Genomic DNA, 60948 nt, shown 5'->3' with positions numbered 1-60948 from the left:
AACAGTTGTCAACGAATTTATCTTTTGATGCACGAATGGTTTAGCTCGTGTAAAGCGTACGTGATCCAGAGGTGAACAAAAACACATGTTATTATTACATATTATGATTATTTAAACTTCAAAACTAAGCACTTATTATTCTGATTTTTTAAGGAAAAAAAGCAACATTAAAAAATGAGAATTTAAAATAAAAGAAAACTACTTCTAGAACAATTATTCTAAACTTACTTATTGTTTTATTCGATTCAACAGAAAATAAGAAAATAATACGCTAAGTGCTACGGAGAATCCAGCCCAAGCGGTCTTCGACAGACATGCTCACAAATACGTCTTTCATTTTCAACGTATGGATCCTGGTTACTGCATCATAGCGGACATGATCTTCCAAATCAGGGATCTCTTTGACAGCATCCCAAACATTATTCTTTTTTTTTTTCTGAGTTTCTCTAAGCTCAACTTCTCTTTGTTGTCTTTCTTCTCTTTGTTGAATCAGACTTATAATCTGAGTGCTAACTCCAACCATTTCAGTTAATACCTTCTCTGAAGACTCACCATGATTAGTTGAATCTGATGGATCTCCATTACGACTGGTTTTACTCTTTTCCTAGTAGGTAACTTTGGTTTAACAGACACTTCATCCACCTCGTCGTCATCCCCCAAATCATCTCTTGCTTGAAGATCATCATCTTCGTCTTCAAAAGTTTCAGCATTTGAATCACCACCAAGTCCAAACGTTTTGATTCCCTTTGCTATAACAGTTTCAAAAATCAATTGCAAATCCTCAAAATCTTCGAAAGTACTGGTCCTCAGGTTTTCATGCCTTGGATGCCCCTGAAAAAACATCATACATTAATTATTATTTATCAATCGTGATTAAAATATATTTAAATTTGGGAAAGTTAACTAAAGGAGAGTTACCAACAAGTAGGCTGCCCACACATCATCTGGAGCTGTAAATTGTTTTCTGATGGGATCCCATCTAAAACCAGAGCTAAAGCATAAGAGTTCAGAATACACATTATATTCCCTTCTTAAAGTCTTCATACGACTTAAATTGCTTAAGTCTTATTGCATTTAAGCTTTTTATTTAGCATTGGTAGTATCTTTGTCTCTACCGTAGCTTTACTTATCGAACCGTTTTTGTCACGCCACTCCCGTTTGATAACTTCAACTAATGTAGCCTGCAACTCTTGACACTCTTCATATGCCCAAGCATTATATGGATTTTTCTTGGTTTTTGTTTTTGTGTGCAACCCTTCTCCGGTATCCATTCCTAAGAGAAAAAAACATAAAGAAATGAATAAACATGGGAGTGTAAGTAACTATAAAATTAAAACAGAGAACTTACGAAGGATGACTGTGGTTTTCTTCAAATTATTTTCGTGAGATGATAGTTGTTTGTTTTGCTTTTGAGAAGTGAAAGGATCTCCAATGTTATATAGGAGAAGTAAGTGTAACAAATACTACTTTTTAGGGATTTTATGATATATGATTGATAAGAGTGTATGGTAATTTAAAATTTGAAAATGTAGAATATCCATAAAGAATATTTTGTCGATAACACTTTTACCAAATCACAATCTGAATTAAAACAAACACTAATAACGTCTCTCATTTAACAATAATAGTCTCATTTTCAATATCTCGATGTTTAAAATACGTATGTGTCAAAGGATGGAGGATGGAGGTAAAGTTGTAAGTTGGATGGTGGTTATCAAGTTTTCGGGACCATCCGAAGGATGGAGGTAAAGTGGTGAGAGAGATGCTTCTTCCGTCGTACGAGCACTTGGTGTTGTCGTCATCATCTCTCAATTGTCTTCGTCTTTCTTCTTCTTTTCCTTCTTCCTCTGTTTTTTTTTTTAATGTTCATGCTCTGATACCATGTCAAAGGTTCTGCAGAGAATTGTATATCTTCCTCATTCATCACCAAACAATATATATACATAGAGGGATATGTTGTCCTACGAGAATATTACATACGTGCTATACAATGGTAACTCTAAGCGATAAAGGAAAGGTCTTCTAACATGGTCCAATAGTATGCTCTGTACGCAATATCCAATTAGTTCCCAGGGCAAGGAGATCAAAGTAAAAGACGTTAAATTGAATCACATACCAATACATGATTCTATTTCTAATATTTTGTGAAGGGATCAAAATCACCGAAGTTTCTCCAATACATCGGCAGAGAGGAGACAACGACATCGACCAAAAGCAAAACAAAAAAACACATGGTTGGAATCGAGATGGTATAAACGAAGAGAATCAATCAAAATAACACAGCAGATTATTTGAGGAACACTACAAAAGATAGAAAGAAAGCCTTCAAACCAGAGCGTGCATGTGTTTTCTGGCCATTTTTTATTTTACGTGCAAAGTATTATCCAAATCCCATGTTAAAAGGTCAGATTTTTTTCTTCACAATTTACACTAACAATTCTTTAACATTCTAGTTAAATCAAGTTGCTATTATAAAATACATAAAATCTAATAACACCAGAATTTAATAGCAATGAAAAGTTAACGATTTGAATAACACTGGAATTCAAATGAATTTAAAGAGTACTTAAAAGTACTTAATCCAATAACAGATGGATTTAAAAGACTTGATAAAATGTTTAGTCCAATAACACTGGAATTTAAATGTCTAATAAATTCTTTCACTTTCTCCCGTCCAACACCCCCCCTTAGGCCACATCAGAGTACGGCATATACAAACATGAAAGACACAGCCATTCGAGAACGAAAAATAGACTTTAGATTGTAGCAAAGCATGATAAAATTTTGTTACGGGTTTAAAGGATGATTTTAAATTATATGAAGATTAAGGATGACTTTAAATTATTGAGAATTTAAGACGACTTATAGGCATTATTATACTTCTAGGTTTTTAAAATATTTTATTGTTCTTTACAATCAAACGGCTTTATACATTTGTGTTTGGATATCAGAATTTGAAACTTCTTTTAATTGAGATTATCTAGTAGTGTCTTACAAAACATACTAATGTTTTTTTTTGAATTGATACAAAACCTAATGTTTTCTTTAAAGAAAAATTAAAAAAAAATAACTAACTTTTTGTTTTTGTTTTTGTTTTTTTTTTGGCAAACAAGTCATCTTTTCATTCAATCACACAAAATAAGCAGGACTACAAAGTTGAGAGTTTTCAAAGAAAAGGCTTGATAATAAACATAAACAAACAAAATTAAAGATAAATAAGTCGACAGTCATGGCCAAGAGGTGTTGAAGATTTGAGCAGAGCATCAAATCGCAAGCTAACTCAAGGTGCAGCGACGCCATATTCTTTGACAAGGTGAAGATGTGGTAGATGGTCCATATCAAGATGACATTGGGACGTTGAGAGGGTTTCCATAGCCGAGAGACACAATGGCTTGATTGGTTCATTGGCAAGGAGGAGGATGTTTGGTGGATTAAGGGTGGGCATGGCTTTCTTGAGGAAGTTTCGGTAACCACACTTCTATGAGCTATGGTCATAATGCCAATATTCTTTAGACTTTGCCAAGGGAGAACGTCATTCCTAGCTTTTGTGATTTATACATGACAATATTCATGGCACAAGGAAGATATGTAGAGAATGGTATGAATGCTTCGGTAATCTCCTCTCCATGGAGAGAAGATCATAATGTCAACTTTCCTGTTACTTTCGGTTTCAGAACAGTTAATGCAAGGTAGTAATTGGGATATTTGATGGCGCAGCTGAAACAGATAATGCCAACTTTAGAGGAACCGGTAACCATCTCTCAACAGAGAAAAGGTCATTATGCCGGTCCTCATCAGTCTTTGGCGGTTAGAGGTAGGGACCCTAAACTAATGGCAGGGTTCTCAAATAATCTTTGCAACAGCAGAGCACCAATGATGTATTATGTTCCAATTGCAGTCTTTGGACAATTGAAATCATAAATCGATAACAAGGTATGTTACGGGAAAGCAATTGAAATTTTGAAACAGACCTGGATTTGTGAAGAGCATAGTTTGGGTCTTGGGGGATTGTCAAGGTTTTGCACAACTCAGGCGTCAACACAGAGCTCTTGTCTAACTGCAACCAAACAAGCTGCTTGGTGAAGGAATCTAGATCCAAGGAGCAGAGAGATGATGGGATTGTCTTCAAGGGAAGCATGTAGCAAAGACGAGACACAAGGTAAAGATGGTGTTTCAGAGTCTCAGATTTGACATTGAGAGGCTGATAACTCGTGAGAACCACCTCACTGGGAGGAACCACCGGGAGACACGGAGGGAGGGAGAGGGGATAAAGCTGGAGCATGGCCAGAGTCGATGGGCGTGTACTTGGTGAACCTCTGGTGCGTTCACCGTCGAAACAGAAAAAGACTAAGCTTGGGTAGAAAAAGAGAACACGGGAGCGACAGCACAGTTTCCCGGTGATGCTAATCTGAATTGACGCCGCCAGGGGGTGAGACATTGGGGATCGTGCCAGAGAGAGAGAGAGCGGCTAGGGTGAACTCACACACGATAACTACTTTTTTTTTTTTTTATGATGAGACTTCTCCTCTCAACTAATTTTTTGTTTATGAAGAAAAATACATATTTTTTTGTCGTTACTAAAATTGGACTTTGTTCTAAATATGTTGTACTATACAAAAAGACTTCGTTTTTAATGTACTTAGGTGACATCCCGTGCTATAGCATATTTGGTTTAATTACATGGTAAATGTTAAAAAATATTTAGATAAGTATATTTGGTTTACTTATATGGTAATTGTTGAGTAGTATATTTGGTTTACTTCTTTTATAATTTCGAAATTTTAAATAGTGTTGAGTAGTATATTTGGTTTACTTACATGGTAAATGTTAAAATATATTTAGATAAGTACGTTGATAAAACATCGTTAATCCTTTGCACGGTAACAAATATACAATGATCTTTTTGCAGTTTTTAAGCGATAGCGGTATGCTTAAAGGTGTTAAATCCAAATATCATATTTTAATTTGGTTTTAGTTTGGACTATTGCACGTATATAACCTACACATAACTATTTTAGAATAGCAAAAATATCTCGTCCCATCCCATCTTGTCTTGTCCTGTCTTGTTTCATCTCGTTCCTACCCGTAAATTGCTCCCATAAATGTTCTCTTTTAAATAATTAACTATTAGACAATTTTTATCGTCCAAAATTTTTGGGTAAGAACATAACTGAATTTTGTGCCTTTTCACATTTTTTGACATATAATTTATTTCCTTCTGCAATAAAAGATTTGTTTATAGTAAATAAATTAAAAAACTACTTATTAATATTCAATTTTGCATAAATATATAGTAATACAATATAGTCAACCAATTATAATTATTGAATTTTAGAGTTTTAAATACTTATTTTAGGGTTTCAAATACCCTAATTATATAATTATAATTATCCTAAAATAAGTATTTAAAACTCTAAAATTCAATAATTATAATTGGTTGACTATAATGTACAATTATATTGGATCTTTTTAAGTATTCATTATATTAGTTATAATATAAAGTATTCATTATATTCTTAATAACTAATATGATTACAAAATATATTAGTTACATAAGATCTTTTTAAAGATATTTCTTGCATATCTTGTGTGTTTAGAGATTATTTAAAATAAGTTGATTTTAGATATATTTTCTATTTCCATTAAAATAATTTGAATCGGTTTTTATTAATTTCACATATCTTATATATTAATTAACTTTATATTATTAAGAATATAATGAATACTTTACTATTTTAAAGTACCATTTAAAGTAATTTAAATTTTATTTTAAATTGTTTTCAAAATTAAACTGAATTTATTTATTTGTTCCTAAAACTGTGAAAAAAAAATATGCACAAATATTAACTGTAATTTCCTTTTCTTATTTTCCGTTTTTTCCTAAAATATTTATAAAGAATCAGAAATTTAGATTTGATTTCTTATGTATTTAAAACGTTTCCTTTATTTAATCCTGATGTATATGTTTTCTTTAATTAAATATTCTAACCGATTAAGATTTAAGCAAAATGATGGTTAATTTAATACATAATAAATATATTTGAAGAGAAAATCGGGTCAACTTGTCGGGTATTAAATGATCCGCGCGTCTCCGACTTAATTTGAAAGGTTAGAGAATTTTATTTCAATGATATACTAATGTATAAATAGTTATTGATTACTAACTTTTTTATTTAAAAACTATCAGAACAAAATCATGGTACAAAAGTTGGTCTATGAGTACTTTTGACTTTAATAGTATAGATTTTAAAAATATTATCGAATTCAAACATGCAACACTATAAAAAAAAAGTTTTGTTAAATACTCAGAAAGGCCTTTAATCTGTTTTAATTAAAAACACCTCTGTTTTAAAAATCTTCGTCTAGCACCAATTACACCCCGTAAAATCGCTAGACCCATCCTCTCTGCCTTGATTAATTATTAATCTCCGCCTAGTATCGATTATTCAATTATGTCTATCTAATTTGATTATAACCCGTCTAAACCGATTATTTTACGCTTACTTTTTTGTTAGCGGTTATTTTTTAAACCAATGAATTATTATTTTTGTTATTTAGACATTTAAATTAAGAGTTTATGATGTTTTACAATAACTAATGTATAAACTTATAAATGAAAACCATAAAATTTTCTTTTAAAATTATGTTTTTATGTATTTAGCGTAATTTTAAAGACAATACTATAGTTTTATATTTTATTCGATGTTTTCTTTTAACATAAAAATAATTATACATATATTTAGTACTATATATTTTTATTTTATTACTAGGTTTTGAACCCACGCTACGCGTGGGTTTATTATATATATTTTGATGAAAATTATATCTGATTGATTACGGTAATAAAATATTATTTTATAAAAAAAAAAAATTAGTATTATCATTTTTATTGTCAAAATTTGTGGTAATTTTCATTATTACTTTTACCGTCTAGTTATTCGTTATACTTTTTTTCATCTTTCTACTCGTCAACTTCTTCACATTTTTCCACTGAAAAACCTTTTTTAGACTACCACACAACTTGTTAACCCATCAAACTCCAAGAACAAAATTATTTATTTTCTCATAAAATTTATGAAATTCATGAAAAGCAGCATAGTTAACACATGCATCCAATTATTGATAATTTTATCTATATACTTATTTTGTTTTAGATCCACACGTTTATAATCTTCTCCAACCAAAATCCTTACTTAGTTTATAATATTTTAAAAACATAATAAAATATACTAATAATATTTTACTTAATATGAATCATATGATATATAGAAATATGAGTACACTATAATAACATATTAATTATAATAAATAATATCAATTATGTTATATCATCAAATAATATCAACTGTATCATATTTTCAAATAACCGTAACCGTATATAGTTAGGGCTTGACTGGTTCAAACGCTGCGGTTGCGGTTGCGAGAGATTGCGGAAGCGGGCGATTGCAGTTTCAAGCGTTACTAAGCATTTTGACCTACTGGTTTAGCGGTTTAAAATTGGTGCATTTGCGGGAGGGTTACGACTGGTTGACCAGCGGGTGCAATAGCGATTGGAATGTAACAAATGTGATATATAATATATAAATGTTTAAAAACACCAAAATTTTTATTAAACTTGATTTATAATTAAAATTTATTAAAAAAATACAAAAATAATTATTCAAAAAACAAATAAATTTCATATTGAAATACTTATTCCTTTACACATTTGGCTTTTCACCAAAAATTTAATCAAGTAATTTGATAAATGACAAAACATATGCTTTAGATCGTCGATCTTTTCTCTTTTCTTTTAGATCGTGGATCAGTAGTTGCATCGGTAGGAATGGTCAAGTGAGAGTTGAGAAGAGTCACTGGTGATTTGTTTTATTTTTTTTTTCACAAATAATCTTATTTTCTTAAATTTCTAATGAAATATTATATTTATTTAGATATTTTGAACTTATATGTGATGTGTCATTAAATTTACATCAAATTTTCCGGGTTATTGTTAATCCAATTATTTTCTTCTAATTGTTTATTTTATAATCTCTGCAATCGTATGCGTACTTCATTTTCTCTCATCCTTAATGAGTAAAATGGTTAGATATAAGATATAACCAAAAAAAAATTATTATCATTGATTTTTTTTAAAGTTTTTTTACAAAAAAAAATCCCAACCGCAATCGCCCGCAACCGCAAACGCTTACACGAAACATCTTTTGGAATTCAGTGGTTTGGAGCGGTTGGAAGCGATTAGGAGCGATTAGGAGCGTTTTGTGTGATTGGTTCCAATCGCTAGCAACCGCTACCACCCGCAAACGCAGTGTTTGCGGGAGGTAGCGAGAGAACCAATCAACACCTTAAACAATATTTCTAAAAAAGCAATATTTAAACAATATTTAAACGGTTATAGTTAAGATTAAACAATATTTCTAACCATAACCGATGGTTAATAAACCATAAACGTGACAACCGTAACTCTGGTCATGCCTATGTATAGCTAATAAAACATGTGTGTTTGTTGTCTATCTTTCTTCTTTAAACTCCAAAACTTGATTTAAACATCAAATCAAAGTCTTGCGATATCAATTCTTCTTCCTTAGACCCAAAAATAATAAAGTAATGAAAGAATATCAACTCATCTATAAAATCATACACAAAAATATGTTTTGTAGCTCATAAGAAAAAAAGCACAAACGTAGATAAATAAGATAATTTATGTTTTACATCAATATTTATAGTATTTTAAACTTTTAAAAGGTTTCGAAATATAAAATTTGAACCTTTTAAAAAGTTTCAATATTTATAATATTTTAAACTTTTAAAATTTAAAAATTATAATATTTAAAAACTTTTTAAAAGCTAAGAACTTTTAAAAGTTTCAATATTTATAATATTTAAACTTTTAAGAATTTTAAAAATTATAATATTTTTTGAAACCTTTTAAAGTTTTAATATAATCAAATAAAAAACGGATCAAACTAAATAATTTTTAAACTTGGACACTTGATAAATCAAGCTTTCCTGCTCATTCGTTGTTGGAAGCATATTAATCTTATTTATACTGGTTCTGAACCATTGTTTAAAACTTTTCTAGCCAATGTGGGATATTGTTCATAGTTCTTTTATTTCCATAAATTTAAAATTTTTCTTTTTCTAAAAAATTCTGGAAATTTAAAAAAATGTTAATGAAAACATGTCAAATCCTGATTGGTGGTTTTAAAATAATTCTTAATATAGAAAATTCTGGAAACTTTAAAAAATGTTAATGAGTGACATGTCTTATTACAATTGGAGGTTTTAAATCCTAGGTGGACAGCCTTAGAAGCTTGTAGCTTTTACTTTTTATTAGTATAAATTAGTTTAATAAAATCAATACAATAAAAACACAATGTGTTACTTTTCACTTATGACACATCAGCTTTTGTATTGAAGCAGGTGTTGACACTTCGGTAAAAATCAATAAACTATCAAATTATAACAATTAATACAGCTTAGGTTTTTTACTCCTAGGTGGACACATAATTGTCTTCTCTTCTTTGTTAAAATTGATCGTTCTCCTTCTTTCTATCGATCGATTTCACTCGATTTCTTCTTCTTTATGTCTACAGATTTTAGTTCTTAATTTATTCCTCTTATTTCTAACTCGCTTTTTCAACCTATGTTGCATATGAAAATCACAAAACATCTCGATTACAACTTTTTCTTTTTAACGCGATTTGGAATCATAATTGTTGCAACGGTGGCGGAGGAAGAAGCTGCGAAGGTTGTGAGTACATTGCAACAAGCTTCATAGCATCCATTGGACCAAGTTGTTTTGTCTGGTCGGAAACTGAAACTCAAGCATTTGAAAAGTTTCAAAGTGTCCTTGTCCTTAATCTCTATGAAAATCAGCTTGAGGTCTGTTCTAAATCCAGAAAATTGTAATATCCAAGCAAATTTGTTAGTGTTATGATATGTTATGTGTCAAAAATGTAAACTTTTGTTCTGAATTTGAATCTTTAGGATAAATTATTTGGTTTTTAGATATGCTCTTTGTCAAGCAAATCTGTTAGTGTGTGGTTTCTTTGTTCAAAGATTTAAACTTTACTTCATTTTGAGTCTTTAATAGGTAATGTATCTGCCTATCTGGATCGGTTATTGTGGTGATGTCTAGATTGAGATTGATTTTAAAGTGTGTGTTTCTTTGTCTTGATCAAAGGCTATGTTTGATTGCAGATACTGAACACGGTGTGGCTCTTGCAATATTTAAGAGAGATCATTGGTCACAGACAATAGAGAGCGCAAAGAGCCTTGTGAAGCAGATGTTGGAACCTGATCCCACTAAGTGTTTGACTCCTCAGGAAGTTCTTGGTAATGAAATGATTTTAACTCAGTTTTTCTTATTCAACTTGTTTTTTCTTCGGTTGGATTTGAAGTTGAGAAACCGCCGCTGAAGTGAAGTCGGTCTCTATTTCCTTCTTAAAGATCATTGTTGGATACAGAATGCTAAGCTCCAAATGTTCATTTAGGGGATATTGTTAGGTCAAGGTTGAAGCAATTCTCCATGGTGAATAGACTGAAAAGGTAAGTTCTTCATGTAAATGTTGCCTCTTAATATTTTCCAGATGCGTTTGTACTTTTGTTTGGAGCTTTGATTGGTTTCAGTTACTTGCTCTCTTTTGATGCTTCCAGTTAATCGTTGAGCACTTGTCTCTTTAAGAAGTTGAAGTGATCAGAAACATGTTTACACTGATGGATGCAGTTGTCTCTTTCCATTTGTTTTTTTCTATACTAAATCTTTGGTGATGCAGTTTTTGACCCTATAAGTTGTTAGAGAATATGTTGTCCCACTTAGTTTTGTTTAAGTATTGAGCTGTTCTCAATTGGTTTTGGTGATTTTTTCTTCTACCTTGTCCTTATTTAAGTTAGGCATTTAGTTAGGATATGTTTCACATATAATTGGTTCCTAGAATATCTCTTATATAGGATCTTCCTGAGATATGATTCCCTTGTATAAATGTAATCGACTAATCAATGGAATACTCATCAAGTATTATACACTTACATGGTATCAGAAGCCTCTTGATCTCGCGATCTCTTGCATTTTTTCTCTTTTCCTCTGTTTTTCAATTCCTTTGTTCCTTCTTTCGTTTACCTTTTCGCGATGGCTCCTACCACTCCCACATCTACTTCATCCGATAAGCCATTTGGCATCAGTCAGATCCGAGCATACATACCAATCATCTTGGATCTCGAAAAGATGAACTATGATGTGTGGAGAGAACTGTTCGAAACACACTGCCTTACCTTTGGCGTGCTCGAACACCTCGACGGCACAACCGCCGCTACACCAGACACAGAGAAGGTCTGGAAAGAACGTGATGGTCTTGTGAAGATGTGGATCTACGCCACCATCATCGATTCCCTCACCGAAACAATTCTTAAGTCAAAAAGCACTGCTCGTGATCTCTGGCTTGCATTGGAGAATCAGTTTCGTGACAACAAAGAAAGCCGTGCTCTCCAACTGGAGAATGAATTGCGGACTATCACCATTGGCGATCTAACAGTCCAGGAGTACTGCCGCAAATTGAAAACCTTATCTAATTTGTTGGCCAATGTTGACTCCCCTGTTTCTGACCGTGCTCTCGTTATGCATTGTCTGAATGGCTTAAACGAGAAGTTCGATGGCATTCACAACGTCATCCGTCATCGATCCCCATTTCCCAGCTTTACAACCACTCGCTCCATGCTGCAGTCGGAGGAAGACTGCCTTAAGAAGCAGGTTCGTCCCCCTGCTACACCAGCCGCCACGGCCTCCTCTCCGACCGTTCATAATGCTGATCAACCTCCCTCCACCAACTACACTAACAGAGGCAACCACAACAAACACAAGGGACGCGGTGGTGGTCGCGGAAATTGTGGTAGAGGACGTCACAACAACAACTCTGGTCACTTCTTGCCTGGATCCTATGGCTCTCAACCAGTCAGCTATCCTCCCTCTCAGTGGAACTACAATGCTCCTCCGTGGCCATACCCGTACTATCCGTCCCCATACCCGTACCAACAACAGTTCGCTCCACCGACTCGTCCACACACCGGTTTCCCATCCTATGCTCCACATCCACAGGCTCATCTCGTTCAGGACGGCACCGGGGACACGTCTTCCTCTGCATTAGTTCCCACGGCTCTTGCTCATGCGTTCAACACAATGACGCTTCAGGATCCTGTTGTCACTCTTTGGGTCATGGACACAGGCGCCACTGCTCACGTTACTTCCCAACCAGGTAATCTCACGACTGTTTTTAATAAGAGCATAACTCCCTCTGTCATTGTCGGTAATGGATCACTTGCTCCTGTCACAAACTCTGGTCACGGAACCTTACTTACCCCGTCCCGTGCTCTTCAACTTCAAAATGTGCTTGTTTGTCCATCCTTTGTTCAAAACCTGATTTCAGTTCGTCGCTTTGTTACTGACAACATTTGTACTATTGAATTTGATCCCTTTGGTTTCTCTATTAAGGATCTTCCGACCAAGCAGACTCTCCTCCGATGTGACAGTCCGGGACCACTGTATTCGAAGACACCCACCACACAACCATCTCCTCCTCTCGCTCTCACCTTGGGTAGTTCTCTTTGGCATCGTAGGTTGGGTCATCCGGGAAGTTCAGTTCAGCGCTCTCTACATTCTTTTGGCTTTAATAAAGCTGACATCACGTCTGTATGTCATGCTTGTCGTTTAGGGAAACACTCTCGTCTTCCGATTTATTCTTCGTCTACTGTTGTTACAGAACCATTTGATATTGTTCACTCAGATATTTGGACATCTCCAGTTTTAAGCAACAGTGGTTTCAAATATTATCTCTTATTTATGGATGACTTCTCTCACTTTATATGGGTCTGTCCTCTCAAAAAGAAAAGTGATTTTGGGCAGTTTTTGCAGTTTTCCGCCTATGTTCGAACGCAGTTCAACAAAAACATTCGAGCCCTCCAGTGTGACAACGGGGGAGAATACACAAGTCGATCCTTCCTTGAGTATTTAGCCTCCTCTGGCATTGAACTTCGGTTATCGTGTCCGCACACCTCCCAATAGAATGGTAGGGCTGAGAGTATGCTCCGTACTATCAACAACCTTTTGCGCACGTTTCTGATACAAGCTCATATGCCTTACACTTTCTGGGTCGAAGCTCTCCTGGCCTCTGCTCACACACTCAACCTTTTACCATCATCTTCCATCAACAACCTTACTCCGTTCTCTCGTTTGTTCAACAAACCTCAGACATATGATCATTTACGAGTGTTCAGATGCCTCTGTTACCCTAACGTGCTATCCACGGCTCCTCACAAACTGGCTCCCCGGTCTGTCGCATGCGTGTTTCTTGGCTATCCTGCTAACCATCGCGGTTATCGTTGTCTTGACATTGCATCTCGCAAAATCCTACTCTCACGTCATGTTGTCTTTGTCGAAAATGTCTTCCCATTCTCACAACTTCCACCGCCAAACACACCAAAACCAGTTCCTCTTCTTCCTCCGCCTATCCCACCATCAAGGCCTGTTCCTTCTCCTTCCGACGGTATTCCTTCACCGTCGGCTTTGCCGCCTTAAAATACACACCCGATGACAACCCGGAGCAAGAATGGCATCACAAAACCTCGTGCTCTGGTTTGTCTTCATACCGACAACATCTCTCCCCTCCCTCTTTCACATGTGCAGGCTGCAAATGATCCTTATTGGAATGGTGCCATGGGGGTGGAACACCATGCTCTTATTAAACGCAGGACGTGGGATTTGGTTGAACGCTCTAAGAACACTAACATTATTCGTTCTATGTGGCTTTTTCGTCATAAGTTTGATGCAGATGGGAAGCTCTCTCGCTACAAGGCGCGCTTGGTGGCCAATGGCAAATCACAACAACTTGGCATAGACTGTGACGAGACCTTCAGTCCTGTGGTGAAGCCTGCGACTATCCGTGCCGTTCTTCATGTTGCTCTTAACAGAAATTGGCCTCTACGACAGCTCGATGTCAAGAACGCCTTCCTCTACGACGATCTTAATGAGACCGTCTACATGCATCAACCGCCTGGATTCATCGACAAAACCAAACCTAACCACGTCTGCTTGCTTTGCCGGTCTCTCTATGGATTGAAGCAAGCTCCCCGGGCCTGGTACACTTGGTTTGCTTTGGTGGCTCGTCAGGTAGGCTTTTGTCAAAGCCTCTGTGATAACTCTCTGTTTTTGTATGGTTTTGGTTCAAACAGGGCGTATCTTCTCTTGTATGTTGACGACATAATCCTTACAGCGTCGTCACCAGCTCTGTTTGACAAGATTGTCTCTCATCTTGCGGATGCGTTTGATCTCACTGACCTCGGGAAACTTCATCACTTTCTCGGCATTGCAGTCAAATACAACAAAGCCGGCATTCTTCTCAGTCAACAGAATTATGCGGCTGACATCCTCAATCGTGCCTCCATGACAAATTGCAATCCTTGCAACACTCCGGTTGATACGGCAAGCAAGCTTGAAGCAACGTCTAGTCCTCCGATCGCTGATCCCACTCTTTATCGAAGTCTTGTCGGCGCCCTCCAGTATCTGACTTTTACACGCCCCGACATTGCGTTTGCAGTTCAGCAAGTATGCCTCTTTATGCACGACCCGCGAGAGAATCATCTCACAGCTCTCAAACGGATCTTGCGCTACATCAAAGGCACGATCACTCATGGTCTTCAAATCCACAAGACTCCACCACTGATCTCGTTGCCTATTCTGATGCTGACTGGGCTGGCTGCCCAAACTCAAGGTGCTCTACGTCTGGTTACGCGGTGTTCCTCGATGACAGCCTCATCTCCTGGTCCTCCAGTGCTGTTGCAGAGACCGTCTCTCGGTCCAGTGCGGAAGCAGAGTATCGGGGTGTCGCCAATGCTGTTGCAGAGACTTCTTGGCTACGTAATCTCTTGCTTGATCTTGGCTGTCCTCTCACCAAAGCAACACTGGTGTATTGTGACAATGTCTCTGTGGTGTACCTCTCCACCAATCCGGTGCAACATCAACATACAAAACATATGGAAATCGATATTCACTTCGTCCGTGAAAAGGTGGCTCTTGGACATGTTCGTGTTCTCCATGTACCGTCCTCATTACAGTATGCGGATTTCTTCACCAAGGGCCTCCCGTCTCCATTGTTCAATGATTTTCGAACCAGCCTGAACGTCCGCCCTCCTCCCGTTCTGACTGCGGGGGAGTGTTAGTTAGGATATGTTTCACATATATTTGGTTCCTAGAATATTACTTGTATAAGATCTTGCTCAGATATGATTCCCTTGTATAAATGTAATCGACTGATCAATGGAATACTCATCAAGTACTACACACTTACAAGGCACAATTTGTATTTGACGTTTGAGACTGTACTCTTTTGTTCTTTCCATTTTGGAGTAGAAAACATCCATTTGATTTTCAGATTGTTATGCTTTGGACAAAAAGAACGATTCATGAGGAAGCAAGAGAACTCATCAGTAAGCTGTGACAATGTCAAGAGATTCATACATTGAAGAGGTGAATCACAGAGGAGGAGGAGAAGCCTTGGGATCAAATCCCTAAATTGAATTTTGGGGAGTAAGAAAATGAATCAAGAGGGAGTGTTGGAAGTTTATTCATTACTTAATCCTGCAACAGAGAAGTTGGAGAAAGTGAAAGATGCATTGATGATGAAAAACACATAGGAAGCATGAGCAGAAGAACTGGTGGTGACATGGTGTGGTCGTACAGAAAGAAGAAGATGCAAAGGAGAAGAAACTAAAAGAAAAATAACATTGGACCATTATTTTAGTAAAGGCCCATATGTATAAATGGGTTTGTTTAGTTGTAAGTGTTTGGTTAATATAAAAACTAGAAATAGTAACTTTAAAATTAGTTGCTAATTAATTCTCGTTTAATTTCTGATTTTCTTGTTAGGTGTCTATCCCATCCTTCGATAAGCCTGATTTAAGAAAAATGGAAAAAAACTTAAGAAAAAAAAGAAAAAGAAAAAGTAAAGGGCAAATAAATATTTCTCCTCGATTAAGACAAAACCCCAAAAATCAGAAAACCAAAAATTAAAAAAAAAAAGTTGAAAGGATAACACAAAACCCCCCTTTCGTCTTCCCCAAATCCACTACCACACAGACAAAATCACACCGAAAATGGCGGTTTCTTCCGGAACATTCTCCACCTTCCTCTGCATCAAAACGCCATCGTTCCGCAACGCATCGACCCCTCTTTCGTCTCTCAGGCTCGCCTCTCACCCAGCGGCTAAGCTACGCTTGGTCCTAGCAGTAACATCTGCGACTGAGTCTTCGGAGCCAACCGCAACCAATAAGAGAGTTCCACGCGGTATCATGAAGCCTCGACCAGTGACCCCTGAGATGCAAGACATCGTCGGTCTTCCTGAAATCCCTCGCACACAAGCTCTCAAACGCATTTGGGCTTACATCAAAGAACACGACCTTCAAGTAAATCAATTCTAATTTCTCTCTTACAACATTCTGGTTTGGTCTTTCTTAGGGTTATGTCTTGATTTCTTCAATCTGGCTGTTTGGTGTTTTAAAAGGGTCAAATTTTAGGGTTTCTGGTAGGAAAATTGGATAAGGGTTGTCATCTTGTTACTTATGCTGTCTTGCTCTGTGTAACTTAAAGCTGAGAACTTTGTTTCTATGAATAGTTGCAATCTAGAGCTTGTCTATTATTAGCTAATAAAGGTAGTTTGAAGATTTTGTGGGCGTTTTAATGTCTTGTAAGATCTGTTTACTGGGAGTGAAGATGTTATGCAGTAGTTGATAGTAGTGACCAATTGCTTCATATGATTTTTGTGGTAGATGTGTATAAGCAGTTTTGATTCTTTGATTGAGTCTGACTTGAACATGTTTGGCAATGTGTGTCCTTTGAGGTGACAGATATGTTTCTCAGCCTCTCTGTTCCTGAGCCTTTTCCTATAGTTCTAGATAAATGTCTCAAGATGGAACTCTTTCAGCTCTTGAAATGCTTCTTCTATTGTATTTCAATTTTTTAAGATGCTGTTTCTCTGCAACTTTTGGTATTGTTGCTGTTTGGTTTAGGTTCTCTTTCAGCTCTTGAAATTCTTGTTCTATTTGTGTTACAAGTGCTGAAGATGTTGTTTCTCTGTAGCTTTTATATAGTCTATAGCAACCAAGTAGCCAAAACTTATTGTGTTACTCTCTTAGAAAGCTCTTGCTTATTTCCTCCTTTGCCATGTAGTACAATGTTTTACTGATTGACTAATTTTGTTCTTCAGGACCCACAAAACAAGAGAGAAATACTATGTGACGAGAAGCTGAAGAAGATATTCGAAGGCAAAGATCGTGTTGGCTTCCTCGAGATTGCAAAGCTCATCGGTCCTCACTTCCTCTGATGGAATGATAGCCAGAAGTTGGAGAAGACTTTAGATTAAGATTAGTAAGTTAGGGTTTTTGCAAACAGAGTACTTGAGAAGGTTTACTTGTCTTTTTTTTTGGTGTGGCTTCAATGGATGTTATGTACTTATGTAGACTTTGCTTCCTAATATTGTTTGCGTTCTCGTTTCCATTTCAGATTCTATGTCTTGGTTTCTTTTTTGGCTTCAGTGGGTGTTATGTAGACTATCTACTACGTGGGATACAAAACAAAATACCGGTAAAAAACCTGCAGAAATTAACAAGTCAAATATAATAACTTTCATCCATCTCAAATTTAATAAATTTCTGTATATATATCTTCTTTCTTCAGCTCATATTCTGCTTCTTCCACATCTACAACATGCTTGTCCTTTTTGCATCATGTTCTGAAAATGGTTTATATGGTTTAATATATGTGAAAATGGACCAGATTGACACAATTTTACAAAAATATTGCTGGATTGACACCCTCCTTTTGGGAAAAATTAGAATGACACAATTTACTGTTTAAATTACTAAAAGCCCAAATAAAACTGTATTAGGAAATAAAAATTAATAAAACCAAAAAAAAATCGAACCAAAAGCCCAAATAAAACTGTATTAGGAAATAAAAGTTAATAAAACCAAAAAAAAATCGACCAGAATCAAAACATCCCAAACCCGACATTATTTTTTTAAACAATAGAAAACTTTGTGTCGTCCGCCAGCGAAGAACGAAGAACGAAGAACGAAGAAGAGGTTTTACAGTCACCATAAAAACCCGATTTGCCATCATCTTCCGCCGGCGATTAAGAGCTGTAATCACCGGTGTTGGGTTAAAGAGTTCCAGCGGCGAAATAAGAACTTAGCGGCTTTGGTGGTTGGTGATTTGTAATCACCAGTGTTCACTGCTCTATCCAGTTACAGACGCCGGCGTAGTTGGGTTAAGGAATTCCGGTGGCTTTGAACTTAGTGGCTTCGATGGTTGGTGATTTTCTCCGGCGGTGAGTTTTAATTGGATTATTATAATAATGAACAGAATTGTTAATTGCAATTGTAGATTAACCTTGTTTTTGTTTTGGGTCTTGCTCTTGTGACAGATTGGGTGGGCAGGATTAGGCTTTTTGTTTTGGGTCTTGCTCCTCAATAGCTTGATAATTCCGGTTAGACTTTATGATATGATTTTTTCTCCAATTATCACTGTCTACATTATGCAAGCTCTTTGATTTCCATTGAATTGTACGATGTTTGTATGATTTTAGAGTACTAAGGAGGATTTGATATACAAGTGGCATTGGACTTAACAGAAGATTAAATCAACCATCTGCAGATAATTGTCGAAACTAAAAGCAGGTATATTTTTTATCCTTCTTCACGGATGGGATTTTTGTTTTTCTGTTAGTAAATTTACAGGATTCTATCAACTATGGCAATGCTTATAATTTGCAGATTAAGATTATTGCTTTCGAGAGTTGAATGTTTGTTTTTTTACATTGGTTCTTGATGTCTATACTGCAGCTAATAGTCTGAACAAACCTTTTTTCTTCTTTTCTTGGTGACTCTTGTTTGGTGTTAGTTATACTACATCTGATTGTTGGTAGTGCGTGTCAGAATTGTGGAATATATAGTAACCAAATGGCCATGAATTGTTACGTAAGTAGTTCTCTTTTGAGATCATTGGATATCTAACATTTTGGAATGTTGGAATTGAGAAGGGTGAAGAAAAATGTTGGAATTGAGAAGGGTGAAGAAAAATGTTCCTCGGAATGAAAATCCAGGTGATTGTGGTGTGTATGCTCTTAAGTACATTGAATGTTTAGCTCTTGGGAAATCATTTGATGGGCTTTGCGATGAGAACATGTTGGCTCTTCGGATTAAGCTTGCATCGGAATTATACGACGAAGTCAGAGAATTAGCCATACCACCTAACATGACTGATTCATATCCTCAAGCTAAAGCTATTATCATCCCTTCCCTAGTTGATGAGTCCTTGTAGACTATTTTGCTTCATTTCCTTACGTTTTGTAGACTATCATTGTAGACTATTTCTTCTTTTGCATGTGAATTTGAACGTGAGAGTCATAATATAACTTGTAGACTATTTCTTTTGAATGTGAATTTTTTTCTTCTCATAATTATATAAACATAGCGACATGTAGTGTTTGTTAGCTTAACGACATGTAATGTTTTGTTATTACATTCAGCTCAAACTAAACCGGGTCAAGGGTCAACCGCATGTGAATTTGAACGTGAATGATCATAATATAACTTGTAGACTATTTCTCTTATTTTCCCCAACGAGTAAAGCATATACTCATTTTAAATTTTAAATTTGGACGTGAATGATGATAATATAACTTGAAGACTTGTAGACTATTTCTCTTATTTTTCCCACGAGTAAAGCATATACTAATGTTAAATTTTAAATTGTTACTAACAAAAGAATGGGAGAATATAAAAGAACTTTGAACTAAAAAGAGTTCTATGTCAATGAAAGCATCGTCATTTTCAACAAAAATCTAAAGAGAACTTGGGAAAATAACAAAAACTAGGAAATTATAGAGTACATGTCTTGCGATTATGTCCTACTTGGTTGCAATTACCACATGTGTATTGTTTTCTTGGCTTCTTCTTTTCCATTGCAATTTCCATTGCCGATTTGATTCTTGAATTCTTTGGTCTACCTGCTTGTTGTTTTGGAATCGGTGGTCCACCAACAAAATCTTTGTACAACTCTCCTAGAATATGATGATCTGCTTGTCGGGCACGTGTAGAGCGCTCTGTTACAGAACATGTATGTGCTGAAATAAACACACGCACCTCAAACTTTGGAAAGTGATTTAATGTTGCAGCTCTTACCCTCCACTTGCATCCTTTAACCCAACACTTGACAATCAATAGTGTTGGTCTCGATTTGTAAACAAAATAATCAAACCTTTGTACCAAGGTTAGTATCTTCAACCGTGTTTCTAGGTGCTCCTTTGTATCATACATTTGCCCAACAGCCAAATTCACAGAAGACAAGTCTACCTTTGAGACATCAACATGTTCCTTATTTTCTTCAATATAAAAAGATGAACTCATTTTCTTCATTGGCAATTTATGATCCTCTTCTTCTGGTTCTTCTTCTGGTGGAATTCCATACAGGGTAAAATTCTCATAATCAGAATCTGTTCCGTCAGAATCATCACAATAATCAAATCTACTATCATCTTCATCCATCTATTCTTCATTTGTGTCGCTGGCCATATCAAGATACTCTTCTCCAACCTGATCATTTTCATCTCTTCCTCGTTTCTTACCTATGTGATTCAAATCAGTCTGTATTTTCTTCTTCACTTCAACACAAAGTCGACCTGTATCCCTTTCCAATTGTCCAAGAAAAGTGTGCAACTGACGAGAATTATCAATAATAACTGGTGGTGTATCACCGGGTAAATCCTGCAATAACCTCTTCGAGATCTTGTAACTCAAGACAACATCAAGTACCTTGTTATCCAGCCTGTAATCCTCATATACCATTCCAATGCAATCATCAAAAAAACTGCTTTGATCGTTACATTGTAGAATTCGTGAACCTCTTTCATTATCAACAACAAACAACCATTTGTTGTTGTCAAAGATCTAATTACCACAAACGAGAATCACCTGCTTCATATTCTCTTGGTTGTATATGAATCACTTTAAAACGTGAAGGAAGGGATGAAAAAAAAAACCACCTTAAAAAGAAAATAATAGAGAAGTCGATTATGAACCCCAAAAGGAAGAAAGCATGATTAAATCCACAATGGAGAGGAGGAAGGAGGAATTTATGGAAATATAAGATGAACCCAAAAGAGAAAAAAAATTCACTCGATATAGGGGGAGGGGAGGCACGATACAAAAGAGAAAAAAGGGTAAACCCTAGATTCTCGCCATATATGGCAACTGCTACAAAAGTCTGTCGCTTAACTTAAAAAAATCTGTCACAAAAGGCACTAATAAATCTGTCATTACCCTGAAAAAAACTGTTATAAAAAATCTGTTATCAAACGCGAAATAATAGATTTGTCATTACAGATAACAAATCTGCTGTCATTATATCAACAAAAAACAAATATGTTATCATTGTATTCATGTATAATAAATCTGTTATAAAGCAGCAGATTTTTTAGTAGGAAAAAAAAACTGTCATAACATAACAAAATCTGCCATAACGTATATTGTGCATGTGGGTCAATATAGCAATTTTAAAAAGACTTTCGAAAATCTGTTACCAAACAACAAATTTTTCTTTCAATCCAAAAATCAGTCATAACTTAAAAAAAAATCTGTCACCACTAGATGTCAAACTAGCAATTATTTTTACGTTTATAAATCTGTCGCAATGTGACAGATTTTTAAGTGAAAAATAAAACTGTTACAACAATCATAAATAATCTGCCACAAAATTCCTAGAAATTTGACTAAAATAATGAAAATCTGTCATGACTTTATAAATAAGTCTGTCGCGTTAAGAAAATCTGCTGTCCACAAAAAATCTGTCGTTACACACTTCAAATAAATCTGCCATATAAAACAAATCTGCCGTCAAATTCTGCAAATTAATCTGCCATCTAAAATAAGTCTGCAAAAAAAAAACTGCCATGGACAATAAATCTGCCACTTACAAATTAATCTGCCATTACATGTATGGCAGACTTTTAAAAAAAAAAAAAAAAAAACGAAATTGCAGAAATTTTTTACCAAGGGTATTATTGACTTTTTTTTTTCCTAACAAAGCAAAAAATGGTATTTTCGGTAAGAAACTAACCCAATTGACCCTCAAATTTTAGGAACTAATCTAGCAATTAACTGCTCAATTTGGGTCAAACTAGTAATTCTCCCTTAATATATAGCAATTGAGAGCATGTTTAATCGCACTCTTTTTAGATGTGGACAAGTATGTTCTGTAAATTACCGATTTGCTTTTGCATCATGTTCTGTAAGCAGTTAGAGATCAAATTACCACTTAGACAGTCACACAGTTTTTTTTCTTTTATTAGAAAGATCAAAAGCTCATATAATTATAATAAAAATGAAAATCATTATTCTAAATAAATAAGTATATTACTGCATGATTAGTTATAAATATTTTCTAAAAAGGTGTTTGGAGAGTGTTGTTATTAATATATACCTTTTTGAATATTTGTAGAAAAAAAAAAGATTATGAAAAAAAGTGGTAGAAGATGATTATACTGTATATTGTTGAAAGAGAAAAATGTTTCTTTGATGATTATGCTGTATATCTCTTATATACAGATGAATTTCCTAAACTAAGATAAGGATACATTTAAACAATATATTTAGAGATAATGCTAAATTTCCTAAGCTCAATATTAACATTTATCATAATCTTCTAGATTCTTCTAGAAAGAGAAACATTCTCTTGATTTCCATCTTTTGGGTTTTGTCATCTCGACCTCGGTCGGTTCTCCATATCCTAATAAAAAATGAAGGAAATCTTAAAATCCTTAAAACTGGCTTGCCTCCCAAGTAACTACGATGCCACTTCGTCATTTTTGGCTTCGAGTAAGCCTTCGATCATCCAAACTGGGATATTATCCAAGATCATCACCTGCAACGATCAAAGCCAAACAAATTGTTAAAGTAATAGCCAATTTGAAATTTAAAAAGATTTAAGCGCAAAATAGTTCAAAACACATCACCCAATTAAAACCCTAATTGATTATTAATAATAAATAAATAAAAACCCTAAATCGCAGCAGTAACTGACAGCCACGAGGAACATCGATCACTTATCTTTAGTAGAGACTCCATACTTCTCCTGCAACTTAGCTAGCTCCTCTTCCTTCTTCTTCAGGTCAACCTTCTTGCTCATCTTATTGGGATGGTAATACTGCACGATAAGGTACCGATTCGCTACCTGGAAGCCGGTGAGACGATCGACAGCTCTCTTGGCGTCGTAGATATCGTCGTAAACAACGAAGGCCGTGCCTTTTGTGGCCTTGTCGCAACCGATTCGAATCTGACGAATACCACCGTTCTCGCAGTACTTACCGAAGATATCGTACATCTCTTCGCTCGTTATGCTAAAGAGCAGGCGAGTCACCTCCGGTGGGAGCCTGATGTCTTCTGCCTTGAGTTCGCGAGGATGAGGCGGCATTGTCGTAGCTTCTCTTCTTCTTAATTCCTTAAGCCGGAGAAAAAAACTTCTCTAAGAAAAAAGAAAAGTCTAGTCTGATTTCGATCGACGTGAGTATATTTATAGGGTTGGAATTGGAACAATTTTGTAAAGGTGTGGTTGGTTATTATGGAATTAGAGTAAGCTTAACAAAAAAATACTGGCGAGGAGATATATTGACGGTGTTATTTAAATCATTAACCGAGAGGAACCTACCTAACCGATAATTTGTGATTGGTATAATATCCAATTATTGTACTGATCAACTCTAAAGTATACTGATACTAGATAAGGGCCCGCCTGATGTGCGGGTTTAAAGTTTTATAAATAACGTTATTTATAAGTTTTATTTTTGCTATAATATACTGATTTATATTCATTGACAAATCTTTTATATATGTATGTTACCATTAAAAGCGTATTATACGTCTTTTTACTTTCACTGTTGCGTAGTTTTTTAATTACTAAAATTATTGGCTCAAAAAACATTTCGAATAAAAAAATATATTACATAATATACTAATCAAAGATGTAACATCACAATAGTGTATGACCAACCATGGAGAGAACCTCGGCTCTGCCCTCTTTCCTTATGAAGAGAACCTTGCGTCCAACCTCCTCCACCATAGAGAGAACCTTGGATCCACCTTTCTCCCTTGGGAAGATAACCTTGTGTCCAACCTCCTCCACCTTCCTCTCTTGGGAAGATAATCTTGCGTCCAACCTCCTCCACCATAGAGAAAACCCCGGCTCTATCCTCCTCATGTGTAGAGAAAACATGTTCACGTCTTTTAGCTATCTCAAAATGGCTTGCTCCGACAACCAAACTAAAGATCATTTTCTAACGTCATAAAAACTTTTGATAGTAACTAATGCTAAAATTTCCAATGTATTCTTGAAAATGTCTTTGACACACCATGATGTTGCCTTTGATCTTTTCCTATGTTTTGTCCTCACTCGCACAGTTCTGACAATCACTTCCCGAATGTCACCCATCCTGAAACTACTCCAGCTAAAGCACTTTTAACTCTGGATTTTTCCCTGGTCTGAATGGTGACAGCAGATTTGGTTGTACAGAACAAACGATTTAACAATGCGGTACGGTTCAACTGCGGTTCGTGCGGGAGAAATAAATTTGCAGGACAAGTACGTTTTTCACATAATAAGCGGTGCAAAATAATGTTTGATTGGTGAAAAAAATTGTAGTGCGGATACATATTTTAATATATTAAGAATATTAGTTTAGGTAAAAATTAAAAGTCAATTGAACAAATAATTTTAATATATCGTTTATGAACTATAAATATGAAATTTTATTTATTAAAATTTAAATATATATATATATATATATTTATATATTGTAAAATAAATTAAAAAATTCGATCATAAAAAAGTATTACAAAATAAAAAGAATTATTATGGAATATATATTTTTAAATCCAGTTGTTAATATAGAATTTTTTTTTAAAGAAATTCATTTATTATTAGAATAACTGGATTTATTAATGGTTATACATGCATACTACTAAAATTACTTATATATATTACACTTTGAAATTTCATTTAAAGATAAGTTGTATGTGCCTTAGGTTGCGAATGGTGACATCATATAAGCGGTATTCGAATGTGGTTTTGTCAAAACCGCATAAATTCACCATTCATACAAAAAATTATTGATTTGCGTTTTTCAAAAAAAAAGCAAATTAGTTAAAAAACTGCAGTTTTGTAGTTAAAAATATATTGTAGTATTGTTGCGTTTTTATTCAAATCCGCTGGGTAATAAAACTGATGGTTCTTACAAAAGCGGTCAAAGACAAAAAACTGTAGTACAAAACCGCAAATCACTTTTTTTTTGAGTAACGCAAATGAATAGTGTTTTTGTATGAATGGTGACTTTATGCGGTTTTGACTGTCGTGGATTTACAGAGTAGATTAAGCCTTGAACCGCGTTTTCAAGTGAATGCATCTATTATCCAGTGGTGTTCCATAAGAGAATATGCACATTAATTAAAAAATGATTTTTATTGGAATTTTATTATTATAATAAGGGAAATTACCTAGAATATTACATAAAAGTAGGTTTATTACTTGACTAACACGTTAAGATTTTCGACTAACTAGAATAACACATAAAAGTTTACAAATTACTTCTATACCTAAGTTTTTAAAAGCATTCTAAAATTACTTCAACAAGAGAAAGAAGAAAGAAAAGGTACGTAGAACTTTTTTTTATTAAAATATGTATTAATTATTTAGCTTTTTTATTCAAAATAAATTAACATTATGTATGTGCCTTAGGTTGCGAAGGGTGACATCATATAAGCGGTATTCCATAAATAACACATAAAAGTTTACAAATTACTTCTATACCTAAGTTGTGTGTTTTATTACGTTTTATGCCATTCTCTTTTGAAACGAAGATCTTAAAAGGGGAAAATAAAAGATCATAAAGCTAAATCGATCCCTTGAATCTTTGTGTTGTTTGTCTTACGATAGTTGGGTTGAGATCGGCTATTTTTAGAAACTATTTGGATAGCTTGCGGCGTGAAAAGAATCAGTTTGGAGGACGTTTGGCTGGAGGACCACTGACGGCGAGTTGACGGCGAGGTGGTTTGAAGTACAGGAGGAGAGAAATATAGCGATTTGCTCTGAGGTAAATTTCTATATCGTGGTTTAGTCTCTATTGCTTACTGTTTTCTAAGATTTCGAGTATTACATAGTAGGCCTTGTATTTTGTGGAAGGTAATTTCTGACGAAACTCATGTTAGTTTTCTGTATGTCGTTGAGCTCTGTTTTTCGGAAGATATTTGTGTGACTTCATGTTGCTTCGTTGATAATCTAAGCAACAGATGTTTTGTGATATTGAATTAATAACAAAACGAATGCTTCTGTCATAGTTATGGGGTCAAGCAATGATGCGAAGAGGTATCCAAGTAGGCTGTATCGGGATGGTAAATTCCCACTGCAGATCAGAAGCATGCACCATGATTGTAGTTTGCCCAATATAGCTGGTTTGAAAGGCTACGTGGGTGATGAGGTGTACGACAAAATAAGAAAGAATTCGCAGCTGGGAGTGTTATTGGATCTAGCGAAATCCAACTACTTGTTTTGTGGAAAGACCATTCATTATCTATTGTCCAATCAATTGTCAATAGATATTCCATCGGAGGTATGGTTTTTGGTTGGAGGTAAGCCGCTGAGGTTCTCTCTATATGAATATGAAGAAATTAGTGGTTTGAATTGTGAGAAGATTGATGAATCAGAGTGTGAAGTTGATCATACACCTTTATGGGCGGCTTTAAAGGTGAAAGCTTTAATGGACCCAACTGGGAGGAGCTAGTTGACGGTTTGAGAAGCTGCCATGGGTGGTCTGATGAAATGAAGACGCAGATTGTTCGGTTGTATCTTGTTCATGTTGGAGTGCTTGGTTTATCAAGGAACAGTAGGATACCTCTGGAATACCTAAAAAGGGCGTTGAATGAAGAAGCATTTGAGAGTTTTCAATGGGGTAGGGTTGGATTCAATTAAAGTCCTTAGGTTACCTAACAATGCTTATACCCTCCATGGATGTGTCCATGTATTTCTGATATGGGCATTTGAGAGCGTGAAGGTGTTTGGGGCTAGCTACGGAATGTAAGAGAAGGTGTAGATTTGCCTCTGTTAAGGTGGAGAGGAGGGAGGCCAAGGAAGGATATTGAAGCCTTCATATCCGGGAGCAAACTCCTTAATAATGGGGAGGTATGCCTTCAATTTACGTATACATTATTTGTCTGCATTTGTTCTTTCAGATAGCATATTCTTTCAGGTGAATCATTTATTACCTAAACCTTTGGAGTTCATATATCCAGATTGGCCAGGATAGTATTCTGTGTATGGTGTAGGGGAAGGTTTGAAGAAGAAACTGGATAATTTGCTGTTGGACGTGATCAATGGCGAAGTGGATGAAAGAGAATGGGATTGTATAAAAAAAAGGAAGGGGGAACATACGAAGAAGAGGGAGAGGAGGCAACCTGTTGCAGGGGTAAGTGACGATGATTTCGTTGAAACAGCCCCAGCCAGCATCCGTAATGTCCCCAATAATGCGAAGGAGCAGAAAGAAAGTGTTGGGGACAAATGTTCAGCAGAGAAGGCGTCTGGAGATAAGCATTCAGGTGTGCAAGGTGAAGATGGTAGTGGAAGGTTATTTACTATGGTTGAAACACTAGGGGCGAAAATGGATAATATTCAGATATCATTTTCTAGAGCAATAGCGGAAGTTTTGTTCAAACTTCAAGGTATGGAGAGTAGGATGGGTAACTTTGAGAGTGAAGTTCAACTTTTGAAGAAAGTTGTTATCAACTCAACGGATGGAGGAGCGCATACGCAAGGACCTCGTACATTAAGAAATGACGAACCAAAAATAGAGGAGGTATGATCTGCGTACCGTATTGATAAAATTGTTATTATATATCTAGTGTTCAGTATGAAGTCTTTGTATTTATCTATTCGAGGAAACAATATTAATTTCAGTATTGTAAAGTTGTATAATTTTGTAATTATTTTGATATATGATTTTTTTCGTACACACAATTTAGCAATTTGTACATTTTGTCTCTAGTTTAACAGCGTCATATTATATTTCAAATGTCTTGTATATAACGTCAAATACATGTTTTTTTTCAAGTCATGGCTATATCAGATAAATCATTCCGACAAGGATGGTTATAAAGTTGCTAGTTGTGTTAGGAATCCGTTAGCCATTAAGGATAAGGTCATGTGGTCTGGGATTATTAAAATCGAACCAGAGGACAACGCAGCCGCGAGTGTAGAGCGAATTCTAAAGCAGATGGTAGACAGTGTACAGCGTGGCAAAAGATTACAGAGTTGGGAGACAGAGGAAGGTGATAAAAGAGCAAAGTATAATGACAAAGTAGATGGAGCAGGTGCTCAACCCGTTCCTATTAATGTTATCCATCCGGTAAGTGGTGGTAATCCTGTATGGTCGGATCGAAAGTGCGAATCTGTTGTGGATTTAACCGAGGGGACCAGTACTCCTGCATCATCTCATACACTGAAAGATAAGGAGAAAGCCAGGTAGTTTGCACATTTGTTACAAAAGGTGTTTCCTCCCTCAAGAAAGCTTGATCTTCTATTAGTAGATCCAGTGGGCATTAACATAGGGTTAAGCCCTAATGACGAATCAATGCGAGCTGCATTAATTACCCGACGTGAAAGCCACACTGTAGTCCTATCTCCCACAGTGTACGATCCTTTTATTGAGGCAAGTCCTGTGAAAATTGCAAAGCTGATGTCCTTCCTAACTGATGATTTGTAAGTCTTCATTTAGAGTTGTATATAATTAGTGTCTATATTTGGATTTGAGGACTACGATTTATAACTGATTTGTTAATTTTGGTATTCAGGGCTAAAGTACCTTGCACTGGAAATGCCGAATTTTATTTTCGCCTCCTGACCCCTAAACAATTGTGGCCAACTACAACATTCGGCTGGTTATGGGATGCGGTAAGCTTCGTAGTTTTGTTCCATAACATTTGACGCAGTTAACTATGGTATACTAATGCCTGATAGATGTCACTCGTGTTGCAGCACATGGTTACATGTATGCATATGTTCCATATTAGGGGGACGCAAACGCAATCCCCATATAAAACAGATCGTATTGCTTTTCTCGATCCTTTGTTTGTTAGTATGTGGGCATTCGAATTCGCTCAAATGGAAGCCTCTAATCAATGGGTTTTTGGAGAAGGTTGTTTTGAGACGTACGTGGGAAGGCTGCCAAAATACGGAATGACACACAAGGTGTGGGTTGACGATGTAGACACCCTGCTCTTCCCATACAACCTCGATAACAACCATTGGGTAGCCATCGAAGCTGACTTAGTCCAGCGAAGGCTAAGAGTTTACGATAGCATAAACAGCGGTAGAACCGACGAGAGTCTACAAAAGAAGTGTAAGCCGTTCGCAAAAATGATCCCACGCTTGATACAAGCATATAACCGGAGGTACAAAGATGAGAATATCGGGGCGGTGGCATTTAGTTACTACCGGGTTAAAACACTCCCACAGAACTATCAACAAGGTGACTGTGGTGTGTACACGTTGAAGTGCTTAGAGTGTATAGCTCTTGGACTAAATTACACAGGCCTATGTGATGTGGCCATGCCTTCTACTAGGATGAAACTTGCTGCAGACGTGTTTGATGAGGTCCGAGACCGAGATTGCTTTCTCCAACTAGATGCTACGTCGGAGACATTAGATTATCGGGAAGCTGAGTTCAACTCGGGATCAAAAAGTTGAAGAAGTTAGGTTCCATGTACATTACCAGAGCAGTATGATTTTGCAAAATTGAAGATTGGTTTTACGCGTGTTGCTAATAGAAGATGCGTGTTTGGTCATTTTTTTGGTAACATGTGGGATTTGAGGATGTCGTTCTTAGATTATCCGAGGTCTGGTCACTCACATAGCTCCTATCGGTTGTTTGTAAACCCTCTTTAGGTGTAGTGTTTTTTGTATATTGCAGGAACTAGATATGTATCATTATGACGTCTTTCTAACCAGTATTAGTATATGTTAGGCCTTTATCAGATGTGTACGTATCATCAACTAAGTACCATAGACGTCCATCGCGAAATTCTTTCGGAAATTGTCAATATTGTTGTCGGTGATCTTCAAGCAATCAGCCATCGGTTTACCCATGCTCAACAGTTCTAAAAACTTCATATTATAAGGTCTACAATCTCCCGTCCTCAAGTTTTGTCCTACTTGGCTAACCCTTTCAGCGGTAAATGGATCAACAGGGTAATTGACATCGATAACCCTCTGAAGTAGGTACGGTATCATCATAATCACCGGCTTGATCCGGGACATTGCAAGAGTTTCTCTGGCGGAGGTCATCAAAGGATCATAAATGGAAACATGTCTCGTTTTAAGATTTATGCCCACTCCTACCCAATGCGTAGATTTCCAGTTCATTGGAGCATATATAACATCGACATCTGTAACCCACTTCAACCTTGGTTTGTGGTGCATCCATTCCCCATTGACGATGTCAATGAGTACTTTGTCCCACCTGAAATTCCGTTTCGCCGTGGACCTGTTGAATGCTTGGAACCTTCTTGTCAACTCGTTAAAGAGAACGGAGTCCAAAATTACGGTCCTTTGTTTTATCATTTCTTCTCCGTTTTTGTGCCACAACGTTAGGGCAATCATCTCCATGTGCTGCAGATGCAGTTAAACGCAAACCGGTCGAATTTAAATCCAATAAGAAACCATGAACACACCTAAATCGTGTAGTTAAAGTTTAAAATATGTACCTGACTATGGATCCATTTTTGGGACGATATAAGAGTAGAGAAGAATAGGCTATCTGCCTTGTGGAATCCGAAAATGTGGTGTACCCTGCAAAATTTTGTAATTATGAATATCCTATATCAATGATTGAGCATACCAATTATGTCATCTGAGTAATATATACTACACTTACACATTATCTTGTTTTATCAACTCGGTGAATTTGGCGAATTTAACATCATCAACATCTTCCATCGGGTCATATGAAACCCACCTGCTTTTATCACTATGGCTTCGGATGGTTGATTCGCACATATCTCCATTATCACTTCTTCTGCCCGTCCTGTTTCATCCACAATAATAACCGACTGCGGCACTAAATTGTCTGAGTCACCGGGAATACATTCCTCCCCTGGACTTTGATCTGGTTAACCTCTAGTCTCTTTACAGCCCTCTTCGACATCGCTTTCGTTGTGTATTGCTTGGTCTCCGGCATAATAAGATGTACGTACATAGATTAATTGTGATGTACACTTGACCATCTAAGTAGACACTATAAATATTACAAATAGTCAAAATAAAAATAAGTTTGAAATTTGCCAGTGGTTGAACGTCAACTGTAGTTTCTATTTGTACATGTCCATCAGTTTTGTTACAGCCCTCCTCGACATTGCTTTCCTTTTGTAGTGCTTGGACTTCGGCTTAATAAGATGTACGTACATAGATTCATACTTACGTACACTAATGTCACAAATAATCGAAATCAAAAAAGTTAGACACTTGCCTCTTGTTGAGCGTCAACTGCAGTTTCATTTTCTACAGGTTTTTCGGTTTTGTTACAACCCTCATCTGACTCGCCTTCCTGACGTCTTATGTCCCCTCCGTTACTGTTAAACCACTCAACTTTTCCGCCTTCTTGATGCAGTTCTTCCCCATCCACCTATTCAAAATAATGAAACTTTTAAGACGCGTGTTTGTAGTAGGAACTTGGTACAAAATACATTTTTACACGTTTAGATTAGAGGAGATAAACAAATAACCGAATATATATGAAACCCACAGATGGTTATCCCTTTTATGGTTACTTCCTGACCTACCATTTTGTTACAATGCAGATCAGATTCCATTTTAGTATTCAGCTGCAGCAATATATGTTCAATTAAAGGTGGACAATGCTTTATTACGAATATGGCCTCCAACTGAAGAATCACCACTGACAAAGTGTTGACCATCTATGGCATCCTTCGAACCATCAGTATTCCGATCACCCTGTGTACACCACGATAGCAACATAATTTAATATATGTAAGTAGTAAAAAAATTACAACCCTTAAGCTATTTGTCATATCAACCTTAGCAGTGTCAGCGCATCCCTTGTTTCTGACCTTCTCTCCCTTTTTTTTTCATAACCATTACTGAACTCATTCTTCGAAACTTTTTAGTTTTCCCTCTTCTTTTTTTGAATACTTCTTCTCTGAAACTGTATGCGAAGCATAAGAAGGTTCCCCATATTCGTTTCTTTTAACCTCCAATAGTGCAGCTCTTATCTCCTTGCGGATCTCTGTACGTACGAAAATCTCCATGTTTGCCTGATTTTCCTTTATCAGTGCTTCTTGTTTCCTGTAGAACCGGCTTAGTTCCGCCGCATACCTTTAAATTGGTCATCGTCCACATCAACAACGGGCGTACCCCCCGGTCGCACATCATGTCTCCTTGTGCTCTTCTCTTTTTTATTGTCAATTATTGCGGTGTCTGCTCTTTTCCTCTTTCGACAGTCAACTGTAACTATATCACCAATTAACCATTAATTAAAAAAAAAAATTAAATTTAAAATGAAGCCCGTTGTAATGTATAAATGTCAACAAACCTTTCTCTTCGGGACGTATCTGTTTTGGACACCTATCATCACCTCCCATCCATATTGCCTCATCCCATTTGTGGCTAGCTTTAATAAGATTTTCAATGTTGTCAACTTGATGGTCTTCCTCTTCGTCACGCCACGCCAATTCTCCACTATCACAATGCTCCCCACTACCAACCATCCGTCTAATAACCACATATAAGATGATTACAAAAATATATACATTTTACGAAACTTATAGCTTCAAGTCGTTTACGTATTATATCAACCAACTACATACCTCTTTAGCAGCCTCACATGCGAAGATGTCTGCTGTCTTGATTGGGCGCAGTTTAGCCAGATTGTGGATCGATCTTTGATTAAACGCCTGATCTTGAACGTCAGATGGTACTAATCTTGCAAGTGATGGGACAGATTGAAAAGCCAGCAGCTGTGCTAGAGGAAATCCATGAACAACAACTGATTGTTGCTTGAAAATATTCACTAAACTGTCTACGTCTGCTGGACATTTAAATCCTGTAATAGTCTCCAGCGTCCGTTCAAATGACAACCTTCCCCATGGATATTTGAAAAAAAATCAATATTCTTGGTCATCTCCACTGTCTTCGGATCTGGTTTTACTGGTTGTGTGACGCATGTTAGAACTCCATCAACTATTATTATCAGCGCTAAAGCTAGTTTCTGCCACGTTTCCATTTCCTCAGTCTCCAACCTTTTTACCAACTCGGAGATCGTTGGTTCTTTGTTTTCCCCGAATAGTACATCCCAAACAGTCTTACATCCTTTATCCGTTTTTGTAGCTCTTTTCACATCTCTCTTTTTTGGATAATTTCCACATTCGAGACCTGTCAACTCTGCAAATTCCTGTAATCCAAACTTGATTGGATTGCCACCAAACACAATCCACATATCATGCCGCTTTTTGGTCACCAATTGACGGCAAACAAATCCATGAACTAGTTTACCGGAGAACGAGGTCTTGTTCGCAGGGATACGAAAAAGCTGCCCAAATGGAGACTTTAACAAGTTTTCCATTTCTTTTGTTCCACTCAGCACCCTCGATATTGTAGAAAGATATTCCGGTTTTGAATACGCATTGATCTTGGTTTTGAGAGGGTAATGGTCAAGAGCAAATAACCTCCTCGGTAGATCCAAGCTCAATTGAGGAACGATCTCTACTTCTTCGGGATCCATCCTATCACCAAGAAGTAACGTACATATTAGTATGTACGTACACTAAGCCAATGAACCCAAATACCAATGTCTACCAAAGTTCAATTCTGTTAACGATTAGGGTTATTTATCCTATGCTCGCCACAAATACACAACTATTCATCGATTTCATGACCTGGGCTACTCAAATCGATTCTTAAATGTATTTGCTAGATACTCTTCCAACCTAATATAGAATTTGGGGGAACAATCTCTCTTCCAATTTAAAGGAAGAAGTCAAGAGAAACACTTACCTTCTGAATCAACACCGGTGATGAAAGAGGAATCGAAACTAGTCGCCTTTTTTTGATTTCACCCAACCTCCGTAATCTCTTCTTCCTTAAATGTTCCGTCGCCGACTTCTATTCTCGCTCCTCTTGTAGAACTTATCCCAGATCTAAACATCTTAATTCAAAAACTCGGGATGGAAACAACCCTATCGGACATCCAAATGCGCCGTCGCAACTGAGGCCACAGTTTTCCGTCTCTTACCAAGAACGAAGATTTTGCTCTACTACTAAACAATTTTAAAATATTTTTTTTTTAAACAGTGCAACGGTTGAGCTTTTCTTATTTTTATTCAAATTATACAGTTCTTCAACGTTATTGGTTCATTTACACTATATATCAGCCTTTATTAGTGAGGTTAAACCATCATTCACTATTCCTTGATGTTTTAAAAAGTTTTACATTGAATTGGTTTGTTAAAATTACCAATCTATTTTCTGCCTATATATAACGTCGACTATAGGGTCATAATTAAGTAGTGCATGTGATGTATCGTCTTCGCTTAACCGGCAGTTACACGTGTTAATTATCTAAATGCGATGTATCTGTATGGAATGCAGTCACGACGTTTCGAAAAGCCACAATATGGATTATCCATTTGTGTTTGTTCGCTGCTTATATAAGAAGACAAATACACACCCGGTGAAGTATGTATTCGTCTCTCAAAACCAAAATATCACCCGCAAATTAAACATAAGTGCAACAAAGTTATGGTGCATTTCGACAGGCTATCCGATCTCCAGACGTGGCGCTCTGATTGGAAGGTTTCTGTTAAGATCATCCGCAAGGGGAGAAAGAGAGAAGCGGACATCATCACCTTTGAAATGGTTGTTTTGGATGTTTTCCTAAGTGACTCGTCTCATCATCATATTATATGCACTTAATATCAAATGATTCATACATCATGGTTGAACTTTTTCCAGCACCGTAGGGAGATAAGATGCAGGCAACAATCAGCGAGGACCTGTTGCCTCAGTTCTGTACGGGGATTGAGGAGGGTTCGTGGAAAACCTTCTCAAATTTCGTCGTCACTGACGACACATCCGCTGTGAAGGTCGTGGCTTCCAACTACCGGATCAAATTCACTGCTGACATGGTTGTGGACAACATTCGTTGCTTGTCGAGCAATCACTACATCGACTACGTCCCCTTCGACAAAATTTACGAATGATGGTCTCCTTGGACCCAGAACTGCTGCTTAGGTAACGTTGCATTCTGTTGTTCCGTTTTTTTAATATCATATCCAGTACCATAATTCTAATGACATGACATCATAGACACCATGAGGCAAGTTACTCACGTCGAACGAAGAATATTGGTGGACGATCCAACTGCTCCACGGTTTGCCGAGAGAACCCGGTTGATACGGTTTTCATTGATGAATCTTGAGTGAGTCGTTTTCGCGATTATTACCTTTCACACACTTTAAAGATATAACAGGCTATTAACGTAATGTGTCTCTGTGGGTAGGGGTCATCACTTGCAATGTGTGGGTTATGATGAAATGGTCGATGATTTCGCCCGCAATTTTTGGCTATGCGGAGGCAAACCATTTGTAGTCTTGCGATTCTGGAAGGCCAAGTTTAAGGATGGAGGTACGGATTACGCAAACGTATTTAAAACAATTCAATCACCTTTTAAATATAAGAGTGCTACATAAAACTAATTTTGGTTACCCTTTTTCCTTATTTTTCCACACCGCAGGAGGGATGGAAGTGGTTAGTCAACCGGGTGTCTCTAAAGTGATATTTGAACCACCCTTCCCTGAGGTTAGCGATTTCAAACTCTGGTTTGAATACTTCGACCAGCGCGAGCGGACTGACGACAATTCGTAGCCTATGTTTCCATTTGTCAATGTTGCTTACACTCCAAACTTTTAAACCACGTCGCTGAACTCTTTATATTATCTTCATTACCTACATACCAACAATCTATCTTACGTGGATAGGAATAATTTGATGTAAAATGTTGTGTGTATTATGCATGGTTAATTATATATTTTTATTTTTATTTGGTAAGCATCTTCCTAATACTGCCAACCTTTAATGTTAAACGTATGTGTACATTTGTGTACAAATGTTTATGTTTAATTTCAAGGGTTTGGTCGATAATAATAACACGACAACGTTTCAAACAGTCCTTTTTTTAGACGAGAAAAAATGTGACTAAACCAAACATAATGTTTAAAACTTGATGTTAAACAATTAAACCACAACCCAAAGTACTACTAATAAAACAACCAATCTACTTGAAAAAATAGGTCATTGTTGCTAGTATAACCAAAGTCGCAACAAACACATTGGTCAGTTTTAACTCCATAGTTAATCCATCACTCTTGTACGCAATCAACGCCTTCATCCTTTCCAACTCCATCTGATTTTCCTTGTGCATATTTAAGATGTTAGCAATCTCCTCTTTTTGTCCCTGAAGCGCTTCACGCATTTGATTCAAACTAGTTAACTTTAGAAGATATTCCTTCACTGTTTTCAGTTTCTCCATCATAGCTTCATCCCACCATTTAAAAATGTGATAGTCCCCATCCTATAATTTTTTTTTTAATTTTTTAAACAAAAACCTCAAATTATGCAAATAAATATGATCTTTATGCAACCTCGGGGAAACTGTACGTCACTTACCTCTCTATTTCTACAAGTGTAGTGGAGCTTCCCTGGGTTTGTCCTTGTAAAAGAAGGTTGTAGCTTTGGCCTTTCACCATAGTAACAAACAGCCGGGATCCCATACTCCGCATCGTCATACTCAACTGGAGTCGTGTTTGTTAAAGCAGACATTGAGATCGAAACAGAGAACGTAAATGAAGGAGAGAAAATTAAAAAAGGCACGTTCAACTATTAACAGATATTCCAACTCCTCAATCTAGTCCAGCATCTACGGCAGCGGCTGTCTCTGTCTTCCCCAAATCTATTTAATGAACCCTAATTTTGATTTCGTTTATAAGATCGATTTTGTTCAGTTCGGTTTATAGAACATTAGGTTTTGTGTCGTTTTTCTAGTGTAAAACAGCAAGAAATTTCACAGCTTGTGTCGTTCTCGAAGAGAAACAAACGGCGTCGTTTGGTTGATAATTATGTGTGTTTAACTGGTGAAACAACCTACACGTCATCTATACAGGGATAGACTATATTTTGTGTGGGCCATTCTTGTTTGTTGGGTAGGCCTCTTGGTTATAGTGCCGAAAAAACCTCACGGGTTGGTTTTGACACAAAACCAAAGTTATCTAATCAAAGTAACGTAAGTCACAGTAGTTGGTGATTGTTTTCCTTTCAAATCTAAACGAGTTTGCTAATTTAGCTTTCACCCGGGATTATGACAATAACACGGTATGGTTAAGTACAACACGTAACGTATAATTTAACCCTGTTTTCCAACGGGTTTGCTAGGGTGCTTAGTTCCCTTAGGAAGTATGTAATTATGGATACTTAGTAAATCGAGCAAGGTTTACTAAAACAGAGTTCATGAACGACACATTAATTAACATCTTCAATACATAGTAATTTAATCATATAATGAAACATACGTTTTATAGAAGTGAACCGACAATACACCTAAAGGATTTCACATATAGATTTCGCCACCCACCACACTCCGCAATTTACACAGAAAATGTCATAATAACGTGTGTTGGTCGATAACCTGCCCCATTTCAAACAACTACGCATGGCACAGTCCGGGAAACGGAGCAACGAACTGGAGGGATATACTAGTGAATCTGTGTACGTGTTTTTACGCGCCGTCTTAAATGTACACAACCATTGGAACAGATCTTTCCCGATAAGCCGTACTCCCTCTGATTGGAGTGGATAGTGATGTGCATCAAATTGGTGAAGAAAGCGAACCGCCATCTGCTCTTCTCCATATAACATAGAGAAAATCCCACATGCAAGAGTGGCCTTGGCTTCTTCGGGAATGTTTTTTTTAGTAGTGCGATACCTCGCTGAATGTCTTGGTGCTCGGCAACAACCCGTAGCCCCTCGTTGTAGATTGCTAATAAGTTCCCTGCGTCTAAACATTTTTCGAAAATACGCATGTGCATCCCTTCTTCCTGGCGTTCACCATTTGGCTTCCTTGTCGTTTGAAATGAAGAAGGATGCCAACAGATGTGGTAGATGTTGGCAACCTTTAGAACTTCGGGGGCAAGCACCGTTTCCACTCCTCGACGACCAGCCTTTAATAATGGAGCAAGATACGATAACCCATCAACTACGAGATGCCTGGCTATTTTGATCAAGATCTCGTCTGGCAGATCAGGCTTGTTACGCCTAGAATTCGCCATTTTTTTGCAGTTAAGTAAACTAATAGCAATATGTGCAGATACATATACACGGAAACTACAGCCTACCCACTAATAAAACCTACGATGTGCGGGTGGTTGGGGAGTTTGGCGAAAATCCTGGGAATTTATGCTAGTTTCTATATGACGTCGTTTTAAGTGTCTTGTTTTTTTAGAATTATTAAAAATTTACAATGTAAATTTGTTTCCACATAGTAAATCACGATGCCACATCACATAATCACCCCCACGTCACTATGTGGACTTGTCAATTTTGAGTTATCGGATTTGAAATTCATTATATTCGAATTAGCTAAATAATTGCTGTAACTCACCCATCAACTAACCCTATACTTAGAAATGACATTTGTAAGTTTTCCAATGTGACAACTTCGATGTGAAAGTCATATTTATTGTTGCTTCGATATGATAGTTTTCTCATCATTATGTTTACTTGGTGTGTCCAGTAACGTAATTATCATCACTTCCTCCCAACGAGATCAATCCAAAGGGATGTAACTTTGGGGGAAACAAATTATATATGTGTTATATTCTAGAATATATAACAAATATTCCCAACTAACTAATCAACTATTCATGCATATATAGGTCACTTCTAACGTTTCTGTCCTATCCTGTTTATCAGGCATATATAAGTGCTTCAAATTTTTTTAACAATTTTTAATAAGCTCCCTGATCTGCCTGATGATATTTTTATTGATGGTCAGGCTTCTCGTAGTTGATGGGTTGGTGTACTTTGCAGACTTGCACCAATCTTAAGGTTGTTAGTTGCTAACATATACAACATGCTTGTGGTATTTTTCCTATAGTCTGTGTTGCTATTCACTTGTTTTGAATGTACGGTTATTTAAGCTTGCGTACGTAGACTACTACCACAATAAATTATGACTCCCAACGTACATCAAGGTAGGTGTGGGGAATTAATTATAAAATATAACATTAAAGATTCTACTTATTATTCAGAGATAGTACAAGCATTCATATCATTAAGTTAATACAATATTTGAAATAGAAAACAACATTTGGTTACTTTATTTGGACATTTTTCAATGTTCATTCCCCGGACAGTCTGACGAAAGTCTGCATTGTTTCTGTATGAGTTCCGGAGCTTTCTCCTTCCTGGGAAATTGTTTCAATTTGTGTCCCTGCACTCTCCCCATCCGGTCCCATCACATTGTTAATGTGGTAATGTACTGCAAACTCACATCTATAAGTAAAAAAAAAATGTACAAGTGAGATTGTGAACAATATGAACACATACGCTTTCATACCAATTATTAATAATATCAACTTACATATGCTTGTGATGTTCAAGTCCTTCGAAATCTGCTCGAATGAAGATTCTAGAAGACGCTTCGGTGTGTACAAGACATGGTATGCCTACACACATTTACCGTAATTGAGTGGCTAGACAAATTACATGTATTTGCTTCTATCATATCAATTTACTCAGACGTACCTTCATATCTTCCAACCTTAAAGAACCGGAAAACACAAAACACTGGTTCGGATTTGTGGAGAACATGACATCCCTTTGATTCCCAATCAGAGAGGAATTGATGGGCATAGAAGTCTGTGAGACGACATTTGATACTTTCATTCCTGCATTAACGCACAGTTGATATCAAAGTTAAATCTATGAAGTTCATATATATATATATATATATTACTGTGTTTATAGCATAATAGGTCCTTAACCTGCCATTCAGGAGAGTGAAGACAACTTCAATACACCTGCCATCGTGACGTCTTCTTATGACGTCCACATTTACGATGCACCCACAAACATCTAGCGCGGGAAAAAAAATTTGAGATGTAACGTTTATTTTGTACTTTTCCAAATGATACATTTCAAACCCTAGTTCTAAACTGACCAAACGACCACTAAATTAATCTCAGCAACCCTCGCAAGTTCATAATTTCACGGATATTAATATATACATACTAAAGAAATTATAGATAAAACATACCGAAAGATGCGGGATGAGTAATTCTGCCACTAGTTATATCATCGATATCCTCGAAGCGGAAGTAATTTTTGTGATTCGAAGGTTGGATCACATCCATGGTTGACTCATGCGTAAACTTGATTTGGTATGGGTGATGAGTATTCCTCTCCTTGAGAGTTGGCTTGATTAATATAAACTCCCGAATATCGTACCAGGCACCGATTTCAGGGTTTGGCGGGATATTTGGGAATTCACCCTGTAGAAACACCACTTCGATTGTGGAACCCTTCATAACAGATAAATTGGTATACATCAAAAACTGTTGGATTTAGCGAAATAAGAAAGACTTGTTTAACTAACCTCTTCATCCACAAGTAGGAGAACCCGTTTTACAAAGCATTCGCGAATCGACCAAGCGTTCAACACCTTGGCGTGGATACACCAACACCAATTCCTTCTCTCGCGATCCAGTTCAGCAATACGATCGGTTCTGAAGCTCATGGTGCTCTCAGATTTTGGATCTCTCTTACTTTAAACCGTGTTAGGAAAGACGAAGGTTGAGAGCAATTTAAATATTTACGGAGAGCCACAACTCGAAACGACGCGGCCTTTCGACTTTCCATGGTGTCAGTTTATTAAGACCCCAAATGTACGTTCCCAATGTAGTGTACGTACATATGTATAGTTTGTATATTTACAACACTAACAAATAACCGGGAATCATAAATTAAGAACGAGATCCCGACCAAAAGAAAAGAGGATATCGCTAAGCCGACACCTTAACCATTAAACTCCTAAATATTAACAAGCATCGATAGACCATAGTTTTGTTTCCCTCAATTCGAAACCCTGTACCATAATTTTGATAAACACTTCAAGAGATGGTTTAATCGGGCTTGTTTTAAATAATATTGGGTTAGTAGCGGTTTCGGATTTACAATTCAAGTAAACCAAGCGTACACCGAATTTTAATCATTAAATGTTGTAAAATAGTGTTTCTTTATATGATTTCAACTTCAAAGCATATCACCTAGAAAGCATATCAAGCAGAGGAGATCAAGTGTTTCAAGCAGATTAAGCAGAATAAAAGTAGATCAAATATTTAGCTGTTCATGTCCAAATTAAGGGTGAAGAGCATAAAAAAACTGTTGACAAGTTATGCATGTATTTCTCATGCATTTACCACAAAAAGACAAATAAAATAAAGTTAAAAATAATATATATCTTGAATGGTAACTTATAAAGTGATAAGAGGTCTTGATGCTTTTCACCCTTGATCTGCACTTGAACAGCCAAATAATTGATTTATTATGCTTTCTCCATTCAAGACCTTACTCGTGTAAATTTATTTGTAAAATATGCTAGTGCGGAATCGTGTCCTTTTCTACAAACCGGATTTGAGTCGAATTATATACGAACTACACAAATTTTCCACTTTTCACGTTCGGAACAGCCAAAGCTATTGCATTAAATGCGTCAAGTACGTGCAGTGATTTGACATCTTCTTTTGTGGAAAGTCGTTCTTACTTAAATATTGAAATGACTCTTATCTCATCATAGTGTTTACTGAACACTTTTTAAGCAAGTAATAATCATAAACTTTGCCCAACGAGTACAATATACTTTTTATCTAAACGAAATATATTTTTGGTTACCGAGGCGACGAGAGATCAACCTTTATCTTGTGAACCAGTATTCTGTTACGTAAGCATTACGTACTCCTTTTTCCAACTAATACAGTGTAACTTATACTTCATTATGCATTGGGCTAAAAGGACACGTAGAGTAATATAGTTAACGCATTATATTGTATAGTATATATACAAATTTCACCACCTAACTCCTCTGTTGTTGAAGCATATATAATAATTACGATAACAAAATCTCTCCAAAAAAAAAAAATGGCGAAAACATACAATAAGCTCCCATATCTCCCTGATGATATTTTACTCGAAATCGTTAGGCTTCTCGCAGTAGATGGGCTGTTGCACCTTGCTCCAATTTTAAAGTCGGGTCGGCGAGGACTGAAGACGGTGCTTGACCCCTATGTTCTAAAGGATGCAAACATCTACAACATCTGTAGGCATCCGTTATTGATCCAAACGTCAGACGACCCAAATGGTGGCCCACAAGATAAAGGGATTCATAGGCGTATATTCAAAAAATGCTTCAAAGCTGGAAACGAAGTTGCAATCTACTACGAGGGCCTCCGGACTGTTGCGGAGGAGAGAGATATCAAGCGAGGCATTTCTATTCTATCTCGTAACGTTCCTGCAGACGCTGAGGCAACACTGGCATGTGGTATTTTTTTCTATGTTATATGGAAACGAACAGATGGCGGTTCATTTTCTTCACTTATTTGATGCACATCACTTTCCTCTCAAATCGCATGGGGTCAGATTTGTCGGCAAGTCTGTGTTTCGACTGTTGTTTACATACCAGGTGGCACTTCAAAACACGTTCATAGATAAACTAGTCTATCCATCTACTCACCTGATCCCTAACCCGGACTGTGCCGCCATCTGTTGTATCCAATCCGGTTTCTTCTCTATAAACTTTCGAGATTACGACATCTTGTGTACTAATTGCGGACTTTGGTGGTTGGCGAAATCTATATGTGAAATCCTTTAGTTCTATAATCTCCTTTGTGTCTTTAAAGTTTTTAGTTTTTGTTGTAATGTACGGTTGTTTACGTCTGGGTACGTACATGTGAACTTATATGAGCGGTGGTACGCACATCGATTATTTTTTGGAAATGTTATTATGAAGTATAAGTAAAACGAACGACAGACAAGGTCATGGTTATTTCGTATTATGGTTGTCCTTTATTTAAATCCCGTTCGATAACAGATAATTTATATTAATTTGACATCGTCAGCAGGAACCGTCGCACATTCATTCCGACTATGCAGCATATATGGTAATTAGATAAAACAAAACGATATGTACAGGACTAGTCCATGTGCACGTACACGTCCCACATAATAAAACTTGTTTGTCACCGTGTACGATGCCCTGTTTCGGTGTACATACAAAACTGTATCGTTGTGGGAATGTGGTTGATGGCATACGTCTGTGTACAATAGCGGATAACACTAAATATAATACATTGGTTGATCATTGATGTTCATATATTTTACCATGTTTTCCCTTAATATATTCACATCTTTTGCATCTTTTGCTATCCATTTTGACCATTATTGCATAGCTTTAGGACTAATCATGCATTAGAGTTTAGTTGCATTGCATTTGCATCTTTTCATGCATAAACAGGTGATTTTGGAGCTTAAGTAGCATGGAAGTAATGCTGAGGAAAAGTGAAGCAATCATGAAGGGAAGGCAAGAGAGTTAAGGCTGAAGAACCAACGTCCGGAGTCCAACTTGACTGCACACTCGACCAGACACTCGACCGTGTGCTGAGGAGGACTCGACCGAGTGGAGGATGCACGTGAGATGCCAGCTCGACCTGCCACTCGACCGAGCACATGTCGAGTTGACCGAGCCGTTGACTATTTTGTCTTTTAGTAATTTTAGGGCTTCCACTCCCTCTCCTATAAAAAGCCTTGTACCTGGAGCCACCAAAAGAGTCCAGCTTTTTAGATATTCTCTAAACCTAGTTTTTACCCTTTTGGGAATTATTCCTTTTGCACTTTTATTTTTCTTAGATCTTGTACTTGTTTTTAAGGAGAAAAGACTAAATTCTTCAATATTATTGGTTTCATAACTTTCTTAATATTGAGAATTCGAGTTTGATTCTTTCTCCAATATTGTAGATCTTTGTTTCATCTTTCTAATGATGCAAGTTTCGTATTTTTCTGGGTTTTTGACTTTGTTCATTATGTGTTCTTGTGAGTAGTTCTCTAGGATTTTGAGGATGGGTTAGGCTGGATTGATCTTGTGGTTTATTTGATTTGGTCAAGCTTGATTGTTGTAGATCTCTTCTAGGCTAGATGTTCTTAATGCTGATCCTATATCTGAGAAGGTAGGGTTTGATTTCAAGCATCTTAGCATCACACCAATGTTTAAGGAGCATAGATAAGGCTAGATCTAGAGCTTACCATTAGGCTTGCTAAGAGATTAGAGGTCTTGTTTGGTTTGAGATGTATTGCTTAATGCCTGCTTATGTAGATTCTTTACTTTGTGAGAACAAGTCTAGTGATGCATAGGTTTGATTGTTTCTTGCCATGAGAGTGGATGAAACTTGTCTTAGATTTATATGTCTAGAGATTAGCTCAAAGTTTGCTTGAGATTTGTTGACCAAGTTAGATAACCATAATGATTACTTCAGCCCATGAATCCTTCCTCAAGGCCTTCTTTGTTTATTGATTTTTAAGTCTTAATCCTGTTGCTTGCTTGTTGTTTGATTCGTTTTTGCATTGCTCTCTTTTTATTGTGTTGCTCTGTTTTTGCGTTTAGTCCAGCTCGACCCTGCACTCGATCTACACTCGATCGAGTGCTTGCTCGAGTTCTTCCCCAGAACTTTGGTTTATGATTTGTAGTTGTCCTGTCTTATCTCTAGTCTCATTCTATTTGCATTTCTGTTGCATTTACTTATTGTCCTGTTCATTATTGTCTTGCATTAGTTCATTATTGTAGTTTCTATTTCTGTTCTAGTTTCATAATAGTCATAATCATTCTGTTCCATTTACATTTAGCATATAGTTCTTGTAGTTTTACTTTCTGCACTTTGCATTTTCATGATAGGATTGTTAGTGACAAACATCCTTTACATTTGGCTTGACTTAGTCTCATATGCATGTCTTAATTGTTCACAAACACTCAGATAGGATTGACACCTCTTATACTGCAACTGCATAAGGGGAATTGAAACAACTTACCATCCATTCATTCATATCTCACCATTGCATACATTCATCATCCATCACCCACAAAGAAAGTGAGTTTCAATTTGGCGCCGTTGCCCATTTGGGTGTGTTTTTGTGACATTTAGGATCCTTATTAGTCTAAGATTAAGTTCGTTTATACACTTGTCAAGTTGCTGCACTCGAATCTTCTGTTGCTGGGTTGTCTTGAGTTTCAGGTACCCACTCGACCATCAACTCGACCACCACTCGACCGAGCAGTGATCGAGCACCTGATCGAGTCAGAAGCCGTCTCTATTTGGACACCACTTCCCAGTCGCCTTGACCACCCACACGAGCCTGAGCTCAACTGTACACCTGTTTGAGTCTGTACTCTTGTCTGTTGATGCACACAAGGTCAAAGGGGAAAGACAATCTTCAAAAGCCTCTTGACAACATCCATTGGCTGCAAAAGGGTTTGGGAAATCAGAGAAGGAGAGTAGTTCAACAACAGCAAGAGGTTCCAATCATAATGGAGCAACAAGATCCAGTTCCAAGAGCAAGGAACATTTATGTTGGAGATGCACCCAACACACACAACCAAAGAGCTGGTATTGTGCCTCCCACAGTGCCAAACAACAACTTTGAGATCAAGAGTGGATTTATTTCCATGATTCAAGCCAACAAGTTCCATGGTTTGCCAATGGAGGATCCCCTAGACCACCTTGATGAATTTGATAGAATCTGTGGTCTTACAAAGATTAATGGAGTGAGTGAAGATGGATTCAAGTAGAGGCTCTTCCCATTCTCACTTGGAGACAAGGCACACCTTTGGGAGAAGACTCTTCCTACTGGAGCAATAACCACATGGGATGCTTGCAAGAAGGCTTTCTTGGCAAAATTCTTCTCAAATGCAAGGACTGCTAGATTGAGGAATGAAATTTCTGGATTTGCTCAAAGGAACAATGAAAGCTTTTGTGAAGCTTGGGAGAGGTTTAAAGGATTTCAGACTCAGTGTCCTCACCATGGCTTCAGCAATGAGTCCCTACTTAGCACATTGTATATAGGAGTGCTTCCCAAGATCATGATGCTTCTTGACACAGCTTCTAATGGCAACTTCCTCAACAAGAATGTGGAAGAAGGCTGGGAATTAGTTGAGAACCTTGCTCAGTCAGATGACAACTATAATGAGGACTATGACAGAACCATAAGGTCATCATCAACTGATCAAGAGGACAAGTACAAGAAGGACTTGAAGATGGTCAATGAGAAGCTTGACAAGATCCTTCTTAGCCAACAAAAGTCTCTTCACTTCATTGGTGAAGAAGAGGTTCCAGTTCAAGAGGGGGAGACTGAATTTGCTGAGCTCTGTTATATGCAAAACCAGGGTGGATTCAAAGGCTACAACCAAGGAGGGTTCAAGAACAACAACCTCTCCTATAGGAGCACCAATGTAGCTAATCCACAAGACCAAGTGTATCCACCTCAACAGCCTCAACAGCAACAAAACTATGTCCCCAAACAACAACATCAAGTGTTCCAGCCTCAGTTGTGTTCCCCCCAGGGTTTCAGACTAACCAAGGCCAAGAACAAGACTTAAGAGCTATGATGCAACAGTCGTTGATTGGGCAAACACAAGGAAAGATTGAGGAAGCCAAACAGTTTGCTGAGTTGAATCAAAGGCTCACATCCCAGTATAATGACTTGAACATGAAGTTTGAAGGTCTCAACTCTAGAGTGAAGTATATGGAGAGCAACATTGCCTCTACTTCTGCTCCTAAACCCAACCAACTCCCTGGAAAAGCTGTTCAAAATCCAAGGGAGTTCACTGCAAAAGCCATCCATATCTCTGATGAGGAAGTCACTGAGGACAGTGATGTTCAAGATGGGGAGGATTGGTCAGTTATTGAAGCTTTGAGTGAAGTTTGTGCAGAGAAATCTGAATCCGCCATTGCACTCGACCAGGTACTCGAGCCAGCACTCGACCGAGTGCCTGATTGAGTGGTCGATCGAGCTGAAGGATCAGGAGCTGTTAAACCTGCTAAGTACATTCCTCCTGCTTACAAACCACCTCTACCGTTCCCAGGACGTTTCAAAGCACAAAGGATCAAGGAATTAAGGGAAATGATTGAGAAAAAGGAGATGTTGGCTAAGCAACAAAAGGATGAGGAAGCTTTGAAGGAAGAAGTTGTGATTGAGAAACAAGAGGAAGTGATGGCTATACAAGAGATCATCATTTCTTATCAAGAAGAGGAGAGAGGACCTGCCTTGGAACAGTATGAACCTTATCCTCTCTATAGAGATTTTTTGCTTGATTTGTCAAAGAAGAAGGCTCAAGCTCAAGATGAGAAGGATCTTGAGAACCTTGGAGGAGTGATCATCCCAATTAAGCTTAAGGATCCATGACCATTCTATCTGCCTTGCACAATCAGTTACTTTCACTACAACAAATGCCTTTGTGATTTGGGAGCTTCAACTAGTGTGATGCCATACTCCATAGCTCAAAAGCTTGGGAGAACTGATTTCAAATCCACCAACCTCCATGTATGCCTAGCTGATGGGTCAAACAGAGAAGTAGTTGGAAGGTTGGAGAATGTCCCAATCAAGATAGGAAGGCAAGGGTTCATACAGATTTTGTGGTATTGGAGATGGACAAAGAACCTGAAGATCCTATCATCCTTGGGAGGCCATTCTTAGCTACTGTTGGAGCAGTCATTGATGTCAAGGAAGGTCTTGTGACCTTGAAAATTGCTGAGGGTATAGTTATGAAGTTCAACATCTATAACCCAACCAACCTTCCTACCATTGATGATTAGCCTTTTACTATCAAGGACAAAGGTGGTCAAGAGGTCTTAAGTGATAAGGCAACTCCAAAGGCTGAGCTCTCTCTTCAAGAAGATTCTGTGAAAAAGCTTAAGAGGTCAGTTCAAGAGTTGACTAGTATGGTTGAAGATCTCCAAGTTAAGTTAAGCAAGAGGTCTTTGAGGAAAGCAAGACCAAGGCTCAAAATTAAGAAGAATTATGGTTTGTATGCTAACGGTGAGGTTATCAAGGATCAACTTTACAGTGACCAAGAGGTTCCAGGGAGGATTTCATCACCTCCTTGGTATCTAGACCAAGTCTAAGAAGGAAACCAAAGTCAAGCTTAGTGACTCAAAACAAGCTCACTAGGGAGGAAGTCCCTAAGGTCTCCTTTGTAAATATGGTTTAATTTCCTTGTAGTTTTGATGTGTTTTCTTTTATATTTGTATTGGACAGGCCTTTTAATATAAGTGTAGATGGATAAGGAGAGATTTGGACTTGGAGAAGGAGAAACGCAAGCCCACTCGACCAGCCCACGAGAGGTACTTGATGTTCATATATTTTACCTTGTTTTCCCTTAGTATATTCACATCTTTTGCATCTTTTGCTATCCATTTTAACCATTATTGCATAGCTTTAGGACCAATCATGCATTAGAGTTTAGTTGCATTGCATTTGCATCTTTTCATGCATAAACAGGTTATTTTGGAGCTTAAGGGGCATGGATGCAATGCTGAGGAGAAGTGAAGCAATCATGAGGAGAAAGCAAGAGAGTTAAGGCTGAACAACAAGGTCCGGAGTCCAACTCGACCGCACACTCGACCAGACACTCGACCGTGTGCTGAGGAGGACTCGACCGAGTGGAGATTGCACGAGAGAAGCCAGCTCGACCAGCCACTCGACCGAGCACTGGTCGAGTTGACTGAGCCGTTGACTACTTTGACTTTTTCTATTTTTAGGGCTTCCACTCCCCTCCTATATAAAGTCTTGTACCTGCAGCCACCAAAAAGGTCCAGCTTTTTAGATATTCTCTAAACCTAGTTTTTACCTTTTTTAGCTTTATTCCTTTTGCATTTTTATTTTTAAGATCTTGTACTTTCTTAAGAAAGAAGACTAGATTCTTATATTTTGTTGGTTCTATAACTTTCAAGATATTGAGAATTTGAGTTTCATCCTTTCATCAATATTATAGATCTTTGTTTCATCTTTCTAATAATGCAAGTTTCAATATTTTCTGGGTTTTTGACTTTGTTCATCATGTATTGTTGTGAGTAGTTTGCTTAGGATCTTGAGGATGGGTTAGGATGGATTGATATTGTGGTTTATGTGATTTGGTCAAGCTTGATTGTTGTAGATCTCTTCTAGGCTAGATGTTCTTAATGCTGATCCTGAACTGAGAGGTTAGGATCTGATTTCAAGCTTCTTAGCATCACACCAATGTTTAAGAAGCATAGATAAGGCTAGATCTAGAGCTTACCATTAGGCTTGCTAAGAGATTAGAGCTCTTGTTTGGTTTGAGATGTATTGCTTAATGCCTGCTTGTGTAGATTTTTTACTGTGTGAGAACAAGTCTAGAATTGCATAGGTTTGATTGTTTCTTGACCATGAGAGTGGGAGAAACTTGTCTTAGATTTATATGTCTAGAGGTTAGCTCAAAGTTTGCTTGAGATTTGTTGACCAAGTTAGATAACCACAATGATTAGTTCATCCCATGAATCCATCCTCAGGACCTTCTTTGTTTATTGATTTTAAAGTCTTAATCCTGTTGCTTGCTTGTTGATTGATTCGTATTTGCATTGCTCTGTTTTTATTGTGTTGTTCTGTTTTCCGGATTTAGCCAACTCGACCTCTCACTCGACCTACACTCGGTCGAGTGCTTGCTCGAGTTCATCCCCAGAACTCTTGTTTATGATTTGTGATTGTCCTGTTTCATTCCTATTTCATTCCAGTTGCATTCATTTGGTTTTCAGTTCATTGATTGTTTTGCATTAGTTCATTACTAGTAGTTTCTATTTCTGTTCTTGCTTCATTACTGTTTCAATCATTCAGTTTCATTTGCATTTAATTCTTAGTTCTTGTAGTTTATTTTCTGCATTTTACATTTGTCTTAACTTAGATTCATATGCACATCTTAACTGTTCACAAACACTCATTTAGGATTAATACCTCTTGTACTGCAATAGCATAAGGGGAATTGAAACACCCATCCATCATTCCATTCATATCACCATTGCTTACATTCATCATCATTCACCACCAAACAAATATTCTTGTTTCAATTTGGCGCGGTTGCCCATTTGAGTGTGTTTTTATGACATTTAGGATCCATATTAGTCTAAGATTAAGTTCGTTTATACACTTGAATCTTCTGTTGCTGGGTTGAAGTTTCATTTCAGGTACCACTCGACCAGTCACTCGACCACCACTCGACCGAGCAGTGATCAAGCACTTGATCGAGCCAGAAGCCGTGTACATTTGGTCACCACCTCCCAGTCGACTTGACCCCCCAGACGAGCCTGAGCTCAATTGTGAACCTGTTCGAGTCTGTACTCGCGTTTGTTGATGCACACAAGGTCTAAAGGGAAAGACAACCTTCAAAGGCCTATTGACAACATCCACAAGTTGCACAAAGGGTTGGGAAATCAGAGAAGCAGGGTAGTTCAAGTTCAGCAAGAGGATTCAGTGATCATGGAGCAACAAGCTAACCATGAGCAGAGACCTAGGCACATTGGTGCTGGAGATGCACCCAACACCCACAACCAAAGGGCTGGAATTGTGCCTCCAACTGTAGCAAACAACAACTTTGAGATCAAAAGTGGATTGATCTCCATGATTCAAGCCAACAAGTTTCATGGGCTGCCAATGGAGGATCCACTTTATCACCTTGATGAGTTTGACAGAATCTATGGTCTAACCAAGATAAATGGAGTGAGTGAAGATGGTTTCAAGTTGAGGCTCTTTCCATTCTCACTTGGAGATAAGGCACATCTTTGGGAGAAAACTCTTCCTACAGGAGCAATAACCACATGGGATGCTTGCAAGAAGGCTTTCTTAGCCAAATTCTTCTCCAATGCTAGGACAGCTAGATTGAGAAATGAAATTTCTGGGTTTGCTCAAAGGAACAATGAGACCTTTTGTGAGGCATGGGAGAGGTTCAAAAGATATCAGACTCAATGTCCTCATCATGGTTTCAGCAATGATTCACTCTTGAGTACCTTGTATAGAGGAGTGATTCCAAAGATAAGGATGTTGCTTGACACAGCTTCTAATGGCAACTTCCTCAACAAGAATGTGGAAGAAGGCTGAGAATTAGTTGAGAATCTTGCTCAGTCAGATGACAACTATAATGAGGACTATGATAGGACCATAAGGAGCTCCTCAACTGATCAAGAGGACAAGTATAAGAAAGACTTGAAGATGGTCAATGAGAAACTTGACAAGATACTTCTTAGCCAGTCCAAGTATATTCATTTCATTGGTGAAGAAGAAGCTCAAGTTCAAGAGGGGGAGACTGAGTTTGCTGAGTTGTGCTACATGCAGAATCAAGGAGGATTCAAAGGCTACAACCAAGGAGGTTTCAAGAACAACAATCTCTCTTATAGGAGTACCAATGTGGCTAATCCTCAAGACCAAGTCTATCCACCTCAACAGCCTCAACAGCAACAAACCTACATCCCCAAACAACAACATCAAGTGTTCTAGCCTCAGTTCTGTCCCCCACCAGGGTTTCAGACTAACCAAGGCCAAGAACTAGACTTAAGAGCTATGATGCAAAAATTGTTGATTGGACAAACACAAGGAAAGATTGAGGCAACAAACAGATTTGCTGAGTTGAACAGGAGGATATCAGATGTTTACAGTGACCTCCATGCCAAGTTTGACACACTTACTTCCAGGATTATGACTATGGAGAATCAACTAGCTCATAACAAAGGCAAGGCCATTATGCACTCTATAGAATCTGCTCATGCTATCAATCTACGCAGTGGAAGGGTTTTACCAACACGAGAGGTAGCTTTGCCAGACACTGAGGACAGTGGTGATCAAGAAAGGGAGGGTTTTCAACAAGAAGAAACTCAGAAAGAAAATGCCATTGAACTCGACCCACCACTCGACCACACACTCGACCGAGCGTGTGATCAAGCACCCGATCGAGCAGCCTCTCAAGAAAAAACCAAGCCAGTTGCTTCCAAAGAAAAAGAAGTCCGGTTCATTCCTCCTCCTTACAAGCCTCCACTACCTTTTCAAGGAAGATTTAAGAAGCAGATGGTTGAGAAATACAAGGCATTGTTTGACAAACAAGTTAGGGAGATTGAGCTTAGAATGCCTCTAATAGATGCATTTGTGATGATTCCTCCTTACCAGAAATTCATAAAAGATGCTGTGATGGAAAGGATCAAAGAAGTCCAAGGGATGGTGATTCTTAGCCAAGAGTGCAGTGCCATCATCACAAAGCAAGTGAATCCTCAAAAGCTAAGGGATCCTGGCTCCTTTACTCTACCTTGCTCTATAGGTCCTATAACTTTCAATAGATGCCTATGTGATTTGGGAGTCTCAGTAAGCTTAATGCCTCTATCAGTTGCTAAGCGCCTAGGGTTTACAAGGTATAAGCCATGCAATATATCCTTGATCTTGGCTGATAGATCAATAAGATTACCACATGGTGTTTTGGAGGATCTAGCAGTTAGAGTTGGAGAAGTAGAAGTCCCAACAGACTTTGTAGTCTTGGAAATGGATGAAGAACCAAAGGATCCTTTGATACTAGGGAGACCTTTCCTAGCTACAGCAGGAGCAATAATTGATGTGAGACAAGGGAAGATTGATCTTAACTTGGGAGAGGACTTCAAAATGACATTTGACATTGTGGAGGCTATGAAGAAACCAACCATTGGAGGGCAAGTCTTTTGGACTGAAGAGATGGATAAACTATCAGAGGAATTGATGGAGGAACTAGCAGAACAAGATCACCTTAGAACTGTTTTAACCAAAAGTGGGGAGGTTCATCAAGAAACTAAAGCATATGAGGAGATATTGGACTCCTGTAGAAAATCTGACCACCCAAAGGTTTTTGAGGGATTACCAGCACAAAGAGAGGAAGTCTGGTCAGTTCAAATAGCAACTTTGGACAGCTCGATCATCAACTCGAGCACACACTCGACCGAGCACCAGAGTCACTCGACCGTGTGCAACACCGAGTCCTACACAAATGATTGGTCCGAACTAAAGGCACCAAAAGTAGAGCTCAAACCTCTCCCATCTAGGCTAAGGTACGTTTTTCTAGGTAAGAACTCTACTTATCCTGTGATAGTAAATGCTAAGTTGAGTGAAAATGAACTTGATTTGCTAGTTGTAGAGCTAAGAAAGTATAGGAAAGCAATTGGTTATACTTTGGATAACATTCAAGGCCTTTCACCTAGTCTTTGCATGCATAGAATCCATCTTGAAAATAAATCCTACTCTAGTATTGAACCTCAAAGGAGGTTAAATCCCAACTTAAAGGAAGTAGTTAAAAAAGAGATCCTTAAGTTGCTTGATGCTGGTGTAATCTATCCTATCTCTGATAGTACTTGGGTTTCACCAGTTCATTGTGTCCCAAAAAAGGGAGGAATAACTGTGGTAAAGAATGATCAGGATGAATTAATTCCCACTAGAACCATTACAGGGCATAGAATGTGCATTGACTATAGAAAGCTTAATTCAGCCACTAGGAAAGATCATTTTCCTCTTCCTTTCATTGATCAAATGTTGGAAAGATTAGCTAATCACACTCACTATTGTTTCTTGGATGGATATTCTGGATTTTTCGAAATTCCTATTCATCTCAATGATCAAGAGAAGACAACATTCACATGTCCATATGGTACTTTTGCTTATAGAAGGATGCCATTTGGATTATGTAATGCTCCAGTAACTTTTCAAAGATGCATGATGTCTATCTTCTCTGATCTCATTGAGGATGTTGTGGAAGTTTTTATGGATGATTTATCTGTCTATGGAGACTCCTTTCCTTCTTGTCTTGCTAATTTATGCAGGGTTCTAAAGAGATGTGAGGAGACAAATCTTGTTTTGAACTGGGAAAAGTGTCACTTCATGGTTGAAGAAGGGTAGTTCTTGGCCATAAGATTTCAGAAAAGGGGATTGAGGTTGATAAGACAAAGATTGAAGTCATGGTTCAACTCCAACCACCAAAAACAGTCAAGGACATAAGAAGCTTTCTTGGGCATGCTGGGTTTTATAGGAGATTCATCAAGGATTTCTCAAAGATAGCTAGGCCATTGACAAGGTTGCTATGTAAGGAGACTGAGTTCAACTTTGATGAAGATTGCTTGAAGGCTTTCAAGGAGATCAAAGCTGCTTTGATTTCAGCTCCAATAGTCCAAGCTCCAAACTGGGATCTTCCATTTGAGATTATGTGTGATGCTTCAGACTTTGCAGTAGGAGCAGTCCTAGGTCAGAAAAAAGATAAGAGGCTGCATGTGATTCACTATGCAAGTAGAACCTTGGATGAAACTCAAGGAAGATATTCAACAACAGAGAAAGAGCTCTTAGCAGTGGTATTTGCCTTTGAAAAGTTCAGAAGCTACTTAGTAGGGTCCAAGGTGATTGTGTACACTGATTATGCTGCTTTGAGGCACATCTACTCAAAGAAGGATACAAAACCAAGGTTGTTGAGATGGATTTTGCTTCTCCAAGAGTTTGACATGGAAATAGTTGATAAAAAAGGGATAGAGAATGGAGTAGCTGATCACTTGTCTAGGATGAGGATAGAAGAGGAGATTCCAACTGATGATTTAATGCCTGAGGAGAAACTGATGCTGATTGGGTCAACACGGCTCCCCACTCGACCCCCCACTCGAGCAAGCACTCGACCGAGTGTGTTTGGGTGCCCGATCGAGCAGGACGAGATGGAGGAGTGGATGGCACTTGAGAGTGAGGATCTGCCTTGGTATGCTGATATAGTCAATTACAAGGTGTGTGAAGAAGTCCCAGCAGACATGGACTCTTATAGGAAGAAGAAACTCCTCAAGGACATCAATGGATACTATTGGGATGAACCTTACTTATACAAGAAGGGATCAGATGGATTGTTTAGGAGGTGCATAGCAGAGAATGAGGTTGAAGGAGTGTTAGGACATTGCCATGGTTCTGCTTATGGAGGCCATTTTGCAACTTTCAAGACAGCCCAAAAAGTCTTACAAGCTGGTCTATGGTGGCCTACATTGTTCAAGGACACTCACAAGTTCATCACAAAATGTGATGCTTGCCAAAGGATGGGGAATATCACAAGAAGGAATGAGATGCCTCAAAATCCAATTCTTGAAGTTGAGATATTTGATGTATGGGGGATTGATTTCATGGGACCCTTTAATCCACCTTCAAATGGGAATGCCTACATCTTAGTGGCAGTAGACTATGTCTCCAAATGGGTGGAAGCCATTGCTAGCCCCACTAATGATCACAAGGTAGTTCTTAAGCTTTTCAAGAACATAATCTTTCCAAGGTATGGAAACCCAAGAGTTGTGATAAGTGATGGAGGATCACACTTCATCAATAAGATCTTTGAAGGAATGCTAAGGAAGTATGGAGTTAAGCACAAGGTGTCTAAAGCCTACCACCCTCAGACAAGTGGGCAAGTTGAGGTGTCAAACAAACAGATCAAGGCCATTCTATCAAGAATAGTAGGAGCAACAAGGAAGGATTGGTCTAGTAAACTTGATGAAACACTTTGGGCTTATAGATTAGCCTTCAAAACACCTATAGGAAGAACCCCATTCCAGCTTGTGTATGGAAAGTCTTGTCACCTTCCAGTTGAAGTTGAATACAAGGCTCTATGGGCAATCAAACTTCTGAACCTGGATCTTGAGACAGCACAAGCTAAGAGAAGCCTTGATTTGCATGAACTTGAGGAGATCAGATTTGAGGCTTATGAAAACTCCAAAATCTACAAGGAGAGGACTAAGGCTTTCCATGATAAGAAGATTCTCATAAAGGACCTTAGGCCTGGAGACCAAGCCTTGCTTTACAATTCAAAACTCAAGTTGTTCCCAGGGAAGTTGAAAAGTAGATGGGGAGGTCCTTTTGAAATAAAAGAGATTTTACCATATGGAGCTGTCACACTTCTCAACAAGGATGGTAGTGAGTTCACAGTTAATGGTCAGAGGGTTAAGAAGTATTTGAGAGAGAAGGAGACACATGAGAAGTGCTCAATACTTCTCATGGATGCCCCTCAAGCTTGAAGAGTCATAGAAGTCAAGCTTAGTGACTCTAAACAAGCTCACTAGGGAGGAAGTCCCTAAGGTATCTCTGTATATATTGCTTTGAAATTTTGGTATTTTGATTTTTGCTTTGGTACTTTCATGATCAGGGAAGCAAAGGAGTCTGAATAGAAGAGGAACGGACAGATAATGGAGATCCGCGGTCCAGCTCGACCCCCCCCCCCACTCGGACACGCACTCGACCGAGTCACGGTCGATCGCCGTCATCGAGCTGCCCCAAAGTCCATCTCCAAGCCACCAGCCTGACCCCAACTACTCCTATGACAGCATGCAGATGGATGTGGACAACTTCTTCCACAACCCCTAAGGTACCACTATCACCTTCACTTGTAAATATCATTGCATTTGACATTGTGTTTTGTTTTGTTTTTAGTCTTGAATCCTCAATCAAATTTCTTTCACACAGAGGACTGTGTGATATAAGTTTGGGGGAGGGTTTGAGATAGCATTTGACATTGTGTTTTGTGTTCTTATTTCAAATTTTTATCATCATGATGTTAGCACTTGCATAAGCATCTAAGGCATAGAAAAACCATAAAAATTTGAAAAATTTTGAAAAAAATCTTCATAAAAAAAGAGTGTTCATGTAGTTTGCATTGCATATTAGGATCTTGTTTAGCATGTTTCATGTAGAATTGTATAATATTTGCATTAGGGATCTATGATGAGTAATTCCTTGTTAGCTTGCTTAATTCACTAGACTAGGATCAATGCCCAAGTTAATAGTACTTTGATGCTAGTTGAGTAGTTAGAAGCATAAGATTGAATCAAGCCTTGAATTCTTGCATTGCATTTGGTCTAAATTGAAGCATGTTGTGATTTGAAACCATTTCCTATTTATAAGAACCTAATATTGACTTTTAATTATCAATATGTGCATTGCTTTAAACTCATGGATACCATATACATACTTGGATCATCTTTCTCCTTTTTACCACTCTTGTTGATCCAAGTAGCTGATTAAATCATTAAGATCAGTTCCCCTACCCCTAAACCAAACCTTCTTTCAAGCCTTGTTTATTCTTGAGTGTGTGAGGCCTATTTTTGGGATTGAGCTTGGTAGAAAGTGTTAGGTTTGAACTGACAAGAGTAAGACCTTGTGTAGTTCTAGTTTGCATTTTTCAAACTAGATAGGACTAGGTGGTTTACTTGTTGGGTTTGGGACTTGGCTGTTATGAAAAGAAAAGAAAGAAAAGAGAAAGAAAAAGGGTAAAGTCTTTAAGAGGAGATTGTGTTTAAGCAAAGTCTAGTGAAAGGATGGGAAGAAAAGTGTTGTTTAAGATGGTTCTAGTTATGAAAAGAAAAGAAAGAAAAGAAAAGTTTAGCAAAATGCTTATATGTCTTAAGAATAAGAAGAAAAGAGAACCATAGCAAATAAGTAAGAATCCCCCATCCCACTAGAAAGATCAAATAAGAAAGCACCTCCTAAGACTTGAAAACCAAAAGAGAAAAGGGTTAAAGAGAAAAGAAGAAGTAAAGGGTAGCACTAGGATCATTTGGGTTTAGATTACTAGGATAAACACTTTGGGTGCCTTTGGGTAGACAAGGTTTTATTCTTGTATGTGTTTAGGTGTTCTTACCTTTAGCATTCTTCTAAAGCTCAATCCATTTTCATGAGAGAACCTTGATATTGACAAGCCCCACTCTAAAAAGAGACCATCATTGTCTCAAACCCCTTTATTACCAAGCCAAATGTGTTTAAGCATTGCATAGAATTGATTCATGTTCTTGTTTAATGAATGTTAAAGGAAATGGTTGATTTGAATGCATGTGGATATCTAAGGCTCAAATCAATAAAGGTTGTGATATGCTTGTCTAAAGTCTTTTATTCCAGCTCATTCAACTTGCATCATAGTACTAGTAACTTGGACATTGATTCTAGATGGTCTATTTGCAAGCTTTAGGAGTTGAGATCCCATTTTCAAACCTCACTTACCTTCTTATGTCTTGCTTATTTGCTTGAGGGCAAGAAAAGACTAAGTTTGGGGGTGTTGATGTTCATATATTTTACTTTGTTTCCCCTTAGTATATTCACATCTTTTGCATCTTTTGCTACCCATTTTAACCATTATTGCATAGCTTTAGGACCAATCATGCATTAGAGTTTAGTTGCATTGCATTTGCATCTTTTCATGCATAAACAGGTGATTTTGGAGCTTAAGGCGCATGGATGCAATGCTGAGGAGAAGTGAAGCAATCATGAGGAGAAAGCAAGAGAGTTAAGGCTGAAACAACAAGGTCTGGAGTCCAACTCGACCGCACACTCGACCAGACACTCGACCGTGTGCTGAAGAGGACTCGACCGAGTGGAGATTGCACGAGAGAAGCCAGCTCGACCAGCCACTCGACCGAGCACTGGTCGAGTTGACCGAGCCGTTGACTACTTTGACTTTTTCTATTTTTAGGGCTTCCACTCCCCTCCTATATAAAGCCTTGTACCTACAGCCACCAAAAGGGTCCAGCTTTTTAGATATTCTCTAAACCTAGTTTTTACCTTTTTTAGCTTTATTCCTTTTGCATTTTTATTTTTAAGATCTTGTACTTTCTTAAGAAAGAAGACTAGATTCTTATATTTTGTTGGTTCTATAACTTTCAAGATATTGAGAATTTGAGTTTCATCCTTTCGTCAATATTATAGGTCTTTGTTTCATCTTTCTAATAATGCAAGTTTCAATATTTTCTGGGTTTTTGACTTTGTTCATCATGTATTGTTGTGAGTAGTTTGCTTAGGATCTTGAGGATGGGTTATGATGGATTGATCTTGTGGTTTAGTGATTTGGTCAAGCTTGATTGTTGTAGATCTCTTCTAGGCTAGATGTTCTTAATGCTGATCCTGAACTGAGAGGTTAGGATCTGATTTCAAGCTTCTTAGCATCACACCAATGTTTAAGAAGCATAGATAAGGCTAGATCTAGAGCTTACCATTAGGCTTGCTAAGAGATTAGAGGTCTTGTTTGGTTTGAGATGTATTGCTTAATGTCTGCTTGTGTAGATTCTTTACTATGTGAGAACAAGTCAAGAATTGCATAGGTTTGATTGTTTCTTGACCATGAGAGTGGGAGAAACTTGTCTTAGATTTATATGTCTAGAGGTTAGCTCAAAGTTTGCTTGAGATTTGTTGACCAAGTTAGATAACCACAATGATTAGTTCATCCCATGAATCCATCCTCAGGACCTTCTTTGTTTATTGATTTTAAAGTCTTAATCCTGTTGCTTGCTTTTTGATTGATTCGTATTTGCATTGCTCTGTTTTTATTGTGTTGCTCTGTTTTCCGGATTTAGCCAACTCGACCTCTCACTCGACCTACACTCGGTCGAGTGCTTGCTCGAGTTCATCCCCAGAACTCTTGTTTATGATTTGTGATTGTCCTGTTTCATTCCTGTTTCATTCCAGTTGCATTCATTTGGTTTTCAGTTCATTGATTGTTTTGCATTAGTTCATTAGTAGTAGTTTCTATTTCTGTTCTTGCTTCATTACTGTTTCAATCATTCAGTTTCATTTGCATTTAGTTCTTAGTTCTTGTAGTTTATTTTCTGCATTTTACATTTTCATCTTAGGATTGTTAGTGACAAGCAATCTTTACATTTGTCTTAACTTAGATTCATATGCACATCTTAACTGTTCACAAACACTCATTTAGGATTGATACCTCTTGTACTGCAATAGCATAAGGGGAATTGAAACACCCATCCATCATTCCATTCATATCACCATTGCTTACATTCATCATCATTCACCATCATACAAATAAACTTGTTTCAGTACTCGACCGAGTTGGAAAAGAAGTAAGGCCCATTTGATCATCAATTCTCTAGAACGATCAAGTGGAGGGAAGAACAAGAAGAAAATTTGAATATTCAAAATTTGGTCAATGACCTCGACCGTGTACAGTCGAGTGTGGGGTCGAGTGGCAGCAAAAAGCAGGTCAAAGATTCCCAATTCAAATTTGAATGGTAAGGACGCTCCACCCTTGTCTCCTTGTCCCCTTAGCTTCTTTAAATAGGACTTGCACGATCCTATACCTCTTACACTCTCTCATTTGCTCAAAACAACTAAATTCAAGTTTTAAAATCTCTCTCAAAGTTCATCTTTTGCTCAAGCTTTGTTCTTTCAAGTTTTTGGGTCACTAACCTATTAACTTTGAGCTTTGAGTATATTCATTTCAGTTCTTTTTGAAAATGTCTTCAAAGATCACCAGGAAGTCTCAACAAACCGCTGCAAGCTCCATGGAACGTCGTGATGCTGACCTTGAATCAAGAGCAGAAGCTGGAAAGACAACTCGACGCCCCACTCGATCATGCACTCGACCGAGTGGTGGTTCGAGCAGTCGGTCGAGCCAGATGCCGTATCCAAGGCGAGAGTAGTTGAGGAAGATCCTGAGAGGACTGAAAGTGAGGAAGAAAGGGAGCCAACTCTCAATGAATTCATGAGGAGACACAAGGCCAAAGGGAAGAGGCCAACAGTTGAGGTTGAACAAGAGGAGAGTGAAAATGAGAGTAAGGAAGAAAGTGAAGAAGCAGAGTTAGAGGATGATGGAGAAGCATAATCTTGTGGGTTGTCAAAGAGGCAGCTTTATGATGCTTTCATGAGAATGGAGTTCCTGGGGACTAGATATCCTCACAAGGAAA

The 60948-nt window shown here is 37.6% G+C and overlaps 2 protein-coding genes, 2 non-coding genes and 3 pseudogenes across 4 annotated transcripts; 2 read left to right on the top strand and 5 right to left on the bottom strand.

Annotated features, from left to right (window-relative positions):
• Window positions 1-271: 271 nt before the first annotated feature.
• LOC104773548 (uncharacterized protein At2g29880-like) lies at window positions 272-1271 on the bottom strand (annotated as a pseudogene).
• Window positions 1272-16006: 14735 nt separating this feature from the next.
• Window positions 16007-17544, top strand: LOC104773547 (zinc finger CCCH domain-containing protein 44). The gene is made up of 2 exons (XM_010498185.3): window positions 16007-16449; window positions 17250-17544. Exons 1-2 carry the CDS (start codon window positions 16141-16143, stop codon window positions 17364-17366), a joined length of 426 nt encoding a protein of 141 aa, XP_010496487.1. The 5' UTR covers window positions 16007-16140; the 3' UTR covers window positions 17367-17544.
• A 5596-nt stretch (window positions 17545-23140) lies between these two features.
• Window positions 23141-23512, bottom strand: LOC104773549 (splicing factor 3B subunit 6-like protein pseudogene; annotated as a pseudogene).
• A 2917-nt stretch (window positions 23513-26429) lies between these two features.
• LOC147927103 (uncharacterized) lies at window positions 26430-29827 on the top strand. The gene is made up of 7 exons (XM_087487302.1): window positions 26430-26718; window positions 26835-27038; window positions 27412-27938; window positions 28209-28603; window positions 28646-28840; window positions 28933-29032; window positions 29117-29827. The coding sequence occupies exons 1-7, from the start codon at window positions 26430-26432 to the stop codon at window positions 29825-29827; spliced, it is 2421 nt and encodes an 806-aa protein (XP_087343428.1).
• A 3113-nt stretch (window positions 29828-32940) lies between these two features.
• On the bottom strand, window positions 32941-33875 carry LOC147927102 (uncharacterized; annotated as a pseudogene).
• Window positions 33876-46166: 12291 nt separating this feature from the next.
• On the bottom strand, window positions 46167-46273 carry LOC147927101 (small nucleolar RNA R71). Its single transcript, XR_015583136.1, has one exon. It is a non-coding gene; the product is annotated as a small nucleolar RNA R71 (small nucleolar RNA).
• Window positions 46274-51127: 4854 nt separating this feature from the next.
• LOC147927100 (small nucleolar RNA R71) lies at window positions 51128-51234 on the bottom strand. The gene has a single exon (XR_015583114.1). It is a non-coding gene; the product is annotated as a small nucleolar RNA R71 (small nucleolar RNA).
• Between the last annotated feature and the right edge of the window lie 9714 nt (window positions 51235-60948).

This window comes from Camelina sativa, chromosome 15, assembly GCF_030686135.1.
Source record: "Camelina sativa cultivar CO46 ecotype springtype chromosome 15, ASM3068613v1".
In the NCBI taxonomy this organism is placed as follows: Eukaryota; Viridiplantae; Streptophyta; class Magnoliopsida; order Brassicales; family Brassicaceae; genus Camelina; species Camelina sativa.
The sequence above is the reverse complement of the archived record's forward strand: the minus strand, read 5'-3'. Positions and strand labels throughout refer to the sequence as shown.

Excerpts from the sequence above, each read along its gene's own strand:
- LOC147927103 (XM_087487302.1), top strand. The coding sequence starts at position 26,430 with ATGGGGTCAAGCAATGATGCGAAGAGGTATCCAAGTAGGCTGTATCGG. Across the intron at positions 27,939-28,208 it reads ACGAACCAAAAATAGAGGAG|ATAAATCATTCCGACAAGGA; the intron begins GTATGATCTGCG and ends TGGCTATATCAG. Across the intron at positions 29,033-29,116 it reads TCGGCTGGTTATGGGATGCG|CACATGGTTACATGTATGCA; the intron begins GTAAGCTTCGTA and ends CTCGTGTTGCAG.
- LOC104773547 (XM_010498185.3), top strand. The coding sequence starts at position 16,141 with ATGGCGGTTTCTTCCGGAACATTCTCCACCTTCCTCTGCATCAAAACG. Across the intron at positions 16,450-17,249 it reads TCAAAGAACACGACCTTCAA|GACCCACAAAACAAGAGAGA; the intron begins GTAAATCAATTC and ends TTTGTTCTTCAG.